Raw genomic sequence first — 72,089 nt, forward strand, 5'->3', positions numbered from 1 at the left:
CCCGATCCTGTCCTGTTGTTAATTTCAGCATCAAGGTCGCACTTGTATGTTAAAGTGCTCCCCAGGTAAAGGAACTTGTCCACCTGCTTCAGCTGGTCCTCGCCGTGTCTAACGACCAGTGCCTGTTGACTGACAACGTCCAGCGACATCACCTCAGTCTTCTTGACACTGATCTTGAGCCCAAATCTGCGACAGGACTCGTCGAAGCTGGACATGAGCTGTTGCATGCCTTCCGGGGACTCAGTCACAAAGCACAATTCATCTGCATACATGATCTCTGTGATCACTGAGTATGAGACTTTTGTGCGTGCTTTAAACCTGGCCAGGTTGAAAATGTTGCCGTCAGTGCGATAGCGGACGCGAACACCTTCAGAGCATGTGAGTAAGACTTCTTGGACTACGACCGAAAAATACAACGCGAACATAGTGGGTGCTAGGACGCAACCTTGCTTCACCCCGCACGTAACGGGGAAGAAGTCCGATTGTTCGTCGTCAGTAGCAACGCAGCACTCCATGTCGTCGTGTAGGAGTCTCACTAGCCTTACAAACTTCTCCGTGCATCCAAGCTCGCTCAGAACTATCCAGAGGGCTTCACGAGGCACGCTGTCAAACGCCGTTTCGAGGTCAACAAAGCAGAGAGACAGTTGACGACCTTGCTCTCTGCTTTTCTCTTCTAGTTGACGCACAGAGAATATAGCTTCACAGGTGCCTCGGTCAGGCCGGAAGCCTAACTAAATCAACTAAACCAACTAAATAAATACATCAATTATTAATTAAATGAAACTGAATAGCCAGTTGCAGAAACTATTTGACACACCAATTAAAGTAACTGAGTAATCCTAAGTATTTGACCGTCAACTGTTAACGAACAAACGAAGACTGCTGCCAGTGCTGCTTATACCTTGGACAGCTAGAATAACAAACCCCTCCATTCTCAAAGAGCTCTATATCGCCACTCATCTCTTCCCAACATGCCATGCGTGAGCCCTTAGATTCTTCGGACATATTATCCAACGCAAGATGTGGAGAAACACATGAATTTAAGCCGAATGAATGGCAAACGTGCTCGAGTTGGAGCATGTGTGAGATGGTCGAACGCTATGAAGAGGTCGGCTTGCAGCAGTCTGCACCGTGCAGTCCATACGGCTTATGACCGCACGAAATGGAGACAAATTACATGTGGTCGCGAGCCTCAGCAATGAGAAAACGAGAAAGAAGATACGTCTCAGTAAGCCTGGTGCTTGTACGACAAGAAAACCATTAAAAAGAAGCCATAGCAGTCCACTATAGTCTAGCAAATGTCTAGGATATGTGGAGTTCTGTTTTGTTAAAGTACGTCATTTTTAATAGGATAAGCCATGGAAAGCTTGAGAAAACGGAGTTACAGATCGGATCGAAGGTCATTGGGACCAGGTAACCTCTTAATACATGACAGTTACTAGGGAAACTAAGTTATTATACCTATCCTATATTCATTTACAAACCCTATTTTACTCACAGCATTAATATGCTATACGTAGACGAGTAACTACACGTAGTTACTCGTAACTGACCAGTAACCTGCATTGACAAAATTTTCAAGAAAAACAACAAATTAATGATTTTTCAGTCAAGGTCACGCCGATTTCACGCCGAAAACACGCCGCCGCCGCCGATTTTTTGGCAAACGCCGCCGCCGATCATTTTTTAATCGGCGCACACGTCTAGATGGGTGACCGTTTTTTTTTGCTTTTTTTTTTGTTTTTTTTTTGCATTATGGTACGGAACCCTTCGTGCGCGAGTCCGACTCGCACTTGCCCGGTTTTTGTTTGAAGAAACGTGTATTTTGACACTCGTTTGACACTGACATATCCAATCCATATCGTTTCAATATCTAGTATTTGATGTATCTCATTGTTCGAATACGGCTGACAGTTATTAATTAAACGATAGAAGGTTGATTACTAAGAAGAATGTCCAATAAAACATCAGTTTAACTGCCGTGTGTCTAGATTATTTACTTACCATCGTAAGATTTCTCCTTAATTGCTGGAACTGCATACAGGAGAGACTGTGATTCTTCTTTAATTTCTTTATTAGTAGTTAATACCGCATCTGCAAAATTATTTAAATAATAGTTTATAAACAATTAAACAGGCAGTCAAAAACTATAATATTTCTCCCCGACATTTAGCAATGCAAGAGACTAAAAACTCTAAAATGAAATAATCACTGAAACGTCATTCTGGTCGAAATGGTTACAAGCATAAATATACATATAGATACAAATATAATTTATTACAATATGACGAGTATAATATAACATACAAAAATAGAATAGGTGCAAAATAATATATAAACACACACACACAGGTCCCTGAACACGTGCCTATGGCGAAAATTTTAAGAATTAATGTAATGTAAAGCGTTTTACAATACATATTTTACTAATATCATGTAACTTAAATATGATACCTATCGCGTTTAGGTATAATATAAGTAGGAAGTAGGATTTAATATCGCCCGTGTTACATACCTACAATGTTTCTCATCAAACTAAGTGAGGATCGATGGTTTTTACTATTTGTATATAGAACCCTAATAGGCGTTAAGATCGAGAAAACAATTACTATTATACTGATGCTATTCAAAACTTGTTGTTCTAAAACCATTGTTATCTAAAATGTAGCTTAGTAACGCGTCTAATGTGAATGCTTTTTCAGAAATTTAGCACATAATAGCTGTGGCAGCAGCTTATATTCAGCACGGTCGGACGCCATTACGGTTGCTCATATTCTAACCTCTAAAATTAAATAGGAATTTAAAATGAACTGAAAAACCCATTTATATTCATTTATAAAACTAGTTTTATCGTAGCATAACTTGTTAAAGTACATTTTTTATCACTAAAACATCTAAACACCGCAAAAAAATTACAAATTTAAAAGTGGAGTACTACATTTTCTATATTTACTTTCTAAACAGTGCATTATTTACGCGGCGCTTTAAAATTTTAAATAAAATGTATATATATATTAACAGTAAAGTCGCATGCGCAATGAAATTGATGTTATGTAAACATTAAATCTGTGTATACTTACCAAATCAGTCACTAATTTTGTATTCACTACAGAAACACTTTGACACCACGAGTTCACAAACTAAAATGGAGGACAAATCATTGATTTAAATACACATTTTCTGTATTTTAGTGCTAATATCTGAATATATTTTCTATAAAAATGCACTTGTGAACCAAAAGCTGAATAACGTCTGAATAACTGATTCATTCTGTACAAAGCTGGATAACTTTGGTTTAAAAGCGGTATAGAAGCTTATGACAGCCTCTATACAAGTGTTATTCAGCGATTCAATGTGTGGGCACACACTTATACAGCTATAACATTACTGTTATTCAGTAATAAGCGGCGTGGGCTAGCCCACTTTGCGCCCAAACCTTCTGTATAACGCTTCGATCATAAATACCCTAGATACAACATCTCCTACAAATTCACGCCGAAAAAGTGTCCGACTCGCTTAGCTATAAGTATGCACGTATAGTAGACAAATTAAAAATGTATAATGTACTAAGACCATATTTATAAAAATTAAATACAACTTTATTCCCCACACAAAAGGTTTTATTTGTAATGCACGCGTTAGGCGGTTGTGACATTACAAAATGCGATAATCACGCAAGTCGTAAAATTTAACGACCGTCGGCCGTAGGTGTACGAATGTACACCTTAAGTCAATCAGAATTAAGTATAATTCAGTTTACGCTGCGTGGGGATTGTAGCTTCGCGTCTTGTAGGAACAGAGTAAGTGGAGTCGTGTTAAACAAAAAATTTTTCATGTACGTATTGTACAGTTTATAAAATTAGTGTGACGCAATTGTGCAACTATTTTTAGGGTTCAGTACCTCAAAACCAAAAAACGGAATCTTTATAGGATTACTCGTTTGTCTGTCTGTCATAGACAATTTGCTCCGAAAGTACCGGACCGATTGAATTGAAATTTGGTAAACATATGTAAGTCATCGATCCAAAGACGGGTGTGTAACGTAAATAAGTAAATAAATTCTAAATATTGCGGTCATTTTGGAGGGAAGGGGGGGGGGGGTAAACTTAAAAAAAAAAATCTTGCAAACTATATCGTGTGACATATCAAATGAAAGGGCGGGTTGTGAGAATCTCAAATATATATTTTCTATAAATTTAAAATAAATAGTTTTTGTAGTAATTTAAGAAAATAAATGAAAATTGTCAATTTTAGGTCCAGTAGTTTCGAAGTAAGGGGGCCCCGGAGTTGAGAGAAAAATAAAACAAAGAACTTATTATTTAAACATATATTTTATGTACCCTGAAACAAATTTAATTTATTGTACAATTGTCGTTTCGAAGTAAATTTTTTTTGAATATTTTCTTTTTTACATATATAATGCAGACGCACATCCACATATTTCTGAACTGCTGCTTTTGTCAGTTCATAAATATGGTGAAATTGATCACTTGTATGAGCATCTGTATTTTTAAATAGCGTCATGTGCATTAGACTTCGCAGTATTTGCATTGTTAAAAATTGACCATTATACCGCCTCAACAGTGTACTTCCACCACTTATTTTAATATAGTGCCTGATGATCTTTTCAGATTCATTGCAAATTAGGTATAAATCATTAGACGCATAACACAAACCGCCAACATCCTTTATATCCACCAATTTGTGAAACCACTCTTTTTTGGTGGCAAGTAGGTGATTTTTGCAATCATCGCACTTAATTTTTTTTAGTAAATGGTACACAACAAACCCTGAAATGTACCCCACTATTTGGCGAGTGACATCATTCTCTTCACCTCCTAATAATTCAGAGAGATGATTGCAGTTATTGTCGTAGTTGTTCTCAATAGTTTCTTGGTTTCTACGATTGTCTAAAAATATTTTTGAAATGTCTTCTTCATCTTCATCCTCATGCCGTAATCCAACAGCGGAATTGTTTATGTTTGCAGTTGACTCACCGCTTAAAATGGGAATGTTTTCTAATGGCAAGCAATTGCCACTGAATTTGGTGCTCAGTTCTAAATGAGCCAACAACTTTTTATACGCCGATTTAAACTGCCTCGTGTTGGGATTGTTATTATGGCCGCCTAGGCTTCTGATTTTCCCAAAAAACAGCTCGACATGATCTTGACTAAATTTATATGTAGTCAAAAAGGTCATTTTTTTTGTCTCAATCAGAGTCGAATACAGATACTGTACGCTGTTTATGCACGTGAGCAATCCTATAACGCCTGTATTTGCCCTGCATTTGTATAAAGGTACCTTTTTGCTCTCGTACACGACTCGCTTCTCTTTATTAACTGTTGTCGTTTTTTTGTACATTACTTTCGTCGTTAAAGAAAGCAAGTACATTTTCGCGTCTGCGCACAGTTTGAGGACTTTCTCTGAATTTTTTGCATTGAGCGGCGTACTATAACCAAAGTCAGCCATATTCCTGGAATTCAAGACATCGAAAAGATCATTGATCATTTTAATAAACTTGACTGTGGCATCAGAATTCGCAAATTGGTCAATGTTTAGTTCCTTGTCACAAAATTCAATTGCTTTCGCGACGCTGTTGCTCAATAATTGTGTAGCTAGCTTAACCTTTATTATCTCATTTCGGAAGTGTATATGCCTGAGCGTCAGTTTGTTGGCTAAGTGCAAACTGTTCTCTTCCTGGAGGTTATGTAAAGCCAAAATTAATTCCCACTTTATTTCCTTATCATCAGCGTCGTAAATGCATTTTTGTGCCTCCAGTAAATTCCTCATCAGTTTTACCATATGGCAAGCGTCTAAAAACACTGCGATTTCGTTGCCTCCACATGGGTGAGGGAAAGTTGTTTTCAAATTTTCTTGATTTTCTAGATTACAACCGAGTGCTTTCATGCAATTGATATTTGTCTTACAGCCGTCAAATGTCAAAGACATAATTTTGACCCCTACATCATGGCATTTCTGAAGTGTTAGCCGGATCATGTTGGACTTCATTTCCCCAGTTAAACTGTGAATGAAAAAATAAGCAACTGGTAGCGTCCAAGACTGGTTTAAAGACACTACAACAAAAACATAGGCTTGAGTTGCTTTTACATCCGAATCATCGTTACCAATACCCATATCCACTAGGCCTTCGAATTTTCGTCCGGTCCAGGTTTTTTGCTGTCTAATAGACATCTCATCAACCACTAACCCGCATAAGAGTGGTTCAGGAGATGTTTTTGCCTTATCAGCCAGTCTTGAAAAAGCCTCTTCTGTAAAACCAGGTTGTGCATTAACATTTTGATACCACCTGAATAATGTATTGGGGTGTGGCAGATTTCGAGCAAATATATCTCGTAAATATTTGTACGCCGCTGGTGAGTAAAAATGCAGTGTTAATGCAAATTTTCGAAAATCCGGGGGATACTTGGCCAACGAAATGTTTTTTTTTGCAGTTAATATGTCTATCACTTTTGCATTAGACTCGTTAATTTTTTTTGTTAGATCTGTACTTAAACTTTCATCTACGAGCCGTTTACTTTTTAAATCTGACACGATTTCTTTCAAATTCAAATTCCTTTTCCTAAGTCTCGTGTTCTTCTTTTTCAAGTTTTGAATTTGTTTATTTTTTAAATCAATGGTTTTTTGACATATTCTAAGGTTCTTTTTGTAATATGATGTCTTGGGAGTATCCAAAACTGAGGTTAATCCTGATGATGTTGGTGATGGTGTACATTGACGGATTAAATTTAGTTTAATGTCATGTTCATTTCCTGGTAGAGATTGTGCGTTTTTCCTTGTAGTTGCCATTTTCTGCAATAATAACGTAGGTTGTTATTAATAATAATTTTATTTGCGTGCGGACCATCGACGACACATCTAACTGACCATTCGTAAACTAAAGCCAACCATACTTCAACGAGATAAGGTTGCTGGTAAGTAAGGTAAGTGTGCTGCTGTTTATATCATAATTATACCTCAATATTTTAGTAGCACGACCGAAGTTTGGTTAGTGTTAGACAAAAAATAACATCGACATCGACTGTTATCGATACGTCCACCCACTTCAACGTCATAAAGGAATACATAATTTTCACAATGTCCTACAACTAATCGGTGTAATCAGAAGGTGACAAAATAGTAACACGCGTTTCGTTTCATTCCTCTATTTAATATCAACGTTCAAATCCAATCAAATCTTTCATTGTCCTAATTAATTTGCATTGTTAATTCTTTCGCATTGCACATTATAATAACATGATGTGTATTCCTCTATGACAGGACCTATCGAAAACAGTCAATGTCGATGACATTTTTTTGTCCAACACTAACCAAACTTCGTTTGTGCTAGAAAAATATCGAGGTATAGTCATAATTTATATATATCTTTGTTATAAATGATATATTTTACTAATGAATTTAATTTACCTACCTCTGTTTTTGGCTGCAGTACCAACAATATCTCTCTATCAGCGCTCTTATCTAGTTCGTTTGTCAGTGAACTTGGTATTGTAACCTGAAAATAAACGCCAATACTGGTTTAAACGCCTGTGTTTTTTTATACATAATGTAACAAATGATAGTGAACTACGACTTCTGTCATTAACAATGGCTTGATTGCAAGGGTAAACTTCAATTCAATACTTACCTCCGAATTGAATTGTGGTTGTAACGACGTGTCAGTAACGCTGGTTGAACTTGGTTCATTCTGAGGTGAACTATGTATCGTGGCTGTGGACGGTACATCCATTTGAGATGGCGTCATTGATACATCCGTCTGGAAAAGATTTGTAATGATTATGTTTTTTTGCTGACTAGATCACTACTGAACTAGAACAATACTGGTTTAAACGCCTGTGTTTTTTTATACATAAGGTAACAAATGATAGTAAACTACGACTTCTGTCATTAACAATGGCTTGGTTACAAGGGTAAACTTCAATTCAATACTTACCTCCGAATTGAATTGTGGTTGTAACGACGTGTCAGTAACGCTGGTTGAACTTGGTTCATTCTGAGGTGAACTATGTATCGTGGCTGTGGACGGTACATCCATTTGAGATGGCGTCATTGATACATCCGTCTAGAAAAGATTTGTAATGATTATGTTTTTTTGCTGACTAGATGACAATATTTTTCGGATTTTGTGATTTGAATTGGATGAAACTTACTTCAACACGTGGAAGGATCCCTTTTTTTATTTTCCGATAGCCTTTTTTTGTATAGTACATATCACTTTCTGCAAAATGGCATGAACATACCACGCTAGAATCATTTGGCTTGAAAAATTCTTCGCCCCTTTCATTAGCTATTTTTTTCCGCCACTTTTCTCTTTCGATTTCATTTTTGGGGAATCTGGAATTATATTTACAATTAAAATATTAAATGGCAATTACATTATTTTGTTCACCTAATGCGGTCGCCGAACTTGTTAAAACTACTTCGGCCAACGATCGTTGTTTTCACAAAACCTGTTCGCCTACAGCAGCCTATCTATTGCCACCTTTTGTCTCCATCATCAGATCAGCTAAATGTTATCATCATATTACATTGTCACCGGACTTATACATGTTTGCAAAATTTAAGCTCAATCGGTTGAGGATAACTGACACATAACATACATACATTGCAAGTTAATACAAAGCGTGTAAAAAACAATGTTTGAGAAATATCAGCAGAAGTTCAGTAGGTACAGTAGTTATCGGTCATATTTAATTATTATTTTCGCTTTGGTTTGAGTATTTATATAGTAGTTAAAAACATTTTATTAATTTTAATTCCATAGAAACATACCAACATACCGCCAAAGATGTAGGCTACAAAAGTACCTTAAAAAAAACTAAACAGGCGGCTCCATATATTCAGTATTTACCTCTGTTCTACTTTATGAATTTTTCGTCTCTTTTAACACGTAAATAGCAACACGCGCGGGAAAGGGACAATCGCGTAAGCGATTTATTTAAACTATTTTAGAAAGATAATGTTTTTACTTAGTTAGAAGTTAAATTTAGCCACAAATCCATTACATTATGAAACCTTGAATTAATACTTACCGAAAATACGAAACCCCATCCTTTTTCAAGCTATTTGAAGTATTATTTTTGCACTTTTTCACGGAGCACTTCGGCATGTTGATCTGACGGTGACCGGCGCGCGACTGCGAGCGCAATTGTGCTAAAACGCGTTTTTAGCACAATTGATTCAAACCGCTGTTGAGGCGTTGTTGGTGTATCTAGGGTATTTATGATCGAAGGTATAACGTCTGTATAAGCGCTTATACAGACGTTATACAGCTACCTTATTCAGCATTCAGTACGGCATGCTCTATTATACTTCCTATCCAAATCCAAGACAACAATATAATTTACTGAGCAGCAGTACATGGAATCATGCCGTCCTTGTCACACATTTTAGAGATATAATATTTAAAAAACAAGTTCGCACTGTCCCTCTCACTCGCTACGCTATCATCCCCTGCCATCCCACTCCGACACCGCTCCTCAGATACCCGTCATTACATGTTTTTGTGTTAGTCCGAGTCACACGTATTTTCGCCAAAATAGTGTTCCTCTAAATATCTGTGTGTGTGTTTCGATTGATGAAGTTAGGGTGAGTAATTTTAATATGTCTATTGAGCGCTGAATGATAATAATGATAGAATTAAAACATTATTTGTACTGCCGGCCGCCGCCGTACCCCCGAGCGAAAAATTTATGTTTTTTCGGCACGGCAAGTCTAGTCTCGTTTACAATTCTTGACATGGCTGGTATACTTTAATTTGTAATCGTATTTTCATTTAGCGTGATAAACTCATTACCTAAGAAATCAACTAAGTAAGTAATCTTTGCGTTCGTACGAAATCAATTGTTACAACTACCTTCTTTTTAGAATAAAATAAGTACGGAGCTATAAATAAATCACAAAATGACCTTTAACCCAGTTATATGACTAATTCAAAATCCAAAGGTTATAGTTATATGTAGATATTACTTACATTTCATGTTTTGAATAAAAAATGGTACATTCATACTATGTAATGTTCGCTCAGTAAATTGTTTACGAATGCGAACACTATATTATTATATTATATTGATATCTGAATTGAACAAACTTTATATACCTAGGTATTTATACGTACTACGTAATCGTTTCAAGAAAACGGCCCTTACCATGTCCGATCTACCCTACCGTGTAATAAAAAAGATAGGTAACAATATTAATCCTTGCCGATTGGTAATAAGTGCTTATGAACAGTAGCAAATGTGTCTTTGTGCAAATATACATATTCTGTAACCAACAAGTTTAATTACCATCTTATGAAGATACCTACAGGTACCTACATTTATATGTAAAATGAAAAATTTCATTAAATACACAATCTACAAGATACTTGAAGAATAGTTTGAGCGACTGTTTAAAGTGTTTAATGCCAGTAACCGATGTATACAACCAGCACGCGCTATGCGTGCTTCGATACCGACATAGTGAATGGATCGTAAGGATTAAAACGGATTAGGTACTTTAATCGCACATCGCGGTATCGTCGAGTCTTGGGTCCAGTCGGTGTGGTCGCCTCCCTTTGCTCATCAGTTAATCTCCTGCTTTGTGATAACTAGACATTCTTGATTGACAGTATTAAGTACCAATGCTATAATAAGCTAAACATCACATAGCCAGTTATTAGTTACTCTCTACAATAGTACCTACTCTGTACGTGTAAACCTCATGAATGTGCTTACATAATTTTTTTTTAGACACTTGCACATTATCAACTCAATGTAATTTTAGAATGAAATAAATCATGGACAGAGTATAGGTACTTGATTAGTGTAATATTATGGACTACGTCCGACAATAATACTGCGCTAGTACAATAGCGTCGAGGATCGTTAACCCATGCGTAAATCGTATCGGAAATATAAGTAAAACCTTCTAATGACAACTGGGATTCAGAATTTGGTAATTTAAGTAGAGTGAGTACTTTACAAGCTTAGGTAAACTATGCAACAAGATGATCATCAAACAGGTAGGTACTCGGTATTAAACGTGTTAACAAATAAAAGTCAATGACAAAAGGAGAGTTTATAATATTGCACATTAATTAACACGTATAAATTAAAATTCATATCACATAAATATTTAGCTAAAAACGAGATTAAAAGCAAAATTTCTCCCACTTTAATAGTGAAAAGGCTATCATTACTCCACAATCATTGTGTTGAGAGCTCCGCCTTCACAGCGTTGAGGTTATATTTGCCCCACTTTAACAGTGCAGAGGCTATCTTTACTCCACATTAATTGTGTCGAGAACTCCGCTTCAAGAGCGTTGAGGGTAAATTTGCCCCACTTTAATAGTGAAGAGGCCATCATTACTCCACAATAATTGTGTCGAGAGCTCCGCTTTAACAGCGTTGAGGCTAAATTTGCCCCACTTTAATAGTGAAGTGGCTATCTTTACTCCACATTAATTGTGTCGAGAACTCCGCTTTAACAGCGTTGAGGGTAACTTTGCCCCACTTTAATAGTGAAGAGGCCATCATTACTCCACAATAATTGTGTCGAGAGCTCCGCTTTAACAGCGTTGAGGCTAAATTTGCCCCACTTTAATAGTGACGTGGCTATCTTTACTCCACATTAATTGTGTCGAGAACTCCGCTTTAACAGCGTTGAGGGTAACTTTGCCCCACTTTAATAGTGAGGAGACTATATTTACTCCACAGTAATTGTGTCGAGAGCTCCGCTTTCACAGCGTCGAGGTTAAATTTGCCCCGCATTAATAGTGACGAGGCTATCTTTACTCCACATTTATTGTGTTGAAGATTTATGATGATTATTGCGTAATATCGAAAACTACATAATAATGATTGACTCGCTCTTCGATTGCTTCGGTCATTTGGCTCATCGGTCGCTTCGCTCTTCGGTCGCTTCGCTCTTCGGATGCTACGCTCTTCGGTCGCTTCGCTCTTCGGATGCTACGCTCTTCAGCCGCTTCGCTCTTCGATCACTTCGTTCTTCAGTCACTTCGTTCTTCGGTCTTTACGCTCTTCGGTATGTTTGGTCTGCAGACGCTTTGCTCGTTGTAAACTGAGTCAAAGATATATAACGTTGCTCCACTGTAACAGTGTTGATGCCAATGTAATGTACTTGTCATAGTCTGTATCCAGATCTTTATGTTGACTCCACTTTAATAGTGATGTGACTGTGGCTTTACGTATGTGAAATACAGAGGAGATTTTAGTTATGTTGAAGTAATTTAATTGGTATTAATGCAGGCTAAAATCCTGGTAACAAAATGTACACAAACGGTGCTGTATGACGAGTGAACAATATATGGAAAGTGATATATGTAACCCTTTAAACGATTTTGCATTCAATATTTGACCTGCAGTCAAATATATACCATCTCAACGAGCCCAATTTACCTACTCGTAACAAATCCAGTACGATTTGCTTACTGGTTATCTCGGCTCTAAACTTCAGGGGACCGTCGTCGCCGCAACTAACAAGGGCTGCGCCGTGGTTGACGCATACATCCCACGACGCGAAATCAACGCTGGAAACCTCAGCTGAAAACCAATATGCACAATTGTACAACCTTGCAACCAGAGTTAAATGCTGTAACCTGTTACATGAATCGCTTTCGCTAAATAGCTAGATTGACAATCGCAATAAAGGATTGATATCCTTAAACAATAATAAAATTTAACACATTCAATACCACTAAGTGCTACGGGTTACGCTCGTAGCGCGTAGCCACGGTTTCGTCGTATGTAGCGCGTAGTCGCTACGAACAGTGTACCCGACAGTCGGGTTCTTGGTGTTGAATGTGTTAATATTGTCATTAATTTAAATGCTCTAGGTTGTCATATTGTCTTGCTGTACAGTTATAATAGGGTATTTTCCTACTTTTTTTGAACTGTCAAAACGGTTTGCTAATAATATGGAATTTACATAAAACATTTACATCGTGACGTCACGGTCAACTCACCTAATTTTTATATTTCTATCTGATTTATTAAATAGAACTTGTGTTTAAAAATAACTCCTATCTGTGTTTTTCTAATTATTGTTGGTTGTGTAGGTATCACAAGAATACTGTGCACGCTGCACAGTCTTATTGTAACGTTAAAAAATGTTACTATAAGTTACTCCTTGAAAGTTAAATTTCAAGTAAATGCCTTATATTTCGTTCACAAATATAATATCATAATTTAACACCTACCTACACTACAATCTACCAAAGTTTACTTACCACTTGTATCACGTGTAGTCGTCATCGGTCAGATACGTAAGATACGTAAAGAAAGACGACTTATTTATTAATAAAGGTAGTCTATCTATATATATTATTTAGCTATTTACATATTGTTTGAGAATGTGACTGTCTCATTTCAATCAAGGACAGAGAGAATCATACTATCTTTGTCTTACACTAGTACTAGTACCCAAAAGAAAAGGATAAGTATAGTTTTCCTGGTTGTTACTGACTGACAAATTGGTTTGACCAACTATATAAATCTATATTTTAAAGCTGAATTATAATTGAAAATTTGAAAAATGATAAGTTTCAAAACAATACCTACAGGATTTTCTACTAGTCGTTGTCCGGACTTAGTCTAAAAGTATAGAAACTTGATTTCGACGACAACCTTGCAATGAAGAAAAATCTCCTTTACCCACATTTATAAGCTGTGTATAGAAGAGGGTATTTATTGTTGTATTGAATATTCATTGCAAAGTGTCATAAAGTTATATTTTAGTGTCAATACTTAAAAAGACACGCATTCATAGTTAAATCATAACGCATAAAATAATTACATCCAGTGAGTGGTTGGAAAAATCTAAATGATACAAAACGGCTTATTTATAAGTATAGTGTCTGACAGAAAACACACATCCTCAACCGTTAAAAATATTATAATCTTGAAAATTAAAACATTGTATACTCGTATTTTAATGAAATTGAAATATCAATAATATAATGGGTCCAATATTGATTGAGAGCTAACTAAAGATTGAACACACCTTTCAATGGCGTAATGGTTTAAGTACATAAGCAATGGCAAAATTACATTTAAACAACTTACCAATAGGTATTACAATGTAACCAAAGAAAGTTTTATACCTACTTTTTTGTTTTTTACTTTCACCACAAAGGAATATTGATTCAAGTAATTTAAGAATAATAATTTAAGTTAATTAATGACGCCCATCATTATAATATAATATTATTATGATATATATATCTACATAAAATTACATTTGTAGGTAGATACATAATTACAATTTTTTGGTATAAATTAATATGTACCTCTTATGAGACACCGTTGTTCTCTTTAGCTGAAATCAGTAATATCAGTAACGGTATACGTAACTTACTGATTTGATATCGATATTTCATTTTATTTTCGCATATGTATTTAGATACAAGGCTCTGAACATCTGCTCAGTAAATTATATTGTTGTCTTGGATTTGGATAGGAAGTATAATTAATAATCAAACGAACTTACCTGTGAAGTTTGATTACAATTATACGAGTATCCAAATCCAAGACAACAAAGTCCCGCCCCCCAACCCCGAAAATAAAAATAAAATAGTCTCAGTGCATAACACAAAAAGATTCACTCTGAAATAATGACGGGTATCTGAGGAGCGGTGTCGGAGTGGGATGGCAGGGGATGATAGCGTAGCGAGTGAGAGGGACAGTGCGAACTTGTTTTTTAAATATTATATCTCTAAAATGTGTGACAAGGACGGCATGATTCCATGTACTGCTGCTCAGTAAATTATATTGTTGTCTTGGATTTGGATACTCGTATAATTGTAATCAAACTTCACAGGTAAGTTCGTTTGATTATTAATTATTCAAACAATATTCAGCTACTTCTGTGTTACTTGGGCGAAGGCTGATTAATGCCAAATGAATATATAATACTGATTATTATACATGCAAACGAAGAACCTTACTATCTAACCTGTCAGGCAATAGTATCTCCTTGTTAAGATAAGTAGTTGTGTTATGTCTATACATCTTGTACTTCCTTGAGCTTGCACCAGGTAGTGCAATTAATCCCGAAATAAGGTGCATTCGTGGACAAAGCTAGAACTACCAGCTAGCATGGCTATTACTTATATGTTTTAAACAATGCGAAGTGTAATTTATTAAAACGCTTTAGTGAACGTAAGTAGATCTATCATCTACTCACGAGCCAAACCTAGGCTTAATAGGAACGCAAACATAGTAATATGTATGCAAAATACCAGACGATACAACAACAAGCGGAAGAGCATACTCCGGACAGAATTATCAAGATTAAATTGTAGCTGGTTAACAGAAATTGACGGGCTTTTATTACTAAGGATACCTACAGAACGTGCTTAAAATTCTGATTGCTTACTTAAGACTAATCGGTCACTTTATGCTCATAATTACCTAAACTAAAGGCCATGTAAAGTTTATTCAAATATAACGCCTTGATATAATGGCTTGGCCATACATCTTGCTTGATGGTACATAATTGCAATATAAAAGTAATGAGACCTTTGAGAGAAACAATCCAAGTATTAGTCTTTATGTATTACAACCGTTGAATTAATAAAGTCCAGATACTTACCATATTAGCCCTAATTATTATACCAACATGTTATAAAATAAAACCTCATCATAGGCTGGTTAAAGTATGGGCTCAGGCCCAAAAATATTTTAAGAATACTCTCTGGGGCGAGACTTTACTAACGTAGCAATTTCATGGAAAAAATTGTGATTGTTACAACATAATTAGATTTTTAATATTATAATTGGGGATTGTATATTTTACAAGGCCAATTACGTTCTGAATGGCTGCGCATTGTACACAATTGACAGCAGAGAAATCGTATTTGGTAAAGGGTTGAACTCCTTCAGATGATTAACAAAAAGCTGTTATAGCCCTACCAAAATGAATCATCAATATATCACTTACCTACTGTCTATTTAAGATCGTACAACAGCTGGCATGTAAGAGTAGCTAATCAGTTAATCCATGAATTAATTTACTAAAGGCCATGATTACTTCTACAGACATAGTGTATAAGAGGGGATCCCTTTGTTTCCCATAAACTTATTGTTTCGAATTTCGATAGTCAGAAATTGATATCCATATAATTTATGGACATAAACATCAATAGTCATAATTTTTGTTAAGTATAACGTTTCATAGTTCTAATGTTAGACATCTATAATATTAAACGCTATAATCACAAAAGTTATAAAATTGATGCGTATAACATTCAAAGGTATATCAATAATTATTCAGAAATATTTTAAGGCATATATTTTATCGGACTAATGGTCGTTAATCATATCGTTTTAATGTCATCCCTTTGTTTCCCATAAACTTACTGTTTCTAATTTCGATAGTCAGAAAATGATATCCTCTAATATTCTAATATTTAGGAGCTATAATATTAAACATTATGACTTTCAATAACTGTGTCAATCAAAGGGACCCCCATTTTTAATTACTAAAATTAATTACGTCTAAGAAACCAAATCAATAACATCCTTCATATAAAGAAAAAAGAAATCTGTTTCCTCAGGTAGGTTTGTTAGTTACCTTGTGTCCCTCAGAGCGGAAATAAGAGCCCCGCGAAGCGGGGCTCCGTCGACTCGTTGGCGGGACGAAATGGCTTAATAAGCTACATGAAAAATAAGAAATGGCGGGGAAATCAGTAAGCCAAACAATAAAAAATCTGTTTCCTCAGGTAGGTTCGTTAGTTACCTTGTGTCCCTCAGAGCGGAAATAGGGGCCCCGCGAAGCGGGGCTCCGTCGACTTGTTGGCGGGACGAAATGGCTTAATAAGCTACATGTAAAATAAGAAATGGCGGGGAAATCAGTAAGCCAAACAATAAAAAATCTGTTTCCTCAGGTAGGTTCGTTAGTTACCTTGTATCCCTCAGAGCGGAAATAGGGGCCCCGCGAAGCGGGGCTCCGTCGACTTGTTGGCGGGACGAAATGGCTTAATAAACTACATGAAAAATAAGAAATGGAGGGCAAATCAGTAAGCCAAATTTTTGCCAAGGTAGGTAGGCAAGCATGCAATTTGTATTGTTTAATTTTATAACTATTGACAATATGACTACTAAAAATTATGATGGAAAACTTTATGGTCTAAAAAAATCGGAACTTGAAATTTAGGGAATTTACAACGATTATTGTAAGTAAGTTTATTGCCTTCAACATTATGTAATAGTATACCTTCTGGACTTTGAATATTATGAGTAACAGATTTTATGACTAACAATAATAATGACCTGCAAAAATCGGAACTGCAATTTATATTGTTAAAATTTATGACTATTGACAATATGACTAATAAAAATTATGATGGAAAACGTTATGGACTGAAAAAAACGGAACAAAAAATGTATGGGAACCAATAGAGACCCGTATAAGAGACACTATGGGATGTATTGTTGTGATAAGTGGACTTTTCAAATGAATTAATTGCCTTTAAGACTAAGATTTTTGAGAAGAAACAAGAGAGGCTCTGAGAAAATGTATAAAATCGTTTTTGTGTGCCTATATGTTGAATTGTATGCTGCCTTATTAATACTAATATCTGGTAACCATATCTGGGTACAGGACACTGAAAAGTGTCAAAAATCAAAGTTTATTTTCCTCTTTGCAAGATAAAATAAGTATCGTATACCAGAATTATTTAATAGAATGTGGACATAGAAATAAATGGAAACACAAATTATGATCTGAATATAATTGTGGGATGGAGAAAATAAAAACATGATTGTTTGCAGAAATGATTTTAATTAAACACAGTTTTCTATACACATGTCTTTTGCTTTTAACAACACTCCTTGCCTACCTATAAATAATAATGTATAGTAAAATATGTCACTGTACACTTTAGACTATTAGTCTATTTCACATTCATCCATGTACCCGGATTGTTAAGTGCACTTGTACTCGTTGTTTCCACCAGTTTCATTTATCATTATAAATGGATCACATTGGCGTTTTTTGACCACGAGGCGATCACAGACACGTCTCAAATATTAAATAGGCTTCAAATAACGGTACTGAAGCTTAATAGCAGCGTTTTACCTTACAATAAAACGCTTATTAAGCGAAATACCTTATTTGAAGCCTATATTTTTAAATTCGCCTGTGGCTACAACACTCAGTTGCAATAAACCACATCACTTTTATTAAGGCCGTGGAGGGTACTTTTGACTTGCTGTTTTTGCTCCCACCATGCAGGATGCAATGAGTAACATCTATAGTCTATACAGCCCAATGTACTGGTACGTCTAGGTTTTATTTCACATTGGAAAATTGAATAATAATAATATTATAATGCAACCCTTTGGTAAGTGGTATTATTGCAACTTCGTTTTATTTATAATTATTTGAGATCCAATGATGATGTGCCTGGTGGTCGATGGAGGGGGTATAACTGGAAACGGAAGTTCAAGGCGGGAGTTTGTCGGTAGCATGGTATAATAATATACTCCGCCTGGTACTCTATTCCGAGATTCGCGTATGACCTAACTGACACGGGCCTACGTCATCATGCTGTTTACAGGTTCTCAAACTTTAAAATGTGGGAGAATTTTAACCAACGGTGAAAATTATTTTAACGGCATTAATTTTAAGTTATTCATGTAGAAACATAGTAAAATAAAACAAATCTAATGTATTAAATTAAACTTTATTTATCTTTACAAGACAAACGTTTGAAAAACTAATTCACAGTTACACATTAATTACCAAGCTTACGGCGTGAAAAGTTTGGAAAACACTGCCACTGCTGACACTGAGCGAGAAGGAAATAACAATTAACACGCGTTCGACAAGGATGACGGTCAGGGCATGAAGTTATCTAGATCCGAATTGTCAAATGTGACAGAGCTATCCTGTGTTGTCAGTAGTGTAAACAGAATTACCCGAACGTCTGAAATTTCTGTCGTGAATCGGAAGATATTGCTAACGAATAATTAAAAATGACGTGTTATTGTAAAATTTAAGATAAAATACATATAAATGAAAATTATAAAATTATAAAGAAATATTTTAACTTATTAACCATAGGTATAATGTACCCATGTAACATGTTATGTTGAAATAAAGTGGCAATGTTATTGTGACGTAGGTCCGTGTCACTCTGGGAATAGAAGACCATGTTTTATTAGACCATGGTCGGTAGGTGTCAGCCAATTGTGAACCGCTACGTCATCTGTCAACAGTGTCGCTCTCTCAAATATTAAATAGGCTTCAAATAAGGTATTTCGCTTAATAAGCGTTTTATTGTAAGGTAAAACGCTGCTATTAATGTCTTACTTGGTAAAATGTCTAATAAATATAAAATAAATAATTTCATAATCAATAAATACTTTATCATGCTTACAAATTACAATTTTTCAAAAACTCATCGATCGAATAATAGCAATTTTCAATTAAATGTGTATATATATATTTTTTAAATAAACTAAATGGCAGTTCCTTAAAACTATCAGTAAAACAATTAAATATTTGTATTGCCATTCCATATACATTCTTCTTAGGTAGAGAAAGATTTGTTGTCGGCATGAAAAGTTTATTAAAAAACTAACTTAAGATAAACTTAAGGTAAAATAACTTAAGATCACTTAGATTTAAATGGATTATAAAAATTAATTGTATTTTCATGAAAAATCAATTATTGAGGGTAAATTCACAAATGAGCGATGAAATAATATCACATCGTGATAGTTAATTAGCAGTATGGATTTCAAATCAAAATAACTCAAGATCGCTTCGATTTAAATGGATTACAAAAATTAATTACAAAGAAACGTAACGATCCCAGAGATGACGTCACGTCACAACCGTTATGCTAGACTGCCTCAATCATAATTCACAATTTCACAATAATTCTCACCAAATAATATATAATGAATTGCACTCACCTTTCAATGAAGGTTAGACACGTGAGCTTACCATTACCACGTGTCCAGATTATGGAATGTAGGTCACCAAAACACACGGAAATACACCACGCTCCCAGGTGGCTGTGCAAGCAATACATGAAACTCTGCATCCATCCCACTTGCTGATATCGAATACCGATGGTCTCAAAGGCGGTGGGCGCGTGGGGGTAGTACGATAATGTATTACTTCACAGCTAAACCAGTATGCTACCATTGCTACGTCTAACGATGCGGCAGTCGTCCAGGAGCAGACGGTTGCTTCTTATAGCCAGATGTGACATTCAAGAAAATAATGTCTAGCCACAAACATCAGCAGCATCTCAATAAATTAAGGACTAGTACTTAGTAGAATCTACTTGTACCTCATTTCAGTTTTGTATTACATTTGACATTTTAAAGGTCTCTAATAGCATTTTTACTTAGGTAGTGCAATCTAATTGTGCATTTTTTTAGTTTTATATTACATTATTAATCAAATATCTCTAAAAATATCTCATTTGTTTTCTTTTAATAAATAATTCTGAATTTTCATCGTATTTTTATGAACTCCTTTAACGAGATAAATCATAATTTGATAACGTTAACTAAGCAAAAAAAACATAAAGTACGCAATTGTGCTTTTTCAGCTTCGAGATCGGTCAGTAACATAAGCACAACTGTGTACTTGTGTTTTTATTTCTTAGACATCGTAGTGCAAAACTAACACAAAAACCATAAGTACACACTTATGTCATTTAATGTTAGTAAAGATATTTATATTTTATTTATATCACGAGGCAGTCTTAACTATTTTTTCTAAATAACTTATTTAAATAAAAAGATAATCGAATAATTTACAACGCATAAAAATTCTACACAATTACTTTGTTCATTAACAAAAGTTTAACTTTGTACTTTGAATTTAACCTATTTGAACAGGAGTGCAAAGTTTTTTGGCTTTTTCTCGAAACTTACTTTTTGTCAGTTATGGTTTTTTTTCTTAAGGCGGCAGAATAGAGTATATGTGTTGAGATAATATATAACCAACGACGAGTAAATAATAATGATTGTTTACCTTTGTATTGTCATGGAATTATTGTGACAAGTTCATCCACGAAGTCAAGTAACTTATTCAAGTCAGTTCACCAAGGAAGTTAAATAATTAAATGTTTTAAAGATAAGGTTATAGTAAATAATAGTATATACAGGGTGGCCAAAAATAAGTGCATTCCCGTTGCCAGGGAGGTTTAGGGATTATACTGAGCAACCGCGAACCGCGATGGGACCAACCCCGAAATCGCGAAAAAAAAAATTTGGCTGTTTCATACATTTTGGCTAGTCCATTTTCTATGGGAGGGTAATTTTTTTTCCAGCAACCATTTTCTTGCCAGCAGCGGAAAAGCACTTATTTTATGGCCACCCTGTATAATGACAATAAATTCGAGAGTACCTGCAAGTAACAACTACTGAACTCTCTGAAGTTCGATTTTATGTCTAAAACAGAAGTAAGTATCTCCGGTTTTAGGGTTCCGTACCCAAAGGGTAAAACGGGACCCTATTACTAAGACTCCGCTGTCCGTCCGTCCGTCCGTCCGTCAATCACCAGGCTGTATCTCACGAACCGAGATATTAGTTATACATAGCAGTTGAAATTTTCACAGATGATGTATTTCTGTTGCCGCTATAACAACAAATACTAAAAACAGAATAAAATAAAGATTTAAGTGGGGCTCCCATACAACGGTTGTACGTTGTTTCATATACTACATTTTCCTAACCTAACCTAACCTACTTTTCTAGCAACAGTTTGTTTCTGCGGGGGTCGCAGTTCTAACCAGGGATGTAACGGATGTGGTTTTATCGGAACCGAAAACGGAAACAGATGTTTTCAATTTAGTTTAACGGAACCGAAAACGGAAACGGAACCGGAACCAGAATCGGAGCCTGACTTTTTAACGATGTAGTCGTTTTCCCCTTTCTAGAATAAACGTTCAGACAAAGTTTACACTTAGCCGTGTCCCCACTAATTTCATCAAAATAGTTCCAAATCAAACTTGATTTCGGCTTCATTGTGCGTTTTTTTATACACACTAACATTCACCACACACACTACACACAGTCAGTAGTCAGTGCACAACAGAACACATACGATTTTAATTTTAATAACACGAATAAAACAAAGTATACAAACAAACAACAAATTAGCGTAGCACGTGGCAAGCGGGGCGATGAGCGAATGACTGGTATGATGCTTGTATTTGATGTACGCCGCCGCCGCGCGAAGCATTGACATCCGTTATAACTTCCGTTTCAAACATAACGGAACCGGAACAGAAACGGATGTGTAATACCAAACGGAAGTTCCGCCTTAACGGAAACGGAACCGGAGCTCCGTAACATCCCTGGTTCTAACCTAACCTACTTTTCTGTCAACAGTTTGTTTCTGCGGGGGTCGCAGTTCTAACCTTTTTTTTTTTTTTTTTAAGAGGGGAAATGCTTTACGCATACCACCCGGCGCGGGGACGGGCCGGGATGGTTATGTGGGACTCCCTGTTGTGGGCTAATGAGGCCCCAGGTTTACCCACTAAAACCCCTCTGTTGCCGCCTCGCTGCTATATGGCGAGGTCCAAGGAACGCCGAAGTACTCTTCCGCAACCTCGCCAGCGGCCGTCCGGACTCGGACCCGACTCTAGGGGAAATCACCCCTTCACCTCAGTGGGCGCGTTGATTACACATCGCGCCCGCCCACGCAGGGACCTTTGTGTGGGCGACAGACGTCCCCGAGCCTGCCGCCCACAAGTGCCCTTATGGGGGTAACCGGCGGTCGTATGCCAACCGCCGCCGCCCCACGCGCTTGCGGCGCATTGGCTGAGAGGCCGGATCTTCCTCTCTGCTACGCTCCGCTGCCTCCTTCTGCACCATCACGTCCTCGCAGAAGGAGGCCACCGCCTTCCATCGACTCTCCCCACCAAGCATGGCTTTTACCACCGCTGGCAAGGACAAGTCTCTCCCCACTACGGCCACGAGTGCGGCCCTCTCATCAGCCCACGCCACGCTGGGCAAATGGCCAGCGTGTGTAGCGCCGTGTCTTCGGCATTGCCGCAGTCATGGCATTGCATAGTTGGTTCCCGTCCCGCCCTCCTACACAGGTATCTCCCGAAGCAACCATGCCCCGAGAGGACCTGAGTAAGGTGGAAGGAGAGGAACCCCCCCTTTCTTCTGATCCATCGCTCCAGAACGGGTCGGATGGCTTCGACGGTCCAGTGGCCGGCACTTGGCGCCTCCAATCTCTCTTTCCACTTCTGGAGGAGCACTCGACGGGAATCAAGTCTCCAGCGTCTTACCTCCTCCAGAGGTGGTTGAACCCCCCTGGCCCGCGCCTCAGAGACACGCCAATAAACATCAGCGAGCGCTGCTGCATCGAGGTCCCAGGGCGGAGTCCCCGCCAACACGCACGCTGCCTCGTGGGATACGGAGCGGTATGCCCTCACCATCCTGACCGCCATAACCCGCTGCGGCCTCCGCAACTGGGCTTGATTTTCGGCGGTCAGGGTGAATGCCCAAATGGGCGCCCCATATAGGGCCATCGACCGCACAACACCCGCGTACAGTTTCCTGTCGCAGTTCTAACCTAACCTAACCTACTTTTCTAGCAACAGTTTATTTCCGCAGGGGTCGCAGTTCTAACCTAACCTACTTTTCTGGCAACAATTTTTTTCTTCGGGGTCGCAGTTCTAACCTAACCTACTTTTCTGGCAACAGTTTGTTTCTGCGGGGGTCGCAGTTCTAATATTACAATTCTTTGCATTGAGTTTCTTTTCAATAAATTTAAATGAAGTGCATAAGTTCTGAAATAATAATATTTGAAAAGAAAATACTCGAACTAAATATTATATTAAACAGTTCCTATGGAACAACAATCTATGAAATCTGTGTCTACGAAACAAGAATACACGAAACATAATTCTACTGTTTGATAAGTTTCTAAATTTAAAAAGTTTGACAGTAATATACATTCAACTGAATTTCTGAGAAATATGTTTCAACCAAATAAATAGTCTATGGAACAATAATATTGGAACTGAAAGTATATGAACCAAATGATATATGAAATAATTTCTGAGAAACGACATTCTATGAAATTTCTGTCTGTGAAATAGGGTGACACCCCCATACAACAAACGTGATTTTTGACAGAAGTTAAGCAACGTCGGGCGGGGTCAGTACTTGGATGGGTGACCGTTTTTATAGATAATGGTACGGAACCCTTCGTGTGCGAGTCCGACTCGCACTTGGCCGGTTTTTATTTAGAACGAAGTTGATTTATAAGGTTTACTTGATCCTTGTGGGAAGCAAATGAAGCTTTATTTGTAAGTATGTATGTAAAATAAAATAATATTAATAATCTATCAACCGCATCTAGATCGATAGTGCTCGTCAAGGTAAATCTATTGAGCCTAAACACGATGGAGTTATGATGAGTAGATTAGGAGTGCTGGTGACCAACTCCTGACTCCATCATGAAAACCTGGACTTCATCTAGATTCTAGATCGATGGTGCTTGTCGGGGCAAATCTATTGATCCCAAACACGATGGAGTTATGATGAATAGATTAGGACTTCTGGCGACCAACTCCTGACCCCATCTCGTAATGGAGTCAGGAGTTGGTCACCAGAAGAGTCTCATGACTCTGGACCTCATCTAGATAGATGGTGCTCGTCAGGGCAAATCTAATGAGCCCAATCACGATGGAGTGATAATGAGTAGATTAGGATTTCTGGTGACCAACTCCTGACTCCATCATGAGAACCTGGACTTTCATCTAGATCTATGGTGCTCGTCGGGGCAAATCTATTGAGCCCAAACACGATGGAGTTATGATGAGTAGATTAGAACATCTGGTGACCATCTCATGATGGAGTCAGGAGTTGGTCACCAGAAGGGTCTCAAGACTCTGGACCTCATCTAGATAGATGGTGCTCGTCAGGGCAAATCTAATGAGCCCAATCACGATGGAGTGATAATGAGTAGATTAGGATTTCTGGTGACCAACTCCTGACTCCATCATGAGAACCTGGACTTCATCGAGATCGATGGTGCTCGTCGGGGCAAATCTATTGAGCCCTAACACGATGGAGTTATGATGAGTAGATTAGGAGTTCGGTGACCATTCCTGACTCCATCATGAGAACCTAGACATCATCCAGGTCGTCCGGGTATAATAAAAATGCAAACCCTAACCATAATTCAAGTAACACTGAAAATCTGTCACATAAGCGAGAGTCGGTTGTTAAAATTAAATATGGTATAAAAAATGTACACCCTTGGATCAAGATTTTCTAATCATAGTATACAGCACTTCTCGGAACTCTCTCGATGGTTACGAAAGCAACGAACGCCTGACGGTCGAGCACAGGTCCGTCCCCTAAGCGCACTCGGCGGAGACTGAGCGCGCGGTGTCAGTGCAGCGTGATTTATACGTCTTTTAAAAAAATATAGATTTACGGCTAGGTAGGTCCTATAGTTATGTTTTTTTTTTTATGAGTAAACATAAAGTTACAATTTGATAAAATATTATTTTTGGGGCAAAATATAAGTCCAATTTGCGATAAAAAAATGTAATGTAACCCTGTTTTCACCAAAAAAATTAAGAAAACTCGGAAGGTATTTTATCAATTTTTTTAAATGAATCTTCGATTTTCAAGCATGTCAGCCCCTCGTACAAGATATGGTGAGTTGAATTGTAATCATTCATGTACCAAATGATTCTTGTTTACTGCAAAATTGAGAACCGAAACGACCCTTCTCACTGCAAAATTTGAAAAAGACTGCTAAGAAAACTCATTTATTTTAGGTTCAAAAAGAGAAAATGAAATTTTGAACGTTTTCAGCCCTTAGTTTAAGAAATGATTATTTAAGTACGTTATCAGTTTTTGAATAAATACTAATAGTTACGTCGTAATCTTAAATGAAAAAGGAAGCATTTTGCAAAATACGCTCGTCTGTAGGAGTAAGGACTCTTAACGTCGAAAAATCCGCAGTCCCTTCAGTGTCGTTATATAGAGTTTACACTGTATTTATTAATTTTTACGTGGTTTACTATAATAATACTAAGATGTCTGGCTTACGTAACTTAAAAAATAATTAGATTAAAAATATACATTTCTTATTGACAGAATATATTCGTAAAAACTCACACATACAATATACAGAATACAAATTATTAAAAATATAAGAACTGTTTAAAAATATGCAATTGGTAAGAATATTGTATACTTACCTACCACCACCTACCAGATCATGCATGGCCAGATTTTAACGTAAAGTCTTTATACTCTTTATTGCTTTTATTTTTTTAAGCACTTTAAATTTATTGCTATCAAGTTATATTAATAAACCATAAAGTATTAGTATTTGAAGTCTTATATAAAATACTATTTTGATAACTAGCATAGGTATACCTATTGTATTTCTAATTTTCTACTCGTATTTGCAACATTGCAAGCAAAAACTACCTGGTCAAAAAGGGTTCTGTAAACCGTTTATTGAATTTCGACTCTATGAACCACGGAATAAGGTTAAATATGACGGAAACTCGTCATGAATCTTTTGTCTACTAATCTGACTCTTAAGTACGCCGCGCCGGTTCGTTCCTTCGCTACTCGTCAAGGACGTGTCCGGAGCCACGGGTAAATAAGATCCGTTTCTTCGAATACCCGTTTATCCGTGGAGACGGATCTTAATTAGACGTTTCTTAATTACACGTGCGGAACGGGCCAGAAAACCGTGTACGTGTTATTCGGAAACGGGTATTCGAAACGTGTAAACGAAACACGGACTCGACCGCGAGCCCTATTAAGAATCAAAGTGAAGTTCAGGCCAAAGCCACAGAATGTGGTTCCGTACATAATATTTTTTGTATTGAGGAAGTGACTAATAAAGAATCTAGTGATATTGATAATGATTGTAGGCCTGGTTGTTTAGACATTGAAAAAAACCTGCAATTCTGCAACGAAATTAAAAATTGGGCCATTAATTATAATAGAACTCACCAAGCTACTAAAAGCCTAATACAAATAATCAACAATCGACTACCGAATACGTTGCCTACAGATTCACGACCGCTTCTCAACACAGAATCAACTATTAATATTTATCCTCTGGGAACTGGAAAATACTGGCACAACGGATTAATAAATTCATTAAAACATTGTCTTCAAACTTCAAACTGCGATTTATCGTTAATTTCGCTAAATGTAAATATAGACGGACTGCCTGCTTATAAGAGTTCAAAACTTCAAATGTGGCCAATTTTGTGCAACATCTATGAGATACCAAAACTGCATCCCATTATAGTTGGAAATTATGCAGGCCATGACAAACCATCATAGGAGTTCACGTGAGGTCACGTGACGAACGTCAGAACTGTCATACGCACTTTTCGCTCGCTCCGTGATTTTTATTGAAAAACCAACTAAAACGTAATTTTTGGAACCTTAATTCGATATAAACACGTAGCCTAGTATCAGTGCTTACTCAAATTAAATAATTGTATGGTGTGCAAATGTTGTAGTGGCAAGAAATCACAGTTTTAAAATCGGTGTTTAGTGAACCAACTGTAACTTTATAACATCAACAGTGCGGGTCAGCTGCCCGCTGACAGCGAATCAGCTGTTAGTAACTGCGCGTGCGCAAGAACGGTGTGTTAGTGATTTTCGCTGGAACTAGAACCTTATTCCCAAGGCGTACAGTAGAATTCACAATGGCAAGCTGTGGAGGATTGTTTGAATGAAGTAACCAACGGGAGATTTTTGAACTGCTGCAACTGCCAAAAACCGTACGACCTTATTTGTGCGAATGTTTCAGAAGTCGTTTATAGTAGCATGGGACCGGCACAAAAAAATTCGTGGAAATGTATTGAGTGCAAATGTGCCGAGCCTAAGATGGACAACACAAACACGCCCGCACGGTGTGATAATGTAAATATGTGCCGGGGCGGGCGGGCCCAGTTCGTTATGAGCCCCGCGGAGACCGTGGGTGACAGCTCCGTCATGGAGGTGTCCTATACGGACGGGCATCCACACAACACCACTCCGCGCGATAACGGGATGGACTCGACCCGTGTCACCGACATGCAGCTGCTGGTCACCGAGCTCCGACTTTTCCGCGAGGACATGCGTGCGATGAGCCAGGAGATACACGCTCTTCGTACTTCCCTGGAAAGTCTAACAGCAAGGATTGACAGCTGCGACAGGCGGATCGACAGTTGCGAGGGCCGCGTCGACGCGCTTAGTGCCCGTGTCGAGTCTTTGGAGACAAGACCCCAATTTAATGACGCCGCCCCTGACGCCGCTCTCGTCGAAACTGTGTCGCAACTCAGGCTGGAGCTTAATGACTGCGACCAGGAGTTGTTATTAAATGATCTTGAGATAACTAGTGTGCCAGAGAGTAGCGGCGAAAGCGCGGTGCATTTAGTAACAACCCTGAGCAAGAAATTGGGGGTCGAACTCACCGAGCACGACATCGTCGACGCTGCGCGTGTGGGGCGCGCGCCTCAAATGCAGGAAGGTATCCAGGGACCCGCAGGGCGGCCGCGACCGCTCGTGGTGCGCCTGGCGCGCCGCGCCGTCAGGGACCGTCTGCTGCAGGCTGCGCGGGTGCGCCGTGGTGCCACCACGGAAGGCACCGGCATCCCCGGGCGAACGTGTAACTTCTACGTCAACGAACGGTTGACTCCTCACAATCGACGTCTTTTCTATAAGGCACGGGAGCTGAAGCAGCAGCGTTCTTGGCGGTACGTCTGGACCCGAGACGGAAAAATCTTCGCACGGCAGCAGGCGGGCACGAGTTCGCCTCGACACCGCATACGCACCGAGCTGGATCTGGATCGGGTTTTTGGCTCACGATAGGTTTGCTCATGTTATTTAGCTTGACCTGTAGTTTGCTAGTTCTCTTGTCAACCACCATTGTTTGTCTGCCACTGTTCCTGTTGCCGCCACACACTTATCACACCATTGAAAAGCGCACACTACACGAAAACAATACATACACGCATTGCACTCATTATTTTAATCAAAACACAATGTTCACACTCCGCACATTACATTTTGTAGCACATTCTATTGTATTTACACGACTCCCTACATATTTTATACAACTACACGCCGAAAAACACTTTTGCATAACTAATAACCTCAAACTAAATTCGTTCCCGATCACCGCGCTTGTTTACAATGCAAAACCGGTCCTGTCTTGCTGTCCGCTTATTTATTTTGCCACTTATCTTATTGCAAGATAGCTCGAAATCAATTACAAATCGGTTTGTTCAACGCGGGCTCAGTGGGCACAAATCACGATAATTTTATAGCGACTTGCACTCGATTGGACATGGATGTGTTAGCTATTAATGAAACCTGGCTGAGAGGGGGGGATGAGTGTCGAGCCCCTGTGCTCCCGGGGTGCAGGTTGCGTCACACCCCACGACCACATGGTCCACGGTCACGTGGTGGGGGGGTTGGGTTCTACATAAAGCGTAATGTCACTGCTCGTAACTTACCACATCCCGTAGATCCAAAACATAGGACGATTGAACAAATGTGGATACACATGACTGTGCAAGGTAAAAAAATTGTAGTAGGTACAGCGTATCGCCCACCTTGGCAGGACGTTGACCTATTTTTAGACGCCATATCTGACACGATTAGCTCAATGAATAATTATGACCATTTAATACTGCTAGGTGACTTTAATATTAATTTATTTACTGCAAACGACATTAAAACAACAAAGCTTAACCATTTTTTATCTAATACCTTTAATTTAGCACAAATAGAAAATCAAACGAACTTACCTGTAAGTGACGTTCGATGATTATTAAACGAGGTAATTCGCCTGAGAGATTACACTAAGTTTACATGTAGTAGCACGAAGATAGTGCTGCCATCGTACACCCTTTTAGAGCAACTATTAAAAAAAAAAAACAAATTTTATTTATACCCTGTGGCGGGTACTTCATAATCTCATACACTTTTGGTACCCGGAGCCCATCGTCAACTCATACATAATATATTTCGTGAGGAAATAGGGCAACTACAGAACTCGTTCTGTATAGGGGTCTGGGTGGGTGTGTAATCTCTCAGGCGAATTACCTCGTTTAATAATCATCGAACGTCACTTACAGGTAAGTTCGTTTGATTTTCTATTAAACTCAGTAATTCGCCTTTCGAGATTACACTAAGTTTACATGTAGATGTTTAGAGCTTCACGAAATATTTAGGTAAACTGAAAATGGTTCAACTGAAATAAACAAAGTATGAAATCAACTTATTATGTACTATATTTCAGTTCTAACAAATCGTTTACATTGCGGTTTTTCTTAGAAAATAACCATATTTACATGTTAATTAATGCATAATGAATAATCAACTAGTATAATACCTATTTTATTAAGTATTATGTTGAGGTCATACTGCAAAGAGACCGGGCGAACGACTCTGACGTATCAGGTAATACTTCCCTGTTATAAAATTTAGCAAAGGATGCCGAGTTACCTGTCCATCCTGCGGTTCTTTTTATAACATCTATGCTTACGCCAAGCTTGTTGGCAGCAGACGTAGATGCATACCTGGTGCTGTGAGAGCTGAATACTGAGGTGTCGATCCCGCTCTCCTGCAGTGTGGCCTTGATCCAGCGACTCAGTGATTGAGAACATACATTTCTATATGGCTTCCTTAAGCTAATGAATAAAAACTCACAATCTGTTTGTCTTTTATCGGCAGTAGTTTTTAGATATTGTTCTAAAGTTCTAGCCGGACAAATAGAAGGCCTTTCGTCGAAGTAAGGAAGAATCAGTAAAGGTTGTGACCTACCAACCGCAGAAGTTTTTATTTTATCAGAGATTTTGATTACAAATTTCTCACCATTATATTGTTGTATGTTAGACACTCGAATCAAAGAAAGGGTCTGTACGCGATGCGCAGTGGTCAATGCTAGTAATGTTGCTAGCTTTTTGGATAATAAATCAAACGGCAAGCTTTCGTTCGGATAATGATTACTTAGGAAATCTAAAACTACCGCTGGGTTCCAAGTAGAATTATACCTTGGAAGGGGAGTTCTCAATTTATACACTCCCTTCATGAATCGTTTTATCTTTAAATCGTTCATAAGTCCAGAACCTACTATAAGACTTATAGCTGATTTCGCTGAATTAATTGAACCGTATTTATTATCTTGATTATAAAGTCTTACTAAAAATCTTAATATATCCTTAACGGACGCATCATAAAGATTGACGTTAATTTCTTGGCAATAACAAAACCATTTTTTAATACATGGTTCATACTGACTAATTGTATTGTCCGTCAGCGAGGCTAACATCACGTCCACGGCTTCGGGAGGAGCGCCCTGCCTCAGGAACGCCGTCCGGATAAGACAGCGGCCACCAGGGTAAGGTTCCGCTGAAGTTTGTGTTCGGCCCTGTAAGGCGAATGCAATAAATTAGCCTCTGGAGGAAATACCAAGCTATTTGAAACTTGTAGTTTCTTAAAAAGTGGAAACCACGGTTGTGTGTGCCATAAAGGTACAACCACAATACCCTCCGCTTTATTATTTACTATTTTCTGGAGTACTTTTAATATCATAGAAAATGGTGGAAAAGCATAGAAGAAGAAATTATTCCAAGACAATGTAAAAGCATCAACTTTGAATGCGTCTGGGTCTTTATGCCATGATACAAATTTCGCACATTTTTTATTTAGACGACTTGCAAACAAGTCGATTTCTGGTCGTCTAAATGTCTCACAAATCAGATTATAGGCTTCATCAGCGAGCTCCCACTCAACATCTGCATGAACTCGGCGAGATTCGGCATCGGCAATCAAATTCTCAGTGGAGCTTATGTAAGACGCAAAGATATATATGCGTCTTTCTTCGCACCACTGCCAAATCTTACGGCTTAGTGCATTCAGATGCGGAAACTGAATGCCTCCAAACCGGTTTATGTATGCTATTGCCGTAGTATTATCAATACGCAAAAGTATCTCGCAATCCGTGAATTTACTGGCAAAAATTTTTAGACCAAAAAATGCAGCTGTCAGTTCCAAAAAGTTAATATGCTCATTTAACTCTTCTTTTGACCACTGACCACTCGCTGTTTGATCCGAGCAACTAATGCCCCAGCCCGTACGAGATGCGTCTGAAAAAATCTCTAGCCGGTAATCGCCTGACCTTATCGGGTTGTTACACTTATCAATATTACGTAACCACCAATTAAAATCGCCACTAAGATGATTTGATATTGACATGAATTGATTATAATCATCATTATCTTTTAGACAAAGGTATTTTTGTCGTTCGAACATTTTTGTATAAACCCACCCGTACTGAACGGCTGGGCATACAGACACTAGCAAACCAACTAAATGTGCAAAATCTCGAACTTTGCACCTTTTCATGTTAGAAAACCGTATTATCTCACGCTTAATTTTTAATTTTTTATCTTTCGGAATGCTAATTGTTAATGCATTGGAGTTAAAAACGAAACCTAGGAAAGTAATGCTTCGACTAGGTGTACCGTTACTTTTTTCTAAGTTTAGTAGAGATAATTTGTTTATTTGTTTATTTGTTTATTTGTTGCATACAATTAACACTTACAGTTCAACCTTACGTGCTAATTGGAATTACATTACTTAATAGCTAGCAACATGCATTATTCGAATAAATAAGTGAGTGAATATATTATAAGTAACTACATTCGATTTAAATCTATAACACATTACTGACATTACATTAGGAGTATGACGTTATTACATAAAAGAGATCAAGGGAGTAAAATAATTGATTAAATGTCATTGAAGGATAATTAAACCGTGGGATTGCAATAATTAATTAAATGTCATGTATATAAATAAATCAAGGAATTGCAATAATTAATTAAATGTCATGGATATAAATAAATCGAGGAATTACAATTATAGTACAAAGTCATAAAAATACAAATTCGGGTAAAGTCAAGCAGCACAATATGGGCAATTTATTAAAATTAAAATTAAAATTAAAATTAAGTCAGTCGTACATAAGCAATGTCAAATATTTCCAGCGAATACTTATTATAGCATATTAGGTAATGGAGCTAGTGGTAACGATTGATTCGATGTACCGATTTGATGCGCCTAGAAATTTAGACTCCGTCGTGAAAAAAATATCTAGGTCGTTATCGCTGTCCAAGATGTTGTTAAGCAACGTTAAAGCCTGGTGAAGAGGGGACGTAGCAAGCAGGCGCGTCCGACCTGGAGGTACAGCAAAGAGACCACGGCTACGGGGCCGTAGCTGTTTCGCGGAGAGACGGGGAACCCGCAGGCTTATTTGTAGTAATAATGGTGGGTTTGTTACTTGTCCCCGAATTAATTGAAAAAAATATTTTATTAAGTACATATTTCTGCGTGACTCTAAGGATATATAATCTACCATACCTAAAACGAATAGGGTGGGATAAAGAAGGGGATAAAAGCCATATAACTTCTTATAGAGGAACCTTATGAATGATTTTTGGACTTTCTCTATTAGAACCGTGTACTGTTTTTCATGGGGACTCCAAATAACTGCGTTTGTTTCTAGTTTACTTCGAACGAAGGCGTTATAGAGTACAGTCATAGCATGCTTATTATTAAATTGCTTCGCTTGACGCATGACGAATCCCAGGCATCTGCGGGCTTCGTTACAGGTTATTGTAATGTGGTTATTAAATGTGAGCTGAGTATCAAACCATGTTCCTAAGTCTTTAATTTCATTGACGCGTTTCAAAGGCTTGCCCTCTATGACGTAAGGATGGGTTATAGGGAGTCGAGCTCGCGTGTATGTGATAACCGAGCATTTGTCATTGTTAAGGAATAAGCCATTGTCACGCGCCCAGGTACAAACTTTGTCTATGTCAAGTTGCAGTAGGGAAAAGTCTCGATTGCTGTTAATTGGCATAGCCAATTTTAGGTCATCCGCGAATAAGAGGCACGATGAATGACTTAGTGCTGTCGGTAGGTCGTTCAGGAGAATTAAAAACAGAAGGGGCCCGAGACTACTTCCCTGCCCGATCCCCGATGTTACCAAAAACGGAGTAGATCGCGCGCCTTCATACTGAACATATTGCTGTCGTTTCGAGAGGTAACTAGCTACGAACTCAAGTAGACAAGTACCAAAACCTGCAGCAGATAGCTTTTTTAGCAACAGATCGTTATCAACTTTATCAAAAGCTTTCTGGAAGTCAAAGTAAGCTGTGTCTACTTGCCTCCGTTGGTCAAGGTTATTCGATATGATGGAAACGATATTAAGAAGATTTGATGTAGTTGAGCGCTTCGGTAGAAATCCATGCTGCTCGTCACAGAACCACCCATTCAGCTGCTTATACACTTTGGCGTAGATTATGGCTTCGAATACTTTCCCGAAGACCGATAGCACGGCAATCGGCCTATAGTTGCGGACATCGGATTTGGATCCTGATTTATGTATTGGAAGAACTTTAGTTGTTTTCCAAACCGTGGGGTATGTTCTATTTTTCAATGCTAGGTTAAATATATATTTCAGTGGTTGGATAAGTGCTTCACGACAGTCCTTAATAATGAATTGTGGTATTCCATCTGGACCTTGAGTATGCTTGGGTCGCAAGCGGTTTATGGCCGTTCGGATATCCACGTCACTAATGTCATCAATTGTGACGTGTCGGGTGCTGGACATTGGTGATTCGGCTGTGGCAGCCTCTGAGGCCGCAAACGCATCGAGTTTGGGGACATTCTGTAAGAATACGCTTTTGAAGAAGTCGGCAAAGGAGTCTGCGACCTCTTGTGCTGACATGTTGCTGAATGTTGCTGGAAGGTTACATTTACGCTGTCGCTTTATGTATGACCAAAACGATGAAGGATCCCTCACGATACTTACTTGTAAGTTGTTAATGTATGAACGCTTATCAGTTTCGGTTTTAGTATGTACTAATTTACGGTAATAAGTGAAAAAAGCATAATACAATTGGTTCCCAGTTTGCTTATATAACTTATGGTACTCGTTTTTTAATTTATTTAAATGAATAAGGTCGCGAGAAAACCACTCGGGGTACTGCTGGTTGGGCTTATTTTTTATGGGCCGCTTAAGGGGTATGCATTCATTAAAATACTTGTCCAGAATACTATAGAAACATTGAGTGCAATCATTTACATCGAACATATCCCGCATTATAGTCCAATCCGAGTTAGCAATATTTTCATACAGAAGAGGATAATTTGCTTTCCGGTAGTTTCTCTCTTGGGCTCGGGTATCGTCTATGACGCTATCGGTAACACGTTTACTAAATAGGGTAGAAACTGACATTTCGATATTAAGAGGATTATGGTGCTGCTCGGTCGAGACCAAACCCGCGACAGCCTCAGTAACCGTCACTTGAGTGGTTTTATTTGCTAGCACTAGGTCCAATAACCGGTTATGACTATTAAAAATGCTGTTATATTGTACTAAGTTACAGTGACAAATAAAACTTTCAAATGCATTTCTTATGCTGACTGAGGCGGAATACAAATTAAAATCACCAACTATAACGGTTGGGTAGGAAAATTCAGTTAAAATTTTTTCCAAACATTGAAATGCTGAAAGGTAATTAGTTTCGTGTATGCGCGGCGCTAAGTACAACACGCATAGTATAAATCGGCAGTGTCCCTTAGTGACGAGCGCGCAGATGATCTCGTCCTCGGGTCGAGCGCCGCAGTCCAATCGGCGCAGGGTGTAGGGCGCACGCGCGGCGAGCAGCACTCCGCCTCCGCCGCGGCCTGCGCGGTCGCATCGTAGTACACTGTACTCGCTTGGGAATAATTCCGAGTCGTAGACTGTGTCATCAAGGCGCGTCTCGGTTAAGGCTATTATATTATTTACGAAAGTAGTCAGTATGTTTTTAATAGTCGATACTTTTCCTTTTAGTCCGCGTACATTCTGGTAAAATAGATCTATTTTACAGGATTTGGGGGGTTTGGGGGCTTTATGAGCGATAAAAAGTCCGTGGATTACTATTGTCTGTTTTAGTCTCTTGTGTTGACGCTGTTGGTTCCGAGCCCGAGCCGATGCTGTTGTCGCAGGTTTGCTGACTGTGCTGTGCTAGTTCAGTTGGTTTATATTCTTTGCCATTTATGAACAGTTTGTTAGGGGTCATCCATTAATTACATCACACGTTTAGGGGGAGGGAGGGGGTCAAGAAAATGTGACATGTTGTGACAAGGGGGAGGGGGGAGTCACAAACTTTGTGACGTCACTGTAACTTCATCAGTAACAAAAAATATTTGAACTATTTTATTCGCTGTACGGTTAAAAAACAAGTTATTGGAACGATTATTCGTTTTAATTTTCTGGCCTAATCAGTTTTGGTTTATAAAATTACTATAGGTAAGTATTACTTTTGTGAAAAATATTTTGATAAAATATTAAATCAATATTTGCCGATATCGTTGAAAAAATGTGACGTCACACCAGGGGGGAGGGGGTCTGCCAAATGTGACCAAGTGTGACAAGGAGGGGGGAGGGGTCAAAAAACCTAGAAATTCGTGTGATGTAATTAATGGATGACCCCTTAAGGCGTATGATTGCGTGTTTTCCTTCTTTGCGTGCAGACACTAAACATTCTCTTAAGTGTTTTCTATTTTTTAATGCTGACTGGTCAAGTACTTCGGAGACGGCATATCCAGTGTTATTAAAACAATAGGCATTTTGTAGTACGTACTTCTTCATCCGTAGACTGATCAGCTCCAAGATAATAGGGCGCCGGTTCCCTTTTCTTCCTATACGCCGAGCAGATTCTATGTACCCATTGATGTTTATGTTTAATATGTCCTTGAACATATTATCAATGCGATGATATAGGTCAGTTTCCTTTTCGCCGTAGTGTTCAGCAAGACCGTATAAAACAAACTGTTTCTGAGAGGGTACGGTATTTAATTCTTGTATTTTACTGTACTGACACTTTATGTTGTTTAATTCTATTTTAATAGACTCGTTTTCGCGCTGTAAGTCTTCAATTAGGGCGTTTGTCGATTCAAGTTTCTGTTTTAACATCTGCTGATCCAATATTAGTATGTTATTTTTTTGTAAAAATTCGTTTTTTAGCTGCTCCACTGCTGTATATATTTCTGATTTTATTAGACGATGGATGTTATTTGTAATAGTAATGTTAAAATTAGCAAGTTTAGAGTCGAACAGCGCCCCTATTTGGTCGATAGTAATTGATTGGTTCTGCTGTGAACAATGTGGGGATTCAGTATGTTTGTTTTGCTGGAACTCGAGATCGAGGAGTGCGTCGACTGACATGTTAGTATCATCTAATGATGTTATATCGTATTGCTTTCTGACCGGGGTATTATCGTTTTATTACAAAGCCAAGCGATTCCAATAAGTCTTTGGTTTGTTTGAAATTTTGTTTGCATTCGTAAGGGCTGGAACCAAAAAGACATATATCGTCTAAATAAATTACAGAAAATAACCCTTGTTTTCGTAAATACTCCACAACCGGACGCATAAGTTTTGTGAATACGTATGGCGCTAAATTCAAGCCAAAGCACAGTACTTGAAATTCATACAAACGCCCTAACCATTGAAATCGTAAGTATTTTCTGTAGTCTTCATGAATACTTATTGAAAAATAAGCATTCTGAAGGTCCAATGTACACATATAAGTGTCTTTAGATAAAAGACGCATCAAAGTCCTGTAATCCTCAATTTTGAAGTGTGGCGTAGGAATAAACTTATTCAATTGCTTCAAATTTAGGATAAATCTATTCTGGCCATTACTTTTCTTAATTAGAAAAATGCTTGATAAGAATTGACCCTCGCATGGCTCGCACTGTCGAACAGCGCCTATATTTATGAGTTTAGTAATTTCATTATTCATTTCTAACTTATGCTGAGCCGACTGTGGTTTATTTACAGGTATCTGTGACTGGACGATATCAATGTCAACTGGCAAGCGTAAGCCTCTGACCCAAGATAAAACTACCGGGTCATTAGTTACGCGTTGCCAATTATGGTAATAAAACTGTAGTGTACCCGCCTGCGACTCGCTGCTTAGCGCCGACTGGCGGTCGGCTTGCTGCTCCGCGGGCGAGGGTCGCGGCGCGCGCTGCCGCGCGGCGTCGCTGCCGGCTGCCTGCGCCCACCAGCCGTCGAGCTCGTCCGCGCGTACGCGCGCCGAGGTGCCGGCGGTGGCGGGCCCCGCCAGTTTAAAGCCCTCGAAGGTCCCGCTTCAGCCGGTCTGCTCTTAGGTGGAGGCTTCGGTTTCGTTGAGGCGGGTCTCATCTCCGCGCCAGTCTTCGTTATCGCCTTCATAGATTTCAGTTTCTCTGAAAGATCCGTACCAAAAAGGAATTTATCTCGTTTCAGGTCCTTTATATTGTCTTTGACGTCTTTGCTAAGACAAGCTTGCAAGAAGTTCCTTCTAGCTGAAGTCTCTTCGTAATGTATATGGCATAACAAGCGGCCTGCATCGCTGAGTAGCTTCAAACTTTCTTTATTTTCTGTGGCGTCGGAATGATTTTCTAAATTCGACGACATTAAGTCGGCTATACATGTCATGACGCAAGCCATACTTCTCTGCTTTTCTGATAAAATAACGTCTCTCTTAAGCGCGTTTTCGTTGACCGCCGCTTTGATTTCAGGGTTTATTATAGGACTCTGCAGTAACGTCAGATTCTCAGGAATGTCGTGACCGGAAATAATTTCCTTTTTGACATCCTCCTTTAAACCATTGATTAGTATATCGGACCATCGGTTAGCAATATCCTTGTGCACAGCCTTGCTAAATATTTCTTCTTTAGCAGGTTCGTCACCTAGAATATTCAAAATACTCGGATCTAACTCCGGCGATGTTTCCAGCTGAGGATCCAGGACTGGAGATGGTTGGTTTTCCTCTTGGGGTCCTGAAAAAACCGACACAAAATGTCTAAGTAAAAATAAATCCCATGCGCAAGCCTAGAAACAGTTTTTCAAACTGCTTTATTGCCAGACTTTGTAATAGGTAAGTCGATTGTATTCTGGATACACTGGAGTAAACTTTTGATATCATCAGTAGCTGTCTCGCGGACTCTTGCGACTGCGCATCGAGGTGGCAAACCTATATACTACGATACAACCTTACAGATCGATCTGAAGTATATTTTAGGTTAGTATGTAGCCTTACAGGCACAACTTTAGCCACTAATGTTTACCAGTAAAATAAAAATCCCAACAAAAACATAAATGTGAAATGAGAGCCAAGTTCAATATTAAGAATATGTGTCGTTGTTGACTCGCTGACAAAAGAATTGAGATCTATATGGATGCCAAGTTCTGTGTTGTGTAGAAAATCCTGAAATTATAAAGGATTTGACATGGCTAGTTTTTACCAACAAACCAAATTTTAGAAAAGTAGCCTATACGTAAAAACTAGCCAAGACAAATCCTTTATAATTTCAGGATTTTCTACACAACACAGAACTTGGCATCCATATAGATCTCAATTCTTTTGTCAGCGAGTCAACAACGACACATATTCTTAATATTGAACTTGGCTCTCATTTCACATTTATGTTTTTGTTGGGATATCATTACTTTTTGTACAGAAATTACTATAGTAGGTATTCATCATAAAAGCAGTTTGCCTAAGCTGAAAAGGAGACCCTCGCTAACGCGCGGTCAATTGTTAAAAAGTTTCAGTTTTCAGATTTTTTTCTTTTTTATACGCCTAATAGTCTACCTTCATGCCAAATATCAAGTTTCTAAGTGATCTAGAAGTGGGTTAGGTTTTTGGTCTATAAGTATTAATTATTATTTTTCCATCGAAATATCAATAATTTCCAGTTTTCAGATTTTTCCCTCTATATACACCTAATAGTCTACTTTGATGCCAAATATCAAGTTTCTTGCATGTGCATCGGGTGGATGTGCAACTGAGACAAGCTATGAGATACATAACAGGAACCATCAAGAGCACCCCCGTAGAGTGGCTACCTGTGCTGAGCCACATAGCTCCTCCGCACTTAAGAAGGCAACATGCTTTGGTCCGAGAAGCTCAGAAGATTCTGGCCAACCCAAATCTACCCGCCTACGACGATCTCAAGAACCCTCCACCCAACCGGCTGATTTCACGTCAACCGCCACATAAGACTGCCTCGATACTCTTAAACACCTCCTTCGACGTTAATGAGAGATGGGCCCACGAATGGAACGAGAACTTGCCCGCCAACCTAATGACAAACATCGACCCTCTAGAAAAACCAGCAGGCTTCTCACTACCCAGACGAAATTGGTGCCAGTTAAATCGCCTACGAACGGGTTGGGGTAGAAGTCGTGAGTTCCTGCACAGATGTGGCTGGAGAGAGTCGCCAGCATGCGAATGCGGGACTGCGGTGCAGAGCATGGACCACATTATCCGCGAATGCCCACTCACCAAATACCAGGGCAACCCCGGGGACTTGTTCACCCTAGACAACAATGTCACCCAATGGATCCAGCAATTGGGCGTACTGCTATAATATACTATACTCGTATATCATATTATGAACGATTGTATTTTTGCCATACGAATAAATAAATAAAATCAAGTTTCTAAGTGATCTTGAAGAGGGGTTAGGTTTTTGTCTATAAGTATTATTATTTTTTTCCATCGAAATATCAATAATTTCCAGTTTTCAGATTTTTCCCTCTATATATACCTAATAGTCTACCTTGATGACAAATATCAAGTTTCTAAGTCATCTAGAAGTGGGTTAGGTTTTTGGTCTATAAGTATTAATTATTTTTTTTCCATCAAAATATCAATAATTTCCAGTTTTCCGATTTTTCCTCTATATACACCTAATAGTCTACCTTGATGCCAAATATCAAGTTTCTAAGTGATCTAGAAGTGGGGTTAGGTTTTTGGTCTATAAGTATTAATAATTTTTTTTCCATCAAAATATCAATAATTTCCAGTTTTCAGATTTTTTCCTCTATATACACCTAATAGTCTACCTTGATGCCAAATATCAAGTTTCTAAGTGATCTAGAAGTGGGGTTAGGTTTTTGGTCTATAAGTATTAATATTTTTTTTCCATCGAAATATCAATAATTTCCAGTTTTCAGATTTTTCCCTCTATATACACCTAATAGTCTACCTTGATGCCAAATATCAAGTTTCTAAGTCATCTAGAAGTGGGTTAGGTTTTTGGTCTATAAGTATTAATTTTTTTTTTCCATCGAAATATCAATAATTTCCAGTTTTCAGATTTTTCCCTCTATATACACCTAATAGTCTATCGTGATGCCAAATATCAAGTTTCTAAGTGATCTAGAAGTGGGTTAGATTTTTGGTCTATAAGTATTAATTATTATTTTTTCCATCTAAATCTCAATAATTTCCAGTTTTCAGATTTTTTCCTCTATATACACCTTATAGTCTACCTTGATGCCAAATATCAAGTTTCTTAGTGATCTAGAAATGGGTTAGGTTTTTGGTCTATAAGTATTAATTATTTTTTTTCCCTCGAAATATCAATAATTTCCAGTTTTCAGATTTTTTCCTCTATATACACCTAATAGTCTACCTTGGTGTCAAATATCAAGTTTCTAAGTGGTCTAGAAGTGGGTTAGGTTTTTGGTCTATAAGTATTAATTATTTTTTTTCCATCGAAATATCAATAATTTCCACATTTCAGATTTTTTCCTCTATATACACCTAATAGTCTACCTTGATGCCAAATTTCAAGTTTCTAGGTCATCTGGAAGTGGGTTAGGTTTATGATCTATATGTCAGTCAGTCACAAAAATGCCGGTTTTTAAACGTTAATTTATCAGTAACTGTTTGAGCTACGTTTATGAAATTTTGTATTTTGGACAAGCTAAGGGGCTTGAATACATGTGCCAAATTTCATTAGTGTAGATTAAGTAGGTTTCAAGTTGTGAAGGGGTCAAAAGTAGCTCGAAATGGTTCGTGTAATATTACACACGGTTGCTGCGTCGCCAGTTCCTTTTTCTTTGAACTTGGCTGGACACGCTACCGCGTGTCTAGATTCGCCGAATAAACAAGCCTACGTAGCAGTGCATAAAAAAGTACGTAGCTACACTCTTGTGAACAATAAGTAGGTAGACACCTACGTCAAGATCGTATAGGTTCCCCGCCGATAGGGGGCGCGTGCGCGCGCTCGAGCCAAGGTCAAGCGCGCCTGCGTTACCTACGTACCTACAAAACCACGCGTAATATAAAAGAAACATTAGTATATAGTACCTTCGGTTTGCGGCACCTCCTGCTCGGAAACATGATCCACGCCAAGCTCGTTTACCACTTCCTCCTCGTACTGGTCTGCATCCGACGACACCGAACTCCCCGACTCCGAATCCGACGACTCCTCTCGGCGTTCCCGTCGCACTTTTTTCATTTTCTGCTCCAACTTCTTTATTTTCCGTGCATAGTATTCTTCATCATCCCTAAACTTACGTTTTCCCATGGTAAAACACACGAATTACAGCCAAATATTCGAATTAAAACACTTAGCACGGGAATAGCGTATACGATGGCGGCGACACAAAACGTGTATGAGATTATGAAGTACCCGCCACAGGGTATAAATAAAATTTGTTTTTTTTTTTTTAATAGTTGCTCTAAAAGGGTGTACGATGGCAGCACTATCTTCGTGCTACTACATGTAAACTTAGTGTAATCTCGAAAGGCGAATTACTGAGTTTAATAGTAACAGAGCCAACACATTTCACAAATACCAGCCAAACACTGATTGACGTGGTTTGCACCGATTTAAATGCCAAAAAAATAAATATTGAGCACGTAGGGTCACTTTTTGGGCACTGTATTGTTATGTGCGAGTTCACTATAAGGCGGAACAAACCTAAGCCCTACACTATACTGTACAGGCCCCTTAATAATATTAATCTCGCACTCTTTGATACTGATTTGCGTGGTGTGGGGTGGGATCTGATGTCTGCGATGCCCAACGTAAATGATAAGGTCGAAGCATTAGGCAGGCACATAGTTTATTTATTCGATATGCACGCACCCATCAAAACATCCATAATAAAAGGCCCCTCATATCCTTGGATCACTGACACAGTAAAACTAATGATGCGTATACGTGACAAGGCTGCCGCAGATTATCATAAGACAGGTTCAGAGAGCAAAAAACTGTATTATAAGGACCTAAAGTCAACTGTAAATAAGGCTATATACAATGAAAAATCGGCATACTTTAACCACAATATAAATAATAAAATTAAGGAGCCTAAATCACTTTGGAAAAATCTTAAATCTACTATTCTGCCTAAAAATAATATAGAATTGCCACCCACTTTCAGTGACCCCGATATTATAAATAGTCATTTTTTGGACTTACCAATTGCATCACAAGTTAGTATTTCGCAGTTAACTTACTTTGAATTCAACAGGTATAACAAGTCTATATTTCACATTAGACCAGTTAGCTCCGACAATTTGCTAAAAATTGTGTCTAAACTCAAATCGAATGCAGAGGGACATGACCTAATTAATTTAAATATGCTACTCATGACATTTCCATATACTGTAGACTTATTGACTGATGTGATAAATACCTCTATTTTAACATCCACTTTTCCTGACACCTGGAAAGTGGCTATTGTGCGCCCACTGCCAAAAACCACTAATCCATCCGAACTAAAGGAGCTGAGGCCTATTAGCATACTACCCTGTATGTCTAAGATACTGGAAAAGATTGTATGCACACAATTAAGCGATTACATTGAGAGCAATGAGATCTTACCAGATGTACAATCAGGTTTCAGGAAAGGGCGCAGTACTGTGACGGCCCTGCTTGATGTCACAGACAACATTCTTTGCTCACAAGATAAGGGTATGTGTACACTGCTTGTGCTACTTGATTTTTCCAGGGCATTTGACTGTATTAATATAGACCTGTTACTATCAAAGCTAAGTTACTATGGATTTGATAATAGTGCTCTGCATTGGTTTCATAGTTATCTCACATTGCGGCACCAGTATGTAAAGCTGTCCTCAAGTGATGGACCGGCCAAAATCTCAGGAAAAATGCCCCTTTCCAGAGGTGTTCCGCAGGGGTCGATACTCGGCCCAATCCTGTTCATCTTATATACAGCGGACATCACAACTCACATTACACACTGCAAGTATCATATCTATGCAGATGACATTCAGATATATATAACTTGTAAACCCTCTGAAATTGACACTGCAATTCAAAAACTTAATGTGGACCTTGCAAGTATAGCGTCTTGGGCTTCAGATAACAGTTTGATGCTCAATCCTTCTAAAACAAAATATCTAATATTTGGCACCAAAAATCAGCTGAACAGAATCAGACCTAATGGAGATCTAATCCTATCAGGTGAACCCATTGAACGAGTATATGAGGCTCGAAATTTAGGCTTAATTATGGACAGTGAACTTAGGTTTGAGAAACATGTTGCTGAATCTGTTAGAAACTGTTTTTACAGGCTCAAACTACTATATAACATACGACCCTTTATCAACGAAACCTTGCGCACTCAGTTAGTTGAAGCTCTTGTTCTTTCCAAATTAAATTATATGGATTTAGTGTATGGTCCACGTCTCCTATCAAAAACAAAGCGACTTATACAGAGGGTGCAAAATGCTTGCGCCCGGTTCTGCTTCAATATCCCACCACGAGGCCATGTGACTCCATTTTTGAATAAACACAGTGTTCTTAAAATGCTGCACCGTCGCAAGCTTCATCTAGCGGGTCTTCTATTCGGCATTGTAAAATACAAATCTCCGTCATATCTTTTTGAGAAGTTGTCATGGATGTCCACTCGTAGATCACTTGGCGCACGTTATTGCAGCGTGCAGTTGGTAACACCTCGACATGCTACAGCTGCTTTCCGTGGCAGTTTCAAGTACATGGCCACCCGTTGCTGGAATAACATTCCACCCCCTCTCAGGAACCTAGAAAGTATTATAAGTTTTAAAGCCAAACTCAAAATATTCACACTACAACACCAGCTGCAACAGGAAACTTTAAGGCATGACACTAGTTGCTTTTAATGTAATTATTGACGAATATAACTACTCGACAATAATTATATTAAGGTAATTATAATTATAAATAGAATATTTTTAGATTAAATTGTAATATGTATGTTCTAAATAGCAAGCAATTGTATAAAAGTAAATACCTGTTTTTATGTCCTTTCCTCACTGTAAGTAACCCAATGCGTCTGTATGTATAGTTTTGCTGTCATATCCTTTCTTTTTCGCTGTATGTTAACACAATTGCGCGTGTGTTTTATCTATATTTTATGTAAGGTAAGATATTTTTTGATCACTCCTTCACTTCTCACTTTGGTAAAGTAAACAGAGTAAACAGTGTGTTTGGTAATTTTTTAAACGTTAATCACGTATGTAGTCTTATTTATTTATGTTGTTTGTTTGTATCTTAATATTTGTAATGTTTTCACAGTTATTCCATGTGTTTTATGTTTGAAATGTTCTAGTATTCTCAATTGTTATTGTTAGCACCCTGTCTGTACGGCATTGCCTTTTTAGGTTATCTGTCATTTGTCACACCCGTAGGCCAGGCCCCAATTTCACCACGGCTACAATTGTCAGTGACATATGTCGAGCGACAATTGTCAAGCGACAGGTGACATATTACAATTTTATAAAATATTTTCTATAGAAATACTTACAAACATGACAGGCATTTTGCTACAATTGTATGTATTACAATTATGTTGTGAAACAAGAATTATTTTTTCTAGTCGACATATTTGTAGAATTGTCGGTGAATCTTGACATAAGGTTAAAGATGTGTCGAATTGCCTGACAATTGTAGTATTTCGTGGTTGACATACGCGTAGTTCAAAATGGCTCTCCATGCGAGTAGTAGTGACGCTAGTGATAGTAACAGTGATCTTGATGATTTCGCATATAGAAGAAGATTTAAAAAAAGAATAAATTTTTCTTTTGATCTCACGGATTTTTCATTTAAGGAAAAATTCCGTGTTAGTAAAATCAGTGTAGAATATTTAATAAATAGAATCGGTGCACGTATTGAACATCCAACGACAAAAAACAAAGCTTTGACGCCTTGCCAACAAATTCTTTGTACACTACATTGGATGGGATCGGGGTCTCAATACCACGTTAGCGGAGATAATCATGGAGTATCAAAGGCTACCATTCATCGGAGTATCAAACGAGTTACGACTGCAATTGTCAACGAAATGTTTGGGAGTGAAGTTCGATGGCCGGAGAATTCCAACGCTATCCCGCATTTATTTAGGGAAATTGCAAATATTCCAAGAATTGGTGGAGTCATTGATGGATCGTTAATACCCATTGATTCACCTCAGCAACATGAGTACATGTATGTTGATCGCAAAGGAAAGCATTCGATTAATACAATGGTCGTTTGTGGGCCAAACTTAGAGTTTTTTTACGCCAGTGCTAGATGGCCGGGCTCCGTTCATGACGCGAGAGTGCTACGTAATTCAACTTTAGCTCGGCAGTGGGAGAATGGTTGGAGGCCGTTCCCAAATGCATTTTTGTTAGGAGACAGTGCATATGCCTTGAAACAATGGCTCATTACTCCAAACATCCCAGTTGAAATACCAATAACAGAAGCAGTTATGCGATTTCTGCGAGCTTTTAAAAGTACAAGAAGATTAGTTGAAAACGCTCTAGGAGTATTAAAAGAAAAATTCCCCTGTCTTAATCATCTCCGTGTTCAACCTTTGAAAGCATGCAGTATATTTTTAGCATGTGTCACCCTTCACAATTTAGAAAAACGCCTAGGAGTGCAGTATTATATTCCGTATCATTATCCGGTTGATAACGGTGACAATGACAGAGAAAATGAAGATAACGGTAATGACGGTAATAATGCAATTGACCCTGAAGCGATTGAAGTGTTAAGGGAATTAATACAAATCTTTAGTTAAAGAAAAATTTAATAGACATATTATTAATCAGCGAAAATATATACTTTGTGATTAAGGCATAGAGGAAAATAAGTATGCTAAAATTGCTCGCCACCATACATAGCCAATAAAATAATCCAAGGCACAAAATAAGTTTGAAAAGAATAAGCGATTACTATAACAAATTATATAATTTTATGTTGTATTTGCTCTAGAAAGTTGAACGTTTTCTTCTTCTATGTCGATTAATTGAACAATATCTAATTGTCCATCATTTTGCTCGTGGTAAGGCTCTGTATAAGATGAATGGGTTATGTTCAATTCTTTCTCTAACTTAAATAATTCTAAATCTAATTTATATTTTTCTCTCTTATACATTTCAGTTTTTTCTTTAATCAACAATATTTCAGCCTCCAATTTTTCCTTTTTTAAACGTATAACGGATTTATAGTGCACATTAGTTGAATTCGCATTATTTTGCGAATTTTGTGGAATAGGTTGACTTGTATCTTCTATTTGAATAGTGGCAGCCGCCTGAGTTCCTGAGGATTCTGGAACAGCCAAACCCTCTACGACCGGAGTGTTCTTCCCTATTATATGCAGAATAACGTCATCAGATTCATCAAATTGCCACTTTTTGCCTCCCGCAGATCCTGTTTGCTGACGGTGATCCTTTTTTTCCTAAAAAAGAAATAATTATTACGATTCTCGAAAGAAAACAAAGAATTAATTTTCCATAAATCTACAAAAAATATCTATTTGCATATAATTTCCTAAAAATTGATATATAGGTATTACTTATGATTGTTTTAATGTAATAAATTTTTGATAATTTTTTTTTACAATGCCATTATGTATACATGTTTAGAAACCTAATATTTGATTATGTTGAACCGCTATGTACCTATGTTCGCGAACCTTTTTTAAATATTGTAAATATAATACTTTCAAACCATATACATCTATACAGCCTTGGCCAAAAGTATTAAGCACCCACTTATTTTATCTTAGCTTCAATTTCTTTCTAAATCTATGATTTCAATCTTTAATATATGTAAGTATACAACACGAGGACATAAGTTAATAATGTTTCAAAGTACCTCTTACTTAAATATGAAAAAAATATGCACCAAAAATTCGACCAAAAAACTAAATAACTTCCTTGGTACAATGCCTCAAGGGCCTATTTTAGATTTAAGCTAGTTATTAATTTAGTTTAGTAGTACCACTGTATATATATTGTATGTAAATAAATGATTTTACAATAACTTAGGTATTGTAAATTTTCTATGCAATCATTATTCCCCGCAACGAAAAACACCTACTTACTCTGTTTAAATTAATTGATAATATTTCATTAAAAACGGTGTATATACTCGACTCAAATTTCGACTTTTAATACAAAAAGCATGGCTGCTCAATACTTTTGGCCAAGGATGTATGATGTAAGTTTCAAAATAATATTACGAAAATATTTAATTAAATGTGTGCAGCAAACTACCAATATCTACATTTATTTTGATCAATGTATTACAATAAACCCGAAACGTAAACGCTATTGGCCACGCAACATTATTAGTTAGGTATATTTTTGAGGCTTCGCAGCATTATATCATTATACGTTTTCTTCGAAATAAGTATCGTAAGAAATACTAAAGACCTATGTACCTAGCCAAAATGTCATTTTAATTGAGACCCTCAAATTATATGGAGTGTTTTTAAATGAACGACGTACCTACGTATTTACACCGAATTCCAAATTAAAATATTATAAATTTTACCTTAGCTAATGAATAATTCAAACTTGTTAAATACTTACTATAGTCCTCTTTCTCCAATTTTGCCAAGTTGTATCTCTTAGATATTTCCAATCTTTGTCATACACACCCATTTCATTCAAACGTTGAGCTATTTCTTTCCATTTATTAACTTTAATTTCGAATATTAATTTGTCATCAAATTTACCAAATAACACGGATTTGCTGTCGGAAATCAATTTTAAAATAGTCATCTTTCTTGTTGTATCCATATTGCAATAAAAGAATGCTTGTTTCACGAATATTTACCAAATTACATAATGGCGGGAGAGGATTTAGTAGTTTTAAATAAGTTTTATCAAAGAGAGCAAAGGCATTTTTATATTCAGCCAATTATCCATTTAAGGATAGCTCACAGTGCCGGCGTACCGCGTCCAAACCGCGGCTCGGCGGTCACGTGATCTATAGATGGTCAAGCAAATCTTATCAGTAAAAAAAGGCGCGAAATTCAAATTTTCTATGAGACGATATCCCTTCGCGCCTACATTTTTCAAATTTGCCGCCTTTTTCTACTGACAAGATCTACTTGCCCATCTATATACAAAACACCTATACGGGAGACGCGGTTTGGACGCGGTTTATGCGGTACGGTGCACTGTGAGTCATCCTTTAATGTCATGGCAGTTATTAGTTATTAAGCGTAAGTGAAATCCTTAGATTATTATTGTTACTGTGAATATTTTTTGATTAAATAAATTTATTGCTATTTGAGTTAACAACTTTTAATTATTTAATAGATTTTTCCATATGTTTAGTCGTGACAATTGTATTCTACAATTGTCGCACCTGTCAGCGTGGTGAAACCGATAATTCTACATATGTCATATTTTGTGACAATTGTCGCACCTGTCGCCGTGGTGAAATTGGAGCCAGATGGCGTTGGCAGCCGCCGCAAGTGGTTGCGTTCAGTTCTACGAGGCCGTGCCGTACAGCTGCGTTCGTGGCCCACCAAAATGGACTCGCCGGAAGACCAGCGCCGACTCTCGGGTCAGCATTATGCTGAGGCGAGCCCATTTCGTGGTAAACAATTTGTAATTATGTTTGTATTGTTAGAAATGCTGCTTAATTGACATACAATATTATTAATAAAACACCTCTTTTACCATCAAATTATTTCTATTTTGATTCGACTTATAAATATTAAACAAAATAAGGTCATTGAGTAGCATTTTAACACAGTATTGCACTGAGGCATCCGGTATAGTATTCCATGTTTTAGTTAATACTTATTAAAAGAATCACTTAAGTTATGTAAGTTGAACATACACCATAATTCATTTCATAATATGAAAAGATTTTACAAATGTTTAATAGAAGTAATAAATGTAATATTCGTTTAAAAGTTATCATAGCAAGGGTGTAAGCAAAAAGGTTGTTTTGGAGGCACGCAATATGGCGTCGACTGTAAGAAAACTATGACTGTGCTCGTTGTTGATATTGAAATATAAGTAATAATAGTTGTAAACATTGAACTGTGGTTTGATTTTAATAAATCAGAAGTGACAAGGAACATTTACGTCCACGTACGTATTTGCAGATTAACCGCGTCTTGACCGAAGACATATATGGCTCGGTTTCGGTTATATTATATGTACAATAGTGTAAATATCTTAGTCGATTTAGTTAAGAGTTATTAGTTTTAATATCTAATGTTTATTGCTTGTACCTAATAGAAAATGGTTATGTTACCTTAGCTATTATTCTTTCTCTCGTTTTACAACTATTCTTAACATTTTAAAAGAAAATTGCCACGTACAGTCGTGCGGTCAAGAACTCATTTAGTTACTATTACCTGATTTTAACAAAAAAAAACTAACCTGATTAAATAATTATTGTGATTGCTTCATACTGTTAACCTAAACAAATAGTTTATTATTATAAGTAAGATGTCAGATCGAGGCTTCACGCCTTCGGGCCCTGTTCCTATGCGCATAGACACGTCCTGTGAACGACCAAACTCTGATCATACAACGCGTAAAAGGCGGCGACGACGCTCACGCAACCATGACTCCAAGGAGTCTAGAGAGTCACGTCGTCGTACCCGTGATCGCCGTAATCGACGATTGAGACGCGAGTCGTACTCTTCACGCGACACACATTCGGCGTCATCAACCAAGCGTTCTCGTTCTACATCGCGATCATGGTATTCCCGCGATGTTTCACAATCACCGACAACAAGAACGAGCCGTATCCGGTCGCGTCGGAATCTTAGTAAGTCATTGTCACCTAGAGTAATTAGGAGCCGCTCTCCTTCACGTAAAGTACCTACAGAGCGCAGGTCGCGCATAGATACTCCATCGCCTGAAAGAAGCCGATCGCGTGTGATTGACCGATCTGATCAAGAACGCAGTAATATTACCACTATTAAAGACGACCGGAATGCAACTCGTTCGCCACGTTCGTCCTCGCGGATTGTACGAAATGAGAGCCACCGGGCTTCTTCATTAAATAGCTCGAAATCTGTACATTCTTCGGACAGTAAAGACAAATGTACAGAGGTGACGAGCGATTCAATAGTAGAAAAACTGATCAGCATGTTACATAATGGAGGTGTACGTGGGAACGCTCCGCATCTTCCTGGAGCACAAAATATTATTACAGAATTTGACCCTAACTCGAAAAACCAAACCATGAAAAATTGGCTTACAAAAGTTAACGAGTCAGCGGAAATATACGGCTGGTCTGAGCGCCAAACTATCTATTATGCTTTACCGAAACTTAAGGGATTAGCAAAGAAGTGGTACGATGGGCTGACTACAGTTAAATACACTTGGGCAGAATGGCAACAAAACTTACTAAAGGCGTTTCCAGACGACCAAAATTATGCTGATCAGCTAGTAGAAATGTTAAATCGCAAAAGTAGGCGTAATGAAACTCTAGTCGAGTATTTTTACGACAAAATTATGCTCATAAATCGGTGCCAACTTAAGGGTCGTCAAGCAGTGGATTGTTTAAGTCACGGTATTTATGATTATAATATTCGTATGCATGTAGAAGGGGCTCACTACGATGACACCAATCAGGTCCTTGAATATTTTCGAAACATTACACATAAGAACAGTGATAGTTCCACTTTCAAAAAGACTAATTCAGATCGTTACCAAGACTCTTCTAGGAAGTCTGATAATAAGTCTTCAAAGGACAATACGTCAAATCAAAAAAACCGTTCGGTAACTTGTTACAATTGCGGAGAGCTTGGGCATACTATACCTAAATGCCCCAAAGATATTATTAAGTGCACCAAGTGCAAGAAATATGGTCACCTAGAGAACAATTGCAAAACTCAAAGATCATCTAATGCCAATGATAATAGTACAACGTCAAAAAAAGTTTTTCTTATAGCAAGTACCTACAACAGTGATTCTAAATATTATAAACAAGTCAAAGTCAATAATGTAGAATTGACCGGGTACATTGATTTTGGCAGCGAGTGTACCTTAATTACTGAAGAGAAATGCAAAGAATTATGCCTTAATCTGAGTACAGACGATTTGCCGAAGCTACGAGGATTTGGCCATAGTTCAATTACTCCCGGTGCTAAGACTCAAATTAGAGTCATAGTAGATTTTGTTGACGTACAGGTAGTCGCTTACGTAGTACCGGCGTCACTTTTATCAAGTGATATTTTAATAGGGCAAACACTTACTGAGCTCCCATCCGTTAGGGCTTTTAAGACTGACAAGGAGTTAACGTTGTATCAAGTTACGTCCAACGAATCTAATTCCATCGTGTTAAAAACTACTAACGAAACCAGAATTAAAAGCGACACTATAGTAGAGGTGATCTGTTCACGAGACTATAATGGGTTTGTTAGCATTAACCCAGACATGAGACTGGACGAAGGTCGAGAATATTTAGTACTACCAGGACTTTACCCCTTTGTTAACGGTATAGGACGTTTGATTGCAATCAGTCTAAACAACCAAGAAGTAGTGATACCTAAGAACAAGATTCTAGCTAGAGGTATAGGAGTACCCAGATTGGTAGTGTCTACAGAAAATGACGATTCTTTTATAGTTAATGTGAGACGTATTCAAAACGATGCCGCTGTCATTACAAGCGATCAAATAAATGTTGACGTTAATTTAACATCAGAGGTCAAATCTGAGTTACATAGGTTACTGAATAGCCACAGGGATTGTTTCGCCTTTTCGACTAGCGAATTGGGGAAGACCTCACTTACGGAATTGCGTATTAAGTTGCATGATAAAACCCCGGTAACGTATCGGCCTTACAGATTATCCCTCTCCGAGAGAGAAAAAGTAAACACCATTATTAACGAACTTCTATCTAACGAAATAATACGCGAATCGAGCTCAGAATACGCGAGTCCCATAATATTGGTAGCTAAGAAAAATGGAGAATTACGTCTCTGTGTAGACTATCGAGCTCTTAACCGAAAGACCGTCAAAGATAAATATCCAATGCCTCTTATTGACGATCAAATAGATAATCTACAGGGTCAATGCTATTTTACCACGTTGGATCTAACACAAGGATATCACCAAATACCAGTATCTGAGGACTCAAAGCATTTGACAGCTTTTGTTACCCCAGATGGGCATTTTGAATATAACACAATGCCGTTCGGGTTATCTAATGCGCCGGCCGTTTTTCAAAGAATGGTCCATTCATTGTTAAATAGAAATAAAGTGCCAGGTGTATTAGCTTATATGGACGATATCATCATAGGTTCTAAGACCCTCGAAGAAGGCATCGAGAAGCTACACCGCGTGTTGGGTATAATACGAGAGGCAAATTTGACGCTGAATTTGAGTAAATGTCATTTTTTTAAAACGACGATTGAATATTTGGGTTTTGAAATATCCTCAGACGGAGTACGGCCGGGCTCACGTAAAACGGAAGCCGTTGCCTGTTTTCCCGTACCCAAAAACTGCCACGAGGTTCGTCAATTTATTGGATTGGCTAGTTTCTTTAGGAGATTTGTCCAGAATTTTGCAACGATAGCTAAACCTTTAACATCTCTAACAAAGGCCAATATACCGTGGGTATGGGGTGAAGATCAAATTAAAGCTTTTAGTCTAATCAAAGAAATTCTTACTACCAGACCGGTTTTAGCTATATATGATCCCAAGAATTTAACCGAACTTCACACGGATGCCAGTCAGTTGGGAATCGGTGGCGTTTTACTACAGAAGGAACATGAGAAATCACCCCTCAAGGCCGTTGCGTATTTTAGCAGACAAACTTCAACGGAAGAGCAGCATATGCATTCGTTCGAGCTGGAAACTCTAGCAGTCGTAATGTCATTAAATCGCTTTCGTGTATACTTGCTGGGCATTCAGTTCAAGATAGTGACGGATTGTAATGCAATACGTACGACCCTCACGAAACGTGATCTTATTCCCCGTATAGCTAGGTGGTGGCTTTTAGTCCAAGACTACGACTTTGTAATTGAATACCGACCAGGCACTCAAATGCAACATGCAGACTGCTTGAGTCGAAATCCATTACCCAACGAAAGCAACGATATAACGGAACTTGGCATAATGAGTATCGTTACTGAAGAGCACTCTCTAATAGCTGCACAATTGAGCGATCCTAGACTGAAACTGATCAAGAGCGTCCTAGATAAAAACTGTACCGAAGCGAAAGACATAAGAGATAATTACTCATTGAAAGATGGTAAAATATACAGGAAGGTTGGGGTCGAATGGAAGTGGGTGGTACCACGTGATGCTCGATGGAAAATCTGTCAGTTATGTCATGACGAAAGTGGCCACTTTTCATTCGAGAAAACGTTAGAAAAAATGCGCAGAGACTATTGGTTTCCAGCTATGGCCCATTTTGTCCGTAAATATGTTCGCGCTTGCATCCCGTGTGCTTATGCGAAGGACCCAGCCGGTAAGAAACAAGGTTTTCTACACCCTATTCCTAAGCCAAGTACACCATTCGAATGCGTACACATAGACCATGTTGGTCCTTTTGTCAAAAGTAAAAGCGGAAATACCTATATTTTAGGAATTATAGATTCCTTTACCAAATTTATCGTTTTGCGAGCAGTTAGAAACACCAAAAGTAGGACAACAATTCAAATCATGAGTGAATTTGTTGGATTGTTTGGTTCCCCTAAAGTGATTGTATCGGACCGAGGAACCAGTTTTACTTCGGCTGAGTTTAAACGATTTATAGAATCTAATCAGATCAGACATGTGAAGAATGCTGTAGCAACACCTCGTGCGAACGGTCAAATTGAGCGTTATAATAGATCCATACTAAGCTCTTTGACCGCTCTAAATATTGATAAAGATGACCGTAACTGGGACAGAGACCTTAGCAAGGTTCAATGGAGCCTCAATAATACCCTTAACAAAGGTATAGGGAAAACACCAGTTCAAGTAGTATTCGGTAAAGAAACAGTAAACTTGTCAGAAAACCATTTACACGACATATCGGAACAACTAACGCTGAACGAAAATATTAACACGACACGGGAACAGGTGTCTGCGCACATACAAAAACAGCAAGAATCTATGAAGGCTCGATTCGACGATAAACGCTGCTCAGCCAAACAATATAAAAAGGGAGACTTAGTTATGGTTTTAAAGAGCTCTCGCAACATTGGGAGTAGCAACAAACTAGTCCCACCCTATAGTGGCCCATACAAGGTAACCGCGGTATTGGGTAATGATCGTTACGAAGTTAGTAGCGTAGATGGGTTCTCGACTAGAAAATATAAAAATGTGTACTCCGCGGATAAAATAAAACCTTGGATAAGGCTAGGTCCTATTACTGAATCTGATGCAGAAAACGAAAGTTGTTACTCGGATAACGAATAAATATTTATTTCTCGCTAATTGTACTTTTCAACACGTACGTCTTCCGTTATATACATAAAATTATTATTCACCACGTAATACTTACGTAGTAGTTAATAAATAAAGATAATGTATCTAATCTTAATTTCACAAAAAGTCTAATAAATAATTATATAAATTTAGGTATTGGGGTACCCTATGGGGAGATGAGGTAAACTAAGGTCACTTTACAACACCGATTTATTCTAACTCCAATTAATTATCCCAGAAGGTTATTAAATAGATTTTACACAAGGTCGGGACAAGGACCAGGCGGCGCCGCGATATCACACTAGTTAATTAAGTAGGTATGTGCGCACTGTATGCCTTGCGCTGAGCGACTAACTGGGCTAAATGCTCCTTCGAACTGTACACCGAAAATGCTGACTCTAAATTGCGTCACCGCCATGTCCCTACATCATTCCCCCCCTTTTTTGAAGAAAAAAAAGGAAAAGAATTGTCAAAATACAACAATACCAAATACATATAAAAATATCGAAGCTAACAAAACAAACTTACTCGCTTCGAGTGTGACACATACCTTATCATGCTAAGGTTCAAAGAATGCTTACATTGAATTTATCGCTCACATTGTAAACAAGAGCTGTGAAATAATATCTGTACCTATTGTATTACATTCTGATTACACACTGAAATAATACATTGTTGTTTTATTTATAATGAACATGGTGGTCAACCTCTGAGAACTTGAACAATGATAACAACATGTTAGGTATTACCCTTACTTAACTACAACACTTATTGATACACTTGTTGTGGTGGATTAGTCTGAACGGTATGCACCTTTATAGCTGTGGGTGGTAAATTTCCGACAGTTTTCTGCACCCATGATCTAGCACATTGTTTACATTTCACTCTCAAAAAATAACATAACGCCAACAACAAAATTATTCCCAACACGATTAGTCCAATTCCGACATAATTTAGTTTCGATTCCACTTGATTAGATAAATTTTCCACTTTCGCTATCGCAATAGCATTATGTGAGTTACTGTCGTCCTGCTTTCCTTGGGTTATTCCCATTTTTACAATTTTCCACAATAACTTTACTGACAGGAAATCTAACTCTGACGTCTAACAACGTGCTGTACTGATTGTATATTGAACACGTTTATCTAAACATCTACTTAAATATGTTACAAAAAAACTTAAATCAGTATATTTACTTCCTTAACATTGTCACGTACCGCCTCGATACGTGTATAGAAATCAAAACACTGTCGCAACAGCTTTATGACACAGTATATAAACTCTTAACTACGTTGCGGGACTCGTGTTTCAGAGCCCGACTTGAAACTGGCAAAAAAATCCGGTATAAATGACATTTGAATGTAGCCATCCACCCTGTGAAGTGGCTAACCATATACTACTTTCGGCAAGTAGAAAGTTTACCTCCCCGAAATAAACTTTCTACCCCCGGGGTCCAGGCTCCATCCAGGAGATGCTAAATTAAAAACAAAGTAGTGGACCCGAATTTCACGTTTTCCAAGAAATCTCAATACCTTAAAATGTGTCACTCGTGGGCAACCTCTCCGCACTAGTGACCTTATCCGCAATGCAACCCTTCATTACATTCAATATGGTGAAACAAGTTGCTATACTCCTTATACTTTAACTGTGACATATTACACACATGATACAATTTTATTCATCAAGCAAAAATCTAACTGGCCTATTTATAACTCGTCCGCTCCGCGTGGTACGAGTCAAAGGCGTTGGCGTTTGAGACACTAATGGCTGTATAGGCTCATTTGTGTTCAAATCTGCATTCCTACTAGAATTATTACTGCTTTCAGGTGACTCGTCTAACAAACTACTGCCACTAACAAACTACTAGTGACTAGTCTTTGCGCGGCACTTCACGGCCGCCTGGTCTGCCCGAATACTAATGTCCAACGCTAAACACGAAATTTAAAGTCCAAAAACGAACGCGGGGTCACCACTTTAGGTATCGGGGTGACCCTATTGGGAGATGAGGTAAACTAAGGTCACTTTACAACACCGATTTATTCTAACTCCAATTAATTATCCCAGAAGGTTATTAAATAGATTTTACACAAGGTCGGGACAAGGACCAGGCGGCGCCGCGATATCACACTAGTTAATTAAGTAGGTATGTGCGCACTGTATGCCTTGCGCTGAGCGACTAACTGGGCTAAATGCTCCTTCGAACTGTACACCGAAAATGCTGACTCTAAATTGCGTCACCGCCATGTCCCTACATAAATATATATATTATATATATATACATATGTATACTTATATTCATGGTATATATGAAAGTATAAAGATTTATATTCCGAAACTGAGTGCATACGTTCCACCGCTGAGGCGACGTGGTGTCTGGAGGTCGATACACCCTGTGTGTGTACGCGGCAACAAGAAGATAAATCACCACCACTTCACTGCACTTAGTTCGGCTGAGGCTGCTGCGTCCAGTGTGCGTACGCAGTAACAAGATCTGTTTGAAACGCTTGCTTGAGGCCGATACTCCCTGCGCGGGTACGCGGTAACAAGCGTTAGGACCCTCTGAGGCCGATAGCTCCTTGTGTGAGAACGCGGTAACAGGGGTCACCCAGTAAGCTCGCTTGAGGCCGATAGCTCCCTGCGTGAGAACGCGGTAACAAGCAGCATCAACTAAGCTTATCTAAAGACGGATGCTCCTTGTGTGGGTATGCCATGATAAGGTTCCTTCTTACACCTGGTGCGTGTATTATGCGACAGAATAACTTACCAAACACTGTATGTGTGACATATGACATGATGGAAAATTTCAAATAATTTTACTGCTCAGCGGCAACTGACCGAACAGTGTTACATCCTGTGTGTGTGACACGTGATAAGAAGACTACATTTCAAATGAAGTTACACCAAGGGCATGCACTATCCCTTCGAGTGGCATTGTCCTCCTCGAGGTCTCTACGGTAAGTGGCAGTGGCCGCGAGACGGACAGACATAACAAGCCGGTTGAGTGGCGCAGCCATTTTGGAAAAATATACGTCAAGTGGCGGGGCCTCAACGGGTGATCATCGCGAATTTGGCGCGTGTTAGAAATATGACCGTTTCCCAAAAAAAATCTATGAATGATATATACAAACTATATATCACTGAATTCAGCATAAAATGGGTTATTTGATTGTATACCAATGAATTCTATTCTATTTATGTGAATTATGCTAGACTAGTTCTAACCTCATATTACCATTTTTTTCTACTTTCATGTAAAAATACGTATAATTACGAAATAAAACAATTGATTGTAGAAAAAGCAGTCTTTATGACAAAACAATACATTTAACACGATTCACACAGTTTATTTCACTTTTTATCAGTGCGTATTCCGTTTGAATGTTCGCGGCTCGACGACGGTCGGCGCGTAATGGCCCATTACTAATGGGCGAGGTGGGACAGGAACATCACGTCATTTCTAACAAACTTTGTTTTACGCGGGAATTCGACCGTTAGGGAATACCATCCTTGTTCATTGACGAATGCATCTTGCAAGAGTGAGCAAGCAAGGCATAGTTTTAACGGTTTTATTTTAGGCGCGAAATGCAGCGTCGCACAGATGCCGCGAGACGGTCTCTGCCAATTACGGGCTTGTTATGACCGAACCTTCTCGCGGCCTCTGCCACGTAGAGGCATATTTAAAAAAATGGCCGCGCCATTTCTCCTACCGTTCAACCGGAGGTGCTGCCACCCGAAGGGCTATGCGAGAAAACAATTTATCGGACACCGTTATTTACGGTTTGTACGATCTGGCGATATGTTGATTTTTTTTTCCCATATATTTTTCATTTTTACACCCTGAGCGTGCGCTGAGCGAGTCATCTGACGCCGTTACATTCTGTACGTGTATAACATACCGGAGGCTGCTGAATCCGGTAGGTGTGTTGGACACAAGATGACAATTTACTAGATGCTACATCCGAGAGTATTTACATGAAGTTGACATATACTAGGTGGAGTCGTCACCAGTTCGTGTATAAGTGAAAGTGAGGGATTTGAATAGTACAAAACCGCCGTTCATCATGAATCGAAAGACAATTATTTTATGGAGATAGTGTGTAGTTTAAGTGATGGCCAAACATACATACCAAAATCTTAAATAATTAGTCAATGTTATAATTATTAATATGTACCTATTAACAATATAAATAATTGAATGAGGACATCCAATCTACATATGTAGGATGGCCGAAAATGTTATAAGTAAATTTGTTGACTTGTTTTTTTTTGTTATCCTCTGATGCCAATAAATGTAAAAATAAGCTTGTTATATAAATGTTAAAACGAACTATTTATGCACAGCGTTGTTTAAGTGTAATTTCAGATTGTTAGTCGTTTTAAAAAAATAATTATTATTATTATTGTTAAATATGTGATAATTACCTATTAACATTAAGTCTTCTCTTAAAATTGATATTGATTAGGTAATTTATAAACAATAGGTTATGTATTGTTATTACTTGTTTAGTATACCTAGTGAGTCATGATCAAAGTCATTGTATTAGTTTTTTTTTGTTAGGAAATATTTCATTTCTATTTCTTTTTTTGGATTGCCTAGGGTCAGGCAAAATTCAGGATGGCCGATTGTTAGAAATGCTGCTTAATTGACATACAATATTATTAATAAAACACCTCTTTTACCATCAAATTATTTCTATTTTGATTCGACTTATAAATATTAAACAAAATAAGGTCATTGAGTAGCATTTTATTTTAACACAGTATTGCACTGAGGCATCCGGTATAGTATTCCATGTTTTAGTTAATACTTATTAAAAGAATCACTTAAGTTATGTAAGTTGAACATACACCATAATTCATTTCATAATATGAAAAGATTTTACAAATGTTTAATAGAAGTAATAAATGTAATATTCGTTTAAAAGTTATCATAGCAAGGGTGTAAGCAAAAAGGTTGTTTTGGAGGCACGCAATATGGCGTCGACTGTAAGAAACTATGACTGTGCTCGTTGTTGATATTGAAATATAAGTAATAATAGTTGTAAACATTGAACTGTGGTTTGATTTTAATAGTATTAAGCATTTAATTTTACTTTTGTATGTACACTAAGTTTATCACGAAAAATAAATGATTTATGATTTATTTAGTTAGACGGTTTTTTTTTAATGTTTGTGGATGAAATGAAAATGTTACTTAATGATGGCCTATCAATCATTCGTAATGGAAAAGAGAACAGGATAGCCATTAAACTTCGTGCGTTTATATGCGACTCTCCAGCTCGAGCTATGATCAAAGGTAAGTTTAATTTTCACCTTCACGTGATGATTGATAAAAACTCTCATATGTTCTTCCTCGGGCCCCAAACTATAGACCGACCTCTTAACTCAGTCCTCGCCTGCGCTGCGCGGTACGGGGGCGATGGGGCGGGACGACTAAGGGTAGTAAGGGTGGCGGGGAAGGTGCGGGCGCCGTACGCCTGCCGCCCGCGCCTTCCCCGCCACCCTTACCCTTACCATACCACTTTTCATCTAAATCGGCTCAGCCGGTGAAGCGGGAAGAGGTTACTGACAGACAGAGTTACTTCCGCGCTCATAATAATTAATAAAAATATATAGATTTAAACAAAAAAATATAGGTTTTGTGCTAATACTACAGTCTAGCACTAGCACATCCGGAGAATTAATGGAACACATATACATATAGTTCGTAGCTTTGTAACAGAGCCCGGCGGCTAATCCTATTGTCTATTATTAAGTAAAACCGCACGTGCTACTTACCTGTAAAAAAGGGTCATATTTATTCTATTTGGCACCTGAGCGCGGGCTAGTCCAACGCTCAAAAAACCAGTGTAGGTGCGCTCTCCGATAACGCGCCTTTGTTACGCATCTCGATGACACATTTAGACTGGTTCTGTAGTGTTCGACTCGCCGGCACTCAGTAACCGAAGTACGCAGGTTTTTATGCAGGTGGTTGTGGCACGAGGCACGAGCGGTTTTACTTAACAATAGACAATAGGATTAGCTCGGGCTCTATTAGAAGAAACCTACGAACTATACCAGATTTTTACATCTAAATATTTTTTAAATTTTTTGGTGACAGTATACATAATAGGAAAAAAGTGTCAATGAAAGAAATAATCCTTCTTAAATTCTTAACAAAAAAGGTTATATTCATTTTTTTAGATGCACCGTATTCATGTTATAGCTAGATGAACTTCGACAAAATTTAACCGTTGAACATAATTATGATTTAGTCTGTCATTACTATCACGTACTATGTTATATTGAACTTCAACAAGTTAATACATCAATATGGTGAGTCTTACCAAAAAGTTGAATATAAATACATAAATAAATATTATAGGACAATTGTACACAGGTCGACCTAGTCCCACAGTAACCTCAATAAAGCTTGTGTTGTGGGCACTAGATGACGGTATACCTATATAATGTACACATATATATGTATAAATACATACTTATGTATGTATTTATACATATATATGTGTACATAAATACATAGAAAACATCCATAACACATTGACATTTTTTCCTAACTCTAATACTTTTCTCAAAAATTGAAAAAAACCGTCAACCGGGACATATTTCATACTAAAAGGAGGGGTTGCGTCAGGGGGAAGGGAGAAGACGCTAGTGTGCATAAACCACCATACCCAAAGGTATCAATACTACATTCATTTCATGCTGGCTATAATTTGTTTGTCTTCCCCATACATTAGAACATAACTTGACCGAATCACAATTCTGAATTTGGAATATGACGAATATATTTTCTGCAGCAGAAACCTGCACTATTTAATGCCAATTTATTTTGTAGGTGTGTGCAATTACAACGGGAAGGATGGTTATTTAAAATGTACAGTAGAAGGAGAATATTCATACTTATCCCACACAGTGGTGTTTCCGAGAATTGGCTGCCCGAAAAGAAATGATGAAGATTTCCGAGCAAAAAAGTATGAGCAGCACCATAAAGCTGATTCTACACTATTAGTACTAAAAATAGATATGATTGATGATCTTGTTGTAGGCGATGCGCTACATTTACTAGATTTAGGGATAATGAAACGTCTTATTACTGGATGGAAGGATGGGAAATTTAAAAAAATTACTAAATGGACTGGTCAGGATATTACGACTGTCACATCGTTTTTGGTATCATGTAAAATGCCACGAGAGATCCACAGATCCGTTAGAGGTCTCGACCACATTGGCTTTTGGAAGGGCTCAGAATATCGTAGATTTCTCTCTCTCTCTTCGCCTAGCCTTATCCCATCATTTGGGGTCGGCTCTCCTAGTCCTTCTTCGCCAGGACGCTCTGTCCCGGGTTGTCTCAGATGTGACATTTGCATCTTTCATGTCCTTGTTTATGGTGGCTATCCATGTTTGGCGGGGTCTTCCTCTTCCTCTTTTTGGCGCCGGAAATATTTCAAGTACTTGTCGGGTCATGTGCTCGGGTGGGCGACGCATTACATGCCCGTACCATCTAAGTCGACTTTCCACTAGCTTCTCTTGGATTGGTTTTACCCTGAAGCTACCACGGATGAGGGTATTTCGGATGCGATCTAGCAGCGTTACACCTCCAGCCCAGCGCAACATCCTCATTTCAGCGGCATGTAGTCTATCTTCTTGTTGTTTTTTGAGGGGCCAGCACTCGGCGCCATACGTTAGAGCTGGTCGTACGGTGGTTTTATAAACTTTGCCTTTAATGTGTACAGGCATTCTCTTGTCGCACAATACTCCTGTTAGCTCTTTCCATTTCACCCATCCCGTGTTAATTCGTTGGGTTATGTCTGTGTCAACAGTTGCGTCGGTGGTGATGACTGAGCCTAGATATTTGAAACAGTCGACCCTGTTCAGGGGTGTGCCTTCGAGACTAACGGTGTTACTGTTGCTTTTGCCGCTGAAATTGCAGTGTACGTATTCGGTCTTTTGTTTGCTGATTCGCAATCCGGCTTCCTCTAGCGCGACTCTCCATTGCTCCAGTATTTGCTGTAGGTCCCAGGGGGGCGGCCGTTGCAACTTCGCGGTTAGATGGTTCATTACTAGATTAAAGAGCAAGGGACTCAGCGCTGAGCCCTGGTGAACACCGACCTTAACTTCGAATTCATCACTTACACCGGCTGGGCAACGTACTCTTGTTGTCACGTCCTTGTACATGTCTTTGACAACGCTGATGTAATATTCTGGTACGTTATGTGCTCGTAATGCCTGCCAAATTAAGTCTCTTGGAACTCGGTCGAAGGCTTTCTCTAGGTCGATGAACACCATATGTAGATCAGTCCTTCTGTCCCGGTACTTTTCCATTAAGATTCTTATGGTATGGATGGCGTCAGTGGTCGACTTTCCTGCGACAAAACCGCACTGGTTTTCTGTAACCTCTGTGAGTTCAAGCAGTCTCCTATTTATTACTCGTTCCCAAATTTTAAGGGTGTGTTATATTAATTTTATTGCGCGGTGATTTCCACACAGCCTAATATCTCCCTTATTTTTGTAGAATGGGACTAGGTAGCTTTTCCTCCATGCCTTTGGGATACCATTGGCCAGAATTTTATTGAACAAATTGGTCAGGAAGGCTACACCATCCAGTCCTAATTTCTTCCACAGCTCAGCAGGGATATTATCGGGTCCCGTAGTTTTGTTGTTTGCCATTGCCTTAACAGCTGCTTGTACTTCGGCTGTTGTTATGCACGGAATCGGTCCTACTGTTTCTGCCGTTGGTTGAATAGGCTGTTTGCGGGGGGGGATACGTTTCATTTAGAAGTTGAGAGTAGTATTCCTTCCATCTTTGTTCGATGTCTTTATCTGAGGTGAGTAGTTGGCCGCTTTCATTCTTAATGTACTTAACGGTTTTCAGGTCCTTGCTGTCGTTGTTTCTGAGTCTAGCTATCTTGAAAAGTTCCCTGTCGTTGGTAGCCGCTTCTAGTTTCGCGTAGATATCGTGATCGCGACTTGCTTTTGCCTGCGCCACGGCGCGCTTCGCTTCCTTTTTCGCTTCTTTGTACGCATTCTTATCACTATCGTCGTTTGTTTGTTGCCACAGCTTAAAGAGAACTTTCTTCTGCTCGATTTTTAATTTTACGTCTTCCCAGATATGCCCAGATGTTCGGCTGCTTTCTCATTGCAAAAACATTCGAAAGCTACCCACATGGTGTCGACGCTACCTTCATCATTAATAGTAGGGAGGTGGTCTGCGATTTCGCTACATAGTTTGTGTCCTTCTTCTCGCTCAAGTCTGTGCCAACGTATTTTTGGTGTTCTATCTTTTTTCACTTTTACAGGTTTTCTCAAGAGAAATTCGGCAACCAGGATTCTGTGTTGTGATGTTAGGGGTTCCCCGGGAATCACCTTACAGTCTCTGGACAGCCTTAAGTTTGCTCGGTTCACTAATATATAATCTATTTGAGTGTTGTTGCCTCCACTCTTGTAGGTTACAAGGTGTTGTTCTGATTTTGTGAAAAAAGTATTGACGATGGCTAGGTCGTACGTTGAAGCGAACTGTAGAATGGCTTCGCCCTCTGGGTTAAGGGTTCCGTATCCTTGGTTTCCGTGGATTCTGTGGTATGAGTTTGTTGTGCTTCCTACATGACCGTTTAAGTCCGCGCCTATGTAGATTGACTCGTCTGGTGGTATTGACTGGTCATACATGTCCTCCCAAAAGGTCTGTTTCTCATTGCTTGGGCGACCAACTTGTGGGGCGTATGCGCTTATCACGTTCATGCACGGTTGATCATCTAACGCGAATTTTATGGACATAAGTCTGTCGCTTATTCGGTTAACCTCCACTATACGTTCTTGAAAGTTCTTGTCTACCACTATTCCAACACCATTTTTCGGATCGGTTCCATGGTAGATGAGCTTGTACTCGTTTCCAATTTGCCTAGCTTTCGACCCCTTCCATTTCGTCTCTTGTATACAGCAGAGGTTTATGCGTCTTCTACGTAAGGCTTCGCCCAGTTCGGCGCTGCGTCCTGTCATCGAGCCTACATTCCAACTAGCGATACGCAATTTATGGTTTTGGGATGTAGGCTCGGTGCCTCTTCCGTCGCTTTTGGGGGACGCCCTAGTATTTCCTGCTTCCATATTCTTGATGCCGTCGCTTAAGGGGGACGCCCTAGTATTTATACTCGATTCTTTTTGTGACTTTTTCATATATCGTACATTTCTGTATTATCTAAGCTTCATAATTTTGAAATATACGTTAAGTTCAGTTCAGACGCATATCAACATTTTTTATGCTTATTTTGTGCCATTACGATCTGTTCGAATGAAAAATATTTCCACTTTTTAAACCTTGCTGATTCACTATTAAACAACTACCTGGAATATTTTAGAGATATATACGGTGAATGTTATATGACCAGTAACGTGCACAATTTATCCCACATCATTGACGAAGTAAAAAAGTTGAAGACGAAGGAAAATTGCAAAGTTTCAGCGCATATCCCTTTGAAAACCGTTTATATTACAGTGGAACCTGGATGATTGCAATCTCAAGGGACCGGCCATTTTTGGTCAATTAACCAGGTTTTTCATTTAAGCAGGTCATGTCAATTAACGAGGTTCAAAAAATCGTTGTGTCAATTATAGAGGTTTTCATTAATAGAGGTTGCGTTCTGACAAATTTCTTTTATGGAGGTGTAAATAACCATTGAAAGTAGATTTACACGCTTACGTTCTGTGTTTCTGGTCTATATATTGCTTCAGTCTATACTTGCACTTTTACACTAGGTACATTAATTACTTTATTTTCTTATCATTAATGTTTAAAAAATTCCCTTGAATTGTAGAAGAAAGTTTTATTAGAATGTAAAAAGCATACTTTGTTTTTGATTTAATCAAAACTATTTCACCTACTACAGGCTGATGTGATAGATACCCAATAAATAAATTAAATTCTGGCTGAAGATATAAATAAAATGATCATTGCTATAAAAATATTGTTTCTGCTGTCTACAACTACATTATTTCAATTACAGAGGCAATAAGTAAGACTCGTTTCAATAATAGAGGTAAAAAGAAGAGCAAAAATAACGGTTTTTTTAGCACTGTGTCAATTATAGAGGTCTTAGTTGCGATGTGGTCAATTACAGAGGCAAAATTACGAAAAGCACTAAAATCTAAATTGCAATTAGGTTCCAAGATTTCGATTATAAAGGCCTTTTGGTCTCAAGGGACCGGGACCTGGCTTTTGGTTGCAATTATTGGGTTTTCCATTTATCCAGGTGCCAATTAACCAGGTTTTACTGTATATAAAAAGAATGATAAGGCATGGTTATCGGCCTCTTGAACAGGTTGCTAGACGTATTAATGAAAAAATCGACACAGAACTGGAAAACTTTGAAATAAAAAGCTTTCAAGAACCGTTTAACAGGTAATGGGAATAGGACAATTAGGCCAAGAAAGGTACGCTCGGCTAGTATGGCGGAATGGAAATAATTAGTAATAGCTGAAATTTTCGGTGTATGGGACAGATAATAAATCTAGTGATTACGTCGACACATAATCCAAATAAATATATTACATTTAGGTATTTAAAAAAAAATGTAAAAATATAAAAAATCACAGAAAGTTTGTAAAAAATATTAATAACATTTTTTAAATTTATACTCATAGAGAAATATTTGCTTTATGACATTAAGCATGAATCACACAAAAAATAATTCTGTATCCTACATTTAAAGTAAGTAACCTACGGTTATTATTAAATTCAGTATATTTCCGTCCTCAAAAATGGTAATAGGCTATTTTTTCTCTCATTATTTCCAAATTACAATAAGTACAAGCGTTGCAATTTAATCGTACACTAAATAATACCGTATGGTAGGTTTTATGGGGTTGTGCATTAATTGCCTGGTTAAAAATGGTAATAGATCAATATCATATGGGATTTTTATTATGAGTTCTCTTTCGTCGAATACTGTTAAAATCGGCTTGAAATATGATTCGTAACACAAAAAACCATCAAAAACGTTATCGTTGCTTTAAAGTTGCCGCGCACGAGCCAGCGAGCTAACGCGATTGGTCGTTGCATGGAGCGGGGCGACGGAACGATGAAACTTCCATCGCCCCGAGCGCGAATATTTAAAAAAGTATTTAGTATATTTACTATTTACTCGGTCAAAACATATGTACCAGTGAACGTAAAAAATATGGGAGACTAGATTCGAACTAATTATCAGCTTTAATCTGGGCAAGAGTGCTGTAAATAAGAAAGTTAATTTTACGTAATTGCAGGTTTTCCGTCTTTGCGTGCGCGTTAAATTTAATACAATAATAGGCCAATTATATAGGGCTATTATACTGACACACACCCAATTTGATAGCAGAAAAAGACGCGAAATTAAAATTTTCTTAGGGAAATCAAATCTTCGCGCCTATAAGTTTAAACCATTTAGAATTTCAATAGCGGTCATTTAAGTACCACCCCTCACCACTAAAATGTAATTATCAAAAACGACAGTTGCTAATGTTCTCCCAAAGTAAGCATTTCTAGTTATTGCTGCAATACAGTGGTACCGGGCACCTTGCGACGCAAGGCCGAGCAGGAATCGCAAAGCTTAAAATATTTGCACTAATTAATTGAGTTAGGATTTTGTTAGTACTCTTTAATTGAATAGCAAAAAATATAAGTTATGTATTAGAAATATTGTTATGTATTACAACTTTGCGTGGCAAGCCTTGAGGTCGGACTCACCATGAATAGAGCCAAGACACAGTTGATGACTAACCGCGTGAAACGTAGTGTAGTGGTAGATGGACAGGATATGCAGTATGTCGACGAGTACATTTACTTGGGCCAGTTAGTATCCTTCGATAACAGGCAGTTCAAAGAAATCGATCGTCGTATCGCAAACGCCTGGAAGAGCTTCTGGTCCTTGAAGACGCTAATGAAGGGCAACCTTCCACTCTCTTTAAAGCGCAAACTTGTCGACATGTGTATCCTGCCTATCCTCACCTACGGCGCCCAAACATGGTCTCAAACTGAAGCTGAAAAGTCTAGACTCAAGGTTTGCCAAAGAGCAATGGAACGCAGCATTCTGGGTGTTCGTAGAACCGACCGTGTTAGAAACACCGAACTGCGTTCCAAAACCGGCATTGTGGATGTGGGCAGGAAGGCCGCCAAGCTAAAGTGGGACTGGGCAGGGCACATCTGCCGAATGCACCCGGAGCGCTGGACCAAATTAGCTACAGACTGGGTCCCACAGGACGGATCTCGGGGCAGAGGAAGACCAAAACGGAGATGGCGGGACGACCTTGACACATTTTGTAAAGAGTGGTGGGAGTGTGCATCGGATAGGACCAAATGGCGGGAAAGAGGGGAGGCCTTTGCCCAGCAGTGGAACACTCCTATAGGCTAATAAAAAAAAAAAAAAAAAAATTAGAAATACCGTTTTTATTCGATTTTTAATTAAGTAATTATTGTTAAACTTATTTTTACCGTGTGGTGTCGGTTAAAATTTCACTAGTAACATCATTTGGCGACTAGGGCAATAAAAGTCGACACCATAACCAACAAATTAACAAACAACAATAACCAACAAATTAACAAACAACAAAAATTTGTCGTAATATTCCAAAACTCGACTGAACGCAAGCGCACCGAACCGTGTCGCTCCCCTGACGCGACTCAGTGTCATAAAACGTAAGGCCGTGGTATTAACGACAGCGGATAGCTGAGCGGCGAGCGGTGACTGCAGGCGGCAATAAGGTGTTCAGTTAATGTTTTTATAATTTGAAATGACTTCGTTTCCATGTAGAAATAACCAAACAGCCTTTAGAAGCATTTAATATTTTATTTGTGGCCGTATACATTATGTTTTATTGGTAAATTAACTACAATTATTCATATTTGTGGATAAAACAATATACATACTATAATTAATACTAAATTAACATTAAATAAATACATTATTTATGACATAAAAATACATTGCGCGTATTTAACTACTTAGCACTGTTTAATTACGATACTTGCAAGCAAGTAGTAAAGTATATGGCTCCATCCTATCCTGTACCACGATATAGAAGCGATAACATTTTTGCGACAGGATTGTATAGATAATGGATTTGTCGCTAGAAAATTACGATATCGAGATAAAAGTCAGGTCTCTGAGCGCTATTGAAACGTTAAATGCTTTTTACTTATACATGTTTTAAATTTGCCGCGCTTTTTCTAGTCAAGCTGAATGTGTTTCACTATAGAATAGTAATCGAATTGGTTCAGATTTAACGTTTAATGCATATAAATAACATAATTTTGGACTAAGTACATTATACATACCTACATGACATCAGGCTATGGTTTGGCGCACCGTGACCCTGAACTGCGCGGTAATGTGTTACGGCTGTTAAGTGAAGTCCAGACGGGATGATCAAATCGACCGATTTGATCAGAAATGAAATTGGGGTCAATCTCCAAATTAAGCAACAATTAAACAACTGTACCCATATTTGGAACCTCAGAATAATATACCCGGCCGGATACCGGATAGTAACTTTGCTTGATTTCAGAGTAAACAAATTGGATTTAAGAAACAGTCACGGTCCTATTGTACATTACTCGTTTATTATTTCAAAACAATTTAAACATCCACTCACTTGCACGCGTAGGTACCTACTCATTTCGAACATAGAAATGAGTCCGCGCCAACGTTCACCACGAAACAGGTTAAAACCTGCACAATGCGCACCTAAAAACCGAAATGTAGGTATTGTTAAATTTAGTTTGTAGTTAATTAGTTTTTTGGTGTAAGTGTATGAACCAAGGTCTGAAATAAATGATTTTTTATTTTTTTTATTGTTCCGCCGGCCGAAGATTCGGCGGTCGGATACCGAATATTTGGCCGACGGTCAGGCCAAATATCCGGTATCCGACCAAACAACTATCCATTGCATTTCTAATTGAGAGTGGCAACACTATCGTAGGTCGTATTGCCCTTTTCTAGCATATACGTCCCTCGCTCCTACACTCCCACCACACAGGCAGGTTGCTTTGTCAGTTATACAAGGCAAATTTTCAAGTCATTGGCTTGCTGTTTTTCCATCTGGAAGGTCGTGAAGCTAAACTGCTGGTGAGTTTTTGAATTTGTACCTCAGTTTAGCTGACTATATTGAAATAGTTATTTATTTTACAAGGGGGCAAAGTTGTTGTTTAACCGCTCGTGCTAATATTGATACTGGAGCAAGTAAAACATTCGAAACGGAATCTTGAGCGTTGCGAGGGTTTCAAAGCACGAGGGTTAAACAAAATTTGCCCCAAGTGAAACACAAAATGTTTCACCACACCAACCCAAAGCAAATATTAAATGTAAAAATATCATACAAAATAAAATACAAATGAATTTTATTAAATATTTATGATTTAAAAGTCAATTCTACCAGCAAACATAAGAAAACAACTCAAAATTTGCATTTGATTCCTTTGCCTCACTTGTGAATAAAATGAAACTTTGCTCTCAGTTTTTGAAGTGCAAAGTAAGCCTTTCCGAGCTGGTGTGAAATAAATAATTAAATTTTTCACGCCACTGTTCGGAAATGTGGCAATAGATGGTCTAAAACCAAGCTGGAAAGTAGGCAATAGCTGTAGCACCTGAACCACCACTACTACAATGTTTCATTATTATCATCATCTGTCATTGGTGACAGTTCGCTACAGCAATGAGTATAATTTAAAACATAAAAATCAATAAAAGGTCTTTTTTGGCGCAACTTTTTCCTTCAAAAATAAATTTAGGTTATTTATAGGACCAATTTCTTGTTTAAAAAAAACGAAATGTCAAACTATTTATTCATTCAGTCAGTTCATTCGATTCACGCTTAAGGTGTTTTTTACTTTTGTAACTGTTTGTGGTTTTTTAGCAAAATCGCTTCTAAGTTTAGAGTCGGTTTGAAGCAAACAACATAAAAACGCCTCTTAAATGTGATAAAAAAGAAAAAAGGCGGGATCGGAAAATTCTCACTGAATTGGATAGTACTATAAAATATAAGAAACACGTATCTACGCTCGCTATAAAAATGAGTTCTTCTAGTGAAGAAAATGATATTCTTACGCTGACGCCTACCGAAATTCAAGAGACAGCACAGGCAGTGGCTAGTAATTTGCTACCAGAGAAATCGCGGGCTAGTACTTATAGTTATCCAAATGTTTCCTTATTTCCTCGCAGTAGTCGTGAAAAGCACTATGTAATGCCTCGGCCGGAAACGCTAAAGATGGAGTCGTATTATTCGAGGGCCTCCACCAACGTGTCGGCCCTCAAACTCACTCGTCCATCTTTTAGCGGTTTTCCGCCCTCTCCTACAATGTACTATAGTTGTCCATTAAATTATCTAGCAAATAAAAACGATCCGGAATAGTGATGTGAAAGTGCAAGAGGATATTAGAAAGAGAGATGCCTAAGAGTAGCATACCATAATGAATACATGTGTCTTAGCTGTATATTGTATTGTATGTTAAATAATGCGGCCAAACAACGGATAGTTGTTTGGCCGCATACAGGATACCGGATGTACGGCCTGACCATAGGCCGAATATTCGGTATTCAGCCGCCGAATATTCGGCCGGCGGAAA

At 38.2% G+C, this 72,089-nt stretch overlaps 2 protein-coding genes across 2 annotated transcripts; one reads left to right on the top strand and one right to left on the bottom strand.

Annotated features, from left to right (window-relative positions):
* Positions 1 to 37,339: 37,339 nt before the first annotated feature.
* Positions 37,340 to 42,658, bottom strand: LOC134805778 (uncharacterized). The gene is made up of 2 exons (XM_063779002.1): positions 42,200 to 42,658; positions 37,340 to 38,876 (listed from the first exon to the last, which is right to left on the bottom strand). The coding sequence occupies exons 1-2, from the start codon at positions 42,417 to 42,419 to the stop codon at positions 38,026 to 38,028; spliced, it is 1,071 nt and encodes a 356-aa protein (XP_063635072.1). The 5' UTR covers positions 42,420 to 42,658; the 3' UTR covers positions 37,340 to 38,025.
* A 2,882-nt stretch (positions 42,659 to 45,540) lies between these two features.
* On the top strand, positions 45,541 to 46,908 carry LOC134805768 (putative nuclease HARBI1). The gene has a single exon (XM_063778996.1). The coding sequence runs from the start codon at positions 45,820 to 45,822 to the stop codon at positions 46,894 to 46,896; it is 1,077 nt and encodes a 358-aa protein (XP_063635066.1). The 5' UTR covers positions 45,541 to 45,819; the 3' UTR covers positions 46,897 to 46,908.
* The last annotated feature ends 25,181 nt before the right edge of the window (positions 46,909 to 72,089 follow it).

The sequence above is a fragment of the Cydia splendana genome, unplaced genomic scaffold (assembly GCF_910591565.1).
Source record: "Cydia splendana unplaced genomic scaffold, ilCydSple1.2 scaffold_59_ctg1, whole genome shotgun sequence".
In the NCBI taxonomy this organism is placed as follows: domain Eukaryota; kingdom Metazoa; phylum Arthropoda; class Insecta; order Lepidoptera; family Tortricidae; genus Cydia; species Cydia splendana.

Excerpts from the sequence above, each read along its gene's own strand:
- LOC134805778 (XM_063779002.1), bottom strand. The coding sequence starts at position 42,419 with ATGGGAAAACGTAAGTTTAGGGATGATGAAGAATACTATGCACGGAAA. Across the intron at positions 38,877-42,199 it reads GGAGGTGCCGCAAACCGAAG|GACCCCAAGAGGAAAACCAA; the intron begins GTACTATATACT and ends CGGTTTTTTCAG.
- LOC134805768 (XM_063778996.1), top strand. The coding sequence starts at position 45,820 with ATGGCTCTCCATGCGAGTAGTAGTGACGCTAGTGATAGTAACAGTGAT.